At 37.7% G+C, this 72,089-nt stretch overlaps 1 protein-coding gene across 1 annotated transcript; it reads left to right on the forward strand.

Moving 5' to 3' along the window:
- The first annotated feature begins 14,403 nt into the window (after positions 1 to 14,403).
- Positions 14,404 to 31,615, forward strand: LOC131874098 (uncharacterized). Its single transcript, XM_059217338.1, has 2 exons — positions 14,404 to 14,779; positions 31,296 to 31,615. Exons 1-2 carry the CDS (start codon positions 14,404 to 14,406, stop codon positions 31,613 to 31,615), a joined length of 696 nt encoding a protein of 231 aa, XP_059073321.1.
- The last annotated feature ends 40,474 nt before the right edge of the window (positions 31,616 to 72,089 follow it).

Genomic DNA, 72,089 nt, shown 5'->3' on the forward strand with positions numbered 1-72,089 from the left:
AAATAGAAGGAAGAAAAAGTGAAGAAAGCTGAAATAAACTAGGAATAGTGGAAAAAAGGAATGGAGGAAAAATTGGAGAAGCTGGAAGCTTAGATTGGTAATCTGGAGGAAGGAAAAATAACTATGAAAAACTTTCTGATGATGATTCCAGATATCCTTACTTCTGTTACTAAGAATTTAGAAGATATTTCCAAGTTCCTTGAAGGTTTCAACACCCCCAAACTTGTAGTGGATCTTGATATTGATGAGGATGCTATTGAGGGAGGAATAGTGGAAAGTGGTGGTGTGGCAAAAAGAACAAGGGAAAACATGAAAAAAGCTGTTGCAGGCTCTTCCAAGGATATCCCTAAGCTTAGGGATAATATCAAAGATTTGCAAGGGATTAACGAAAATTTGGCTAATGCCCTGAAAAACATGAAGTAATTTGTTTTTTGTCTCGGTTATGTTTTAGTTGGACTTGGTTGGTTTTGTTGGGCTTTTTTGTTGATTTATGCCCATGACTGTGCTGGTTTTTTGGCAGTTTGTCTTTTCTTGTTGCTTAATGCTTTTATCTCTTAAGGATATTTTGTAAAGGGTTTCAGGATCCCTTCAAAACCTGCTTTTCCCGTAATAAAAAACAAATGGATTTTTTTTAAAATAATAATTTTGTTACTATATTAATATTTTTAATTTTGAAAAGATTATTTGACATAATTTTAATTTATTTAAGTAATTAAATTTTGAAAATATTATAGAATTAAAAATATAAAAACATCTTTATTCTCATTCATTTTTTTTTAGAATTTCAAAAGAAATCTTTCATAGATTTTTTCAAACTAATTTTTTTTAGTAGGTAAATAGATGGATAGACCAACACCGATATTGATAATAAAGTTGGTACATTTGAAGGAGGTGCCTATGTGTCATTACCTTCCCAACAAAAATGCAGACATAGACGAAAAAGGAACCAAAAGGGCAATCTATGTTTGCTAGACATCCTCTGCCCAAATAATAGCAAAATTTGGGTACAGAGGAGAAGGACCATCTACTTATAGCTAATCTTCTACCTTTATATATCATACATACACTTCAACTATCTGTAAGGTATTGTGCACAAGCCTATGAGGAACTAGACCAAAAACGGAAACCATTTACTAGAAAAGAAGAGAGTGAGGTCACTCACTCTTCAAAGAGCCTGAGATATTCTCATACAGATTCTGAGCTGCAGCTGTTTGAGCAATGACTGGGAAGTCTCGACCGCATCCCACATGTGCCTCCCCTAGAATTATCTCTTCAATGAGTCTCATGTCGTTTAGAATCTGTAATTCCCCTTTGCCAAGGCCCCAATCATTCCTTGTCTCAATCACACCATTTTCATCCACCCCGATATCCCTTCGATCCTGCAAACCTTCCTCCCTCACAAAATTCCCCAAATCATATGTCTATGGCCTGGTTAGGCTGTCCATCACAAAGAGCAAAAAAGCCATATTTTGATTCTTCTCCGTACGATAATAGTTGAAGTTCTCCATTTCCATGGTTTGAACAATTAAGAATTTCCTCACATCCCCCCTACATCTTGAGCCATGTAATATTAATGAGCCAACGAAATGTGCTTATTCTCATCAATATTATCCATAACTGCATCAATTTCTCTGAGAAAGGAATGTCAAAAAAGCATTTGGCATACTTTCTTCGTTATGGGCTTACAAATGCCCATCTAGATGCAAATCACCAAGAACATTGCCATTATGTTCGTATTCACTTAGTACTTGTGTGCTGCTCTCAAGAACTCCGACCTCAAAACCTTCTTTATCGCATGCAGAATTAGGGGATGTTTTGACTTCATCACCATTAGCAGGATAACTTTAAGAAACCCCCCCCGCTGGGTAAAGGTGTAAAATCCTGGCGAATCTTTCAATATTTTGAGGGAAAATATTAAATTTTTTTAATAGGGGAAAATATTAAATTCCGTTGGCGAATTTTTCTCAGTTGCGTAAGAATTGTACGAAAAATAAAGTGATTTTTTAATTCTTTTTGGGAAAAAATATTAATTTTATTGGCGAATCTTGTTCTTTTGCATGATTTTTTTTGAAAAATTAAGGCGAATATTTCTTTATTTTTGGGGAAAAATAATAATCATATTGGTGATTTTGTTCATATTGCATGAAAAATGTGGAAAAATTAAGGTGAATCATTCATTATTTTGGGGGGAAAATAATAATTACATTGGCAAATGTTTTTCAATCACATAAAATTGTAAAATAATTAAGGCTAATCTTCCATTACTAATTGGATAAAAAAGCTAATATAGAAAAAACATCACATCTTAGATGTAAGTGTCCTGCATATCGGTATGACTCTTTTAGAAAGCCGTGTTTTTGCACGTATGAAATCTTGATTGAGGATTCTTTGCTATCCTTTTGCATATAAAACTCAAAACACTATGTGTGTCAGAGGAAGAAAAATATGGATGATAGCACATATTTAATATTCAATGAGAAGCTACCAGTATTAATCTGTGTCGAGGTTTGTGAGTCATGTACAGGTGTCAGGACTATTGGAATGAAAGCTTTCTTGTTGAATGAGAGAAAAGTACATCTCACACCGATTAATATAGTATGTGGAATAATCCAAAGTATAGACCTGACAGTCAATTGTCACCACTTCGCAAATCGAGAAATAGGGTCATTATTTGCATGCTACATTTCAAAATGTAGAAGATAGAAATTATATCATTTACATGCTACATTTTAGAATGCAGAAGATAAACATTTTCTAGAGATAAGTTTTTAGGAAGGGTTGTTGTTTTTCTTGTAGAGGTTTTAAAATGAAGTGCATAGAAGGTGCAACTAAATTCTGGCATAAGGAGATGTGGATGAAGGTTTGCAGATGCCATGAAGTAAATCAAATTGATGACTTACCTTGTAGCCAGAGGGTTATTAAAACACTCCTCCCATCAAAGGACTTTATGCTTGTCATTTTAATAAAGAGTTGCATGGGTATGGATGTTAACTTGTTTTTTAAGAAAAGATTGAAATGGCGGTTAAATGATTATAGAAGATTGATGATTTTTTATCCTTTCATTAGGTGGCATGAAGAGTTGCATGCCAGTATGAAGAGTTTTGATTCTTTAGAAAGGCAAAAAGGTGAAAAAGAATATTTAGAACTTCTAAATTTAGAGCTTCTAAGTTTTTCATAAATTAGTAGCAGTTCAGTTGATCAAGGAGCATTATAAATATTTCCCTCTATACTTGTTCAAGAACAGTATCAGAAATGGAATGCCCATATGTAGATGTTTGTTGTGTGTTCATATGATATAGGTTTAATAACACCGGGTGGAGAATATTTCAGGAAGGTTGTGTTTATAGCAGCAAAACAGATTGCTTTCTAGCTAAAGGGACTTTCAAATAGGAGGTAGCTAAAGGTATTTTCAAAGGCCATCTACAACTGCAGATAGCCTTTCTCTGACTGCCTACATTTTCCCCCTCATCTCCTAAAGCATAAAAGAGAGGGAGCGGGGAGGAGAACAAGGAGGACAGGGAAGTGTCAGCTCTAGCAAAGAGCCTGTTTAGTTAAAATTGATAACTAAAGCCGAACCCTTGTTATGATTACAATACCCATCTCTGGAGCTCATCCAGTAGTTTTTATGGAGCTTCATCTCATCCACTAGTTTTTATAGCTGGAATCTTGCATCTGTAAAATTCCTCCTCTAGTTTTTATAGTTAGAATATTGCATCCATAAAGTTATCAACAATGTAATGGTGGCGCACCTCAAGTAGTTGAATTTCAACAGTATTTTATTCTTCACCACAGCCCATTATAGTTTCATGATAGTTTTAGTCACATGGTTTCATAAGTTATCATGTTCTATTTTAGGTTTCATATTGGGAATATATCATTTCCATGCGTATAAAACAAACATATGTCAAATGAGAACATGGCAGTTGTATACAACCTGAAGCTTGTTGCATTCCTTGCTCTTATAAAAGGAATTCCAAGGCTACAATTAAGAGAGTTTTTTGGAGGGAATCCTGGTCTCTTTGGAAAGGGGTATAGTAGTATTGTATAAGTTAGAACATGGAGTCTTCCACAATGAAGAATTTATATACTCCTTCGGCTCAATATTAATTAGTTTATGATCTGTCATGACAATTACTACATATATTGTCTCTAGAATGTACTTCTTGATCTCACATGAATAATAATATCAATGATTTTGTTATTTGTCTTTGCAAATCTCTTGTGAAAGTGAATTTTTTTTGTGGGTTTATGTACTTGTATAAAAAATTAGAAAAATAAAAAAAGAAGATATATATACTATTTATATATATCATGCAAGACAACTTATGGTAAGTGTGCAGTTAATGAGACATTTATGCTGAAGCTAATTGAATGCCTTTAAATTTGACATTGGGGTATTACCGTATTTTCACATTACATGTTCGAGTTGGAAAAACTGAGGTGGGAGTGATGGACACACCAATTATGCTCAGGGAAACGAAACCACAGGCAACATTTGTAGGTGAAGTCACAGATAAATGGTTAGGGGGGGTCTTGGTGAATGACCACTCGTACATAATGCATGCGGTCAAGACAATGCTAGGGTTGGAGTTTCTGATGGTGTATCATAGGCATAGGGTCATTTCGGACATTCTGACCTTTTTTCTTGCCATGCTATTATATGTCAAGGTTTCCAAGGAGTGGGCAAAAAAACTCACCTAGATGGTGTTCGAGCATGCATATTTACATGACATTGATGCGGTCATTGAAAAATGTGGATGAGAACCTCCTCATTCCCCTCCCATAGAACTATTACATTGGAAGGGTTTTTAAATTTATGATTGTGCAAACACAATATGCGTAGTTGTTGCAGGCATGAAGGAGTGATATACTATGCAGTATCAATTTCCTCATGTATGTAGCCAAAATCAAGGAATCTGAGGAGGACGATTGGCATTGGGACTACCTGACCACTAAAGGGTTGGTAGAAGAAGATGAAATTGACGAGGAGGATGTTGTTGATATTGTAGGGGTGCTGGAGATGGGGAGTGGAGATGAATGGATTGAGGATGATAGATGCGGTGTGGAAAAAATTGCAGCAGGTGAAGCTCATGCTAGCTACAGACATGATTGCCCGCTCATCTTACAAGCCAAGAAAGTCAAGGAGGAATGTGAAGTTGTGGAGGTGACAAGGTGGACTGGGAATGTCTCCTAGCCCTGAAGTATGGTGTGTTGGATATGGTTTTTCATTGCTGCTGCTAGGATATGTTGTTGTCATTGATGTCAACATATTCCTATGATTTGATCCAGTGTACTTGGAAAGATCTTCTGATCCGGTTTTGTAGTTTGGTTTTGCTAATCAATGTTTTGCAGAGGTTGAAATTTTCTCTAGTATATTTTGGTGTGATTAGATCTTGTGTTGAGACTTTGGGATATTGCTTTGGATGATCTTGTGTATCTTCATTTCAGATGGTTCGTGATTTGGTGTTCCACAAGTTATCTTTCTTCATGACAATTGTTGATTGGTTGTGTTCTTGAGCTTCTAGACGTTGACAGATGAAGATTTGAAAAGCAGTGTTGGTGCAGTTGTTATGGAAGATTCTAACATGCTTGCTAGTATTTCCTAGTCGTGTCCTATTTTTTTGGTGATCCGCATTGATTGTTGTGCGAGTTTTTGGTGGTTTTCATCAACCGATATTGATTTTCGTGTTATGCGGTATTTCTAGTGGTGTAGCGTGTTGCGGTTTATCTTGGCGTGATTTCCGATGGAGTTGATCATTTGGGAACTTCAATTAGGACCATGTGATGCTATCTAAATCATTATATTGGTCCAGCGGTCGATCTCTGTATCATGTGATATAATTTTATAATTGAGGGTTGAGGGTTTAGTCAGCCTTGTTATCAAGGTTGATGGATTGTATATATAGGTGAGTTATTCATATAGTTTGGGTTTCAATGTTGTATCTGCATTATCAGAAAGTGGTGTATGTGCGAACAAGTGATTTATCATTTATTTTTGAGGTTGAGGTGAGATTGGTGTTACAAATCAGACAACTATGCTTAACCGGAACTATAGTTAGGCATTTGGAGATGCTATTCTTTCAGTTCATTTCTTCAAGATTGTAGTCCGAAGCTTATTGTAAGTCAGTGAGACTTCCTTGAGGGTTGTAGCCTTCTAGGAAAATATCTTTTGAGTAGTGAGCTCTAGGTAGTGTGCCTGAATGCATGTGCATTCCCCCATTATTATATTTTCACATACTACTGTAGAGTATCATCTTACTGTGGGTAGGTTCCCACCGTGGTTTTTCCCTTAACCGGGTTTTCCACGTCAAAAATACCGGTGTTGTGTGTTGTGCTGTTAATTTGCTTATCTGTTTATTACTACAGTTTGTTAGATTTGTTATTGTGTTTAAATTTTTATATTTCGGTGAAGACTGATTCACCCCGCCCCCTCTCAGTCTTCCTTCTTTGCTGCTTCTAACATGGTGTAGATGATTCGTTCTATTTTGATGCTTGAATTTTGTATTGTGGGTTATGGGTTGTTATGGGTGATCATTGTAAATGCTACCAGGAATGTATTTTCGGCTACAAGCCAAATATTGTTGTATTTTTTTTTAATCTTAATATAATGGGTGAAGGCCCTACCCAGCTATTCACTTATCAAAAAAAATTGTTCTAATGATTTATTTTGGTGAATCTTTCATTATTTTGGGGGAACCATAATATATTATAATGGGTGTTGGCCTTGCACAACTATTTACTGTTAGGGTTGATCAGATTGTCACTTTCTGTACCTACTAGTAGGTAATATGATATTTTATTGATTTAAAGCTTCAAAAAAGATTACAAAAAGATTGGAGTCATCAAATAACCTCCATCCAATCCATCTAGCTATACTCGCCACCACCGAAGCCAACTCTGAAATAAACCCTAATACCCACCTCCCATCCTCTTCTTATGAGCTCTCTGCCTCTCACCTTCAACTCATCCTATTTCCAGCGAAAAAAGGGTAGTGGGTCTGTAGGCTCCACCGACCCTTCAGAAATGATGAAACCCACTCTCATAACAAACCACTCCCAAATTGAATCCATCCCTCCCAGGTATTTTGCTGCAATTAAAGTTTGCAAGGCCCTCTTCACCTTGTCTGCATCCTCTTCAAATTCTAATCCCCATGCAGAAATAAAGGAATATATTTCCATATTAGTCATGTATCTATGACTAATATGGACAATCTCCTCTCCCATCAAGATCTTTACCGCATCCACAAGCCTTTCATCCTTGAATAGGAATAGGCCATTCAATCTCTTATCCGACACTTTGCCCATGAAGGGCACCAATTTCTTCTTCGTTTTGAATGTGAATTTGGCTTCCAAATCCATGTTCCCTCTACAACAGTGCCGACACCCCTTCAATTCAATATTAGCCCCTACTCTTTGCAACACTCTCTCTCAAAGAACTCTTAAACATGTTTAATAGAAATAGCCACCATAAATGAATAAATAATCAATACTCCTCACATTCTACTCCGTCGTCGAGAGCCAAGCTCACCAATACTCTGTCATCAATGTGTTGTCCGAGCTTTGTTCTACAATCGATACACATGATTTGACATTAATTCCACCTCTATAAGTGTGAATGAGGCACTTCTTATTTTAAAATTATTCATTACTTAGATTTAAATACTAGATTAATTTATTCACTTGTAATATTAAACTACATTAAATTTTATCTTTAATTTTCTTTTGGCTATCCATATAATGAGCTGCAAGTGCTAGTTAACTATAAGTCTGTAATGAATTAATCAATCAACTTAGTGACTGTTGGATGATCGTAGATCAATAACATAATCTCTATTTTGGCTTGAAGTTCTGAAGGACAAAGGTTTCTTCAAAAAGTCGTCAGAATATAGATAGGTCTATGCATTGTCTAATTAACTATTATAAATTATATACTTAATTAACGAGGAGGATAGATTGGGCCAACCCTTTTTGACGTGTCCTTTGACCTCCAACATGCGTAATCTTATTGGTCCACTTAAGAAGAGCTTGACGTCAACAGGGCCCATGTGCCATGTGTGCAGCAAGACAACAAAGTTAAGGTGAAAGAGCATCTTGATCTAAATGCGTAGTCGTGCGAAGATCTGGACTATTGATATCAAAGGAAGTGCACGATGGGGTAAAATATGAAAGTCATTAATTTTAATTTTTATTATATTTATATTGCGAGTGTGATTCTCACCATGGTTTTTCCCACACTGGATTTTCCAGGTAAAAATTATGGTTTTCATGTGTTTGGTGTTTTTTTTTGTTTCATGTTGCATTGATGTTTAATTGGTTAATGATAATTGATAATTACTTGTGATTAAAGAAGTTTAGGATTTGGTTTAGACTAATTCACCCCCTGTCAATCTTGTGGTGTTTTCAACATAAAGGTTAGGTCATAATCCATAGCATCATATTCACAAGCATATGGATTAAATTTATCACATATAGGCATCATAAATGCATCCATAATCATCTATAACATCATAGTATATATATATATATATATATATATATATATATATATATATATATATATATATATATATATATATATATATATATATATATATATATATATATTCACATAATAGGTACATACATATATGTATGCTAAATATTGACCTATTTGTAAACCCCAAAGGTCCAACTACTAACCCTAGATCTAAAAACTAATTCAACAATTAACCAATAGAGAACTAAAAATACATGCAAATAAAATGAAATAAACAAGTGCCACATAGTGGCTAGTACTTGCCTTGTTTTTAGTATAGTTTTAATAATAATTATGATTTAATTTTAATAATGATTATATTTTAAAAATTATAATAATTAAGATAAAAAACTTAAACATAATTATTTCATAATAATTAAAATTTTACTAGAAAAAATAATATAAATTAAAGAAATCCTAATAAATTTTTAATTTCACAAAATAAAGTTAAATAATTGAAATAGTTTTAGATTTAAATCTACTTAAAAAACTAAAATATAATAAAGAAAAATGTGTAAACAAAACTCTATAAAAAATTAAATATTAAGAAAAATTAAAATTAATAATAAATAACAATAGTCTTGATAGATAATAATTTTATTAAGTCAAATTAATTAAATAAAAATAGTAATAATTTTTTAAATTTATTGTAATTTAAATATAATAAAATATGTATAAAAGTATAATTAGTTTTAAACATATTAATTCAATAAAAGAAAACTGTAACTAAAAATAACAAATCAATTTATATTATAATAATATATTATTAAAATAATATAACATTATAAAATTCTATATTTATTTTCCTAAAATATCTATAATACATATAGCAATATAAAATGCATCACAAAAATAAAGAAAGTTTAATTTTTTAGAAAGTGGACCTGACTATTCATTTATTATTTTGGATTTCCTAAAAATCCGCTTATAACAACTAAATTGTATTTAGCCAATAAGTGTACAGAAAAATAATTTTTCGTAATTTATAATGTTAAAAATTGTTCAATTAGACTTTGGTAAATAAAAAGACTGAAAAAATTAAAAGTTAAAATTTGTTTGTGATTGGTTCAAATTAATTTTTTTAATAACTAGTTAACTGCAAAAACAAAAAACTCATTACAATAGTATTGCCTAACGACAAGTACTAATAAAGTATAAATTTATACATTACTTCGATTTAAATATTAAATTAATCAATCAACTTAATGACCGTTGGATGATTGCAGATCAACAACATAAGCTCTATTTCGGCCCAAAGTTCTGGAGGACAAAGGTTTCTTCAAAAAGTCACCGGAATAGAGACAGGTTTGAGCATTGTCTAATAATTAAATAACTATTATAAATTGTATACTTAATTAACTCTAAGTCTATACTTAATTAATTTTAATTGACGACATAAGCTCTATTTCGGGTTGAAGTTGTGAAGGACACAGGTTTCTTCAAAAAGTCCCCGGAATAGACTTAGAGACACGTGCGAGCATTGTCAGGAATGAAAGGTTTTAATAAATTAATAAATGAATGTTTTTAATAAAAGAAAGAAAGAAAAATAAATGAATTTTAACCATGGTTTTGCCCTTTGAGGAAGCTATTGAAATTAAGGGAGATAGGTGTCGTGGAGGGTGGAGATTCATCTCCACTTCCAAGGCAAGGGATTGGTTAGCATCAACCATCCATAGTTTTTTTCCCTGAAGGATATGCTCTGGTTTAGACTTGAGATATCATGTGGAAATGGGAGGATCATCTGGAGAATAGGATTGGTAGAAGTCAAGAAGAAATGATCGAGCATGCATAGGAGTTGGATAGGGGATTTAATTAGATAAGGAATATTAGTACCACTGTGGCCTTTGTTGGTTTTGATAGTTGTATCACGAAGTTGATTATGGGAGATTTGGAAGGGACGTCTCCTGGGTCTAAAGGTTTAGAGTACTTTTTGCTTTCCCAGTGCTATCCATGGAAGAATCCAAAAGGAACTGGGCTATAAATGGGAGGGAAGATGGATCCGAAAGTTATCCAGATTGATTGGGAGAGCCATGTTGGAGGCAGACACCAGGAAGCTTGCTGTAGAGGAAAGGAGTCATCACAGGGGAAGCATGGTTCATCATTTTAGTGTGAGTTATATATGCAGAGATGAAACTCTATGAATTCAATGTAGACGGTTATTCCATACAGATGAAAGTGTTTTTCGTGGTGAAGAGCTTAGTTGAATGCATGCTTGGTGTAGGTAGGCACTGGTGCGATGGATTCGTGTATGAGGCTATAATTAGCCCACTGGTAGATGTTCTGGATTCCAGGGAGGTATGCATCCAAAGGATTGACGGGTTCATTCGGGCAGTTAATGGGCATGCAGTAGCTAATGCCATTCTAGAGGAGGTTGACTTGGGGGCTAGCATGTTTCACACCTTTTTTAACCCCGACAACTATGTTTCATCAGATTCCGAGGATGATCTGGAGGAGGATGTGTTTGTTGTGTCCAAGGAGGAGGACAAGGAGGCTATTAAGTATAAGGTAGAAAAGATACAAAAAAGATTGTTCATCGAAGAAGCTTGGTAGGTTTATTAGATAGGAGTGATAAACAATAACTTGGCTCGATTTCAGAGGATGATCTATAGGAGGAATAACTTTCTCTTAGATGCTTCCGCTGGAGCTATGATGGAAATTGGAGAGTAGTTGGCCATCATTCTATAATATATCTAAGGGGGATGAGGATATGCATTTTCGTATGTTTTAGGAGGGTATGTTAATAATGGAGGTCGAATGTAATGGGCAGTGTCTTAAGAAAATATGATCTTAATCTCTATGTAACTTGGTTTTATTTTAATATAGAGAGTTATCCCCATAAAGATAACACTTACCAAAAAAACAAAACTAGTTAACCAGGGAGATTCAAAAATTAGAATCCAGATTCGAGGGTGCAAGAAAGTCGTTTCAATTCAAATTTTTAGGTAAGTTCTTGAGAGAAATATAGAATGAACTCAACAATGCAAATAGACAGAGTTGAATTCATAATAATATTATAACACTTCAAAAATATGATCACTTACCTTTAGGGCACTAGCAGTTGCCAATGCAGTCAACAACAATGGTTGTTCCTGTTTTGAAACTTCGCTAGTGATCCAAATTGAGAGCTCAAAACTGACCAAATTGTGTAGAGATAAATTAGATATTTGACTGTATTTATACCAATCCTTATTTGGTGATTTCAACAGGAAATTTATATGGTATACAAATATTTGGCGAATCACGCTTAACTATAATTAATTACATAAAACAATGTGCGATTGGGCCGTGCATTTGACGAATATTTATAAAGTCTGGGCGACATGGCCACCCTCGATCGGTACAATATATTCGCCATTTTTCCAGGTCACCGACATGAAATATTCACCACTGGCGAATATTCACCACTAAAGTAAACCCTAATCATTAGCAGATGTTTTTCCAAAATTTCTTCTAGGAAAGCCATCTACTACTTGGTTGCTTCCAAAAGAACAAGAGTATCCATCACTACAACTTCCAGGTCACTTAAAGGCATAAGGAAATGAATTTTTTCTTCTGCCATATATGCCATGTATATAAATCCTTCACTGAAAAGGTTGCGGGGTGAAATGAGCACTTGCCATAATGATCTCATCATCTGATTTGTACCTTATAAAATGCATAGTTATTACCCCTCCTTCCCAAAATCACCTTGTGGTGACATGTAGTCCTGACACTTTGCCACCTTGTGAACACACCATTCCCAACTCAACATTTCCTCTTCTTGGGAAGTCGGGTTATGATTAACTCGCCACTTGGATATGTATCTAAAGATGGGTGATCGAGAATTATGACCTCCCTTGTCACATCCACACCTGTCGGCTCATGTGGGAGATTGTTCCTGCATACTATAACTGTCCTCACGATATTTTCCCAATTTGTCAAGTATCAACCGCAGCTCATGCTATGATGTGAAATGATTCGAAAGAGATATTGTGTTCCACCGACTGATTTGCCAGGTCATCAACCATCCCATTTCCCTCTTGAATAATGTGACTAATCTTGTATTCAACAAAACCTTTTAGTGTTTCTAATATGGGAGCAAGCCATCTCTTGAGCTGCCAATTTACCACCCATTTGTTTCTGATTGCATTGATCGCTAGAAGATAATCTCCCTCGAGGCGAAGCTTTGTAGCCCCCAGTTTTTTGCCAAGCTTGACCCCTTTTTAAGCTGCTCTAAATTCTGCAATGTTATTTGTTGTTGTTCTAATGTACATAGTCAATTTCCGTATAATGAGGCCTTGATCATTTTGAGCTACACAGGCTACCCCTATATTCCACGGGTTGCCCAGAGAGGCACAATCAAAATTTATTTTGATCTAGTCTTTTTTGGGGGTGTTATGCCTTGCATATTCACCCCATCATTTTCTTTGACATGAAAATGTTGGTCCCCCCTTTTTCTGTCTTTTGTTTCTCTTTCTTTTTGCTTTGCCTTTGTGCTTTTGTTTTGAGCACCGTGGAACCCCAGAGTTCTGAGGTTCTCTTTTGTTTTGTTTTTGGTCTGTTTTGGAACCTTGGAACCCTAGAGTTCCAAAATAGTTCCTTTGTCCCTTGTGTTTTGTTTTGCCACTTCGAAATCCAAGAATCTCGAAGTTATGAAGTCCCCCTTTTATTATTTCCAGAACACCCCAAAACCCCAGAGTTTCGAAGTGTTCTTTGTCCCTTTTCTCTTTTTTTCTTTCTATCGAGACCCCGAAACTTTAGAACCCTGAAGTACCAAGGTCTTCTTTTGTTGTTAGTTCAAGACCCCGAAACCTTGGAACCCCGAAGTTCCCAAGTCTTGTTGTTTTTGTTTTGTTGAAGCCTCAAAATCCCAAGTTCTTCGTGTTTTGTTGTGTTTAGTTTTAGAATTTCAGAATCCCGAAACCTCGAGCTTGTTTTGTGTTCCATCGCTTTGGAACCCTGAAGTCCCGAGGTGTGTTTTTGTGTTTTATTCAGAGCCTCGGAACCTTAGAGCCCTAGAGTTCCGAGCTTCTCTTTGTTTTGTCTTGGGATCCTAGAGCCCCAGAATCCCGAGGTTGTGTTTACTAAGGTTGTATGGACGCCGAATTGGGGGGTATAAATAGGGCATGATGAGTGATTTTCATTCATTTATTCATTCCTTCGTTGAAAAATTGGAGCTCTCTCTTTGCGCGTTTTACCTCCTTGCTTGTTCGTGTTTTCCATCTCACCGCCCTTTCCAAGTTGGTTTCGTTATTTTGTTTCTTGTTTTCTTCTCGCTTTTCATGCTTTCTTAGCTAGTGTTAGATTAGATTTCTTTCATGCTTTCAATAAATCTAGCCATTTTGTTTTTTCAACTAGCGGAACCCTATTTTTCTCTCGAAATCCTGAAGCACACAATTTTTCTTTACCTACCTTCCCCGGAACTTCGAAACTCTGAAGTTCTGACGATGATTGTTCGAAGAGAGTTTTACCCACCCCGAGATTTTGGAACTCCAGAATCCCGAATCCTTGAGCCTAATTTGAAGTTCGGTCTTTTCCAACCTGGAACCCCAGAGTTTCAAAGTTCCTTCCTTGAGAAGTTTACCTTGTTTTGAGATTCCACAACCCCGAAATTTTGAGGTTTGTGTTTTAAGCGGTCTTACCCCACCTCGGAACCCTGAAACCTCTAAGTTTCGAAATCCACCTTTTGAGGCCCATGGTAAAACTTGAAACCCTAGAGTTTCAGAGTTTGTTGTTTTTTGACTTTTCTTAACTCGGGACCCCGGAACCCTGAAATCCTGAGATTGGCTGTTTTGAAGGGTTTTTATGCCCTATAAGCCCAGAACCTTAGAGTTCTGAAGTATGTAATGATGTTTGTAAAATGACATGATAGCTATTTATGGAACTTTTCTTGTAGGATAAAGTATATTGATGGACCCATCCCTAATCAAGAGGAGGACTAAAGAAGAAGCAAAGCTTGATAAGAAGACAACAACAATGAAATATCAATACGAAGGCCATAATTTGGCTTCTAAGCTGGAGGATGAAGTTCAGTGGGTGACTGATACTGAGATCGGACACATAGAATTTGAAGATATTAAGACTCAGCTGCAACGTGAACCTCATGCCCTAGAAGCCCCATACAAGAGAATCAAAAGGTTGGGCTTGGTAGAGGCAATTGTTTTCCCTCAGGCAATGCAATCACCTAAGCTTATCATGACCATTGCAAAATATTATCAACAGGAAATGAGGCAATGTGTAGATGCCAATGGAAACATAATTGTGGATCTTTCCCCGGATATGATAGGTATGAATTTTAGGATACTAGTAAGGAAGAAGGTATTATTGACAACAAAAGAACATATTACTTCCCTATTTATAAAGAATACTTCTAATTACAAAAGGTACATTAATGAGGCATGGCTAACAGAGCCAAGAAAAATAGGTCTCAAAGCTACAAATATTTTAAGAGCAGATTTTCAAGAACCCCAGAGAGATATTATTATTATGTTGAGTTGAGTCTTTAGAAAGACAGACTGTAAATATTTTCACACATTGATGTTCCACAATATGACTACCATTTTGATTGGAAAAGATTATTTTGACTAGCCACAAATCATTTCTAACAATATTCATAATCAGATAATTACAGTTCAACAAACAAAGAAGTTCTTCATGATTTCTTATGTAGTATGGGTGGTCGCTTGAGCTGGTAAATTCCCAAGATTAAAGACTGAGGGGAGGTTAGGAGAGGAACTTGGATAGAGAAGGGTATGGGAGTATTACACTCAGCTACCCATCTCCGAAGCCAAGCTACATTTCAAAAGAATAAATGATGCATTTATTTATGCCATGATAATAAAACTAATAGGAGATGTAGGATATAGGCTAATCGTTGAAGCTATGCAAATGATTAAGGTATGGGGATGCTGGTTCTTGCAAAACCAATGATATACTTACCTTTGGGCTAGTGGGTTCATAGGCAACCCATTCCTCCTACCAAGATATTGTAGTAATAGAATAATTATTCTGGAGTATGCTAAACAATTGGCAGGTTTGAAAGAATTATTGACACTTAAGCACAAGGTTGAAATTACTTTGCCAGTCTCTTTTGAGCACTTTACATGTCATAAAATATAAGCAGTTAAGGTGGCCAAGTAGGAACTACAAGATTTGAGTTTAAAAGAGTTTGATTATGCTCGCGAGTCTTATGATCCCTATGGTAAATTGAAGCAAATAATACCAAAATCATGTGAGGGACATAAGCCCTCCTTAGAGTATTTTTGGGCCAACCTCCAAGATAGTTTTGAAGTAAGAGAGAAGGGATATTATAGGTCGCCAGTGCCCCAAATTAGGAATTTTAAAATTGAAACAAATATCCCTAAGGAGTTAAGGGATGATGGTGAACTGCTTGATCATGTATTCAAGGAGAAGGGAATTGATCAAAGATCCCTTACTCCTATTAGATGGTCAAACTAAGAAGAATTGGATATTGAAACTATTACAACAAAGGTTTTGGAAAGGATGAGACAATGGCTAAGTTTAAGGATTTGCCCTAGTGCTGCCAAGGAGAAGAAAAAGGGGGAAGCAACTGATAACCCTTAGACCAAAGTCCACAAAGAATATGTAAGGAGAATGAGGGATGATTCAAGAAAGAACACTTCTACTATTCTAGAAGAAGCAATAACGCTAATTGACAACCGAGATCTCAAGAGGTAGTTGTATGCCAAGATGAAAGAATCCCAATTTTTTAAAACTGTTGCAGAACATGGGGTCACTACAAGGTTATAGGCTATCCTGCAGGATTCTATCACTCCCATCGTTCCTACTATTAGTCTTATCCCAAGTGAGGATGTCTCTCAAGATGAGACAACTGAAACACAATTTCCTCCTAATTCTCAAATAAAGGAAGGCAAAGTACAACCTCCTCCTGCTTCTTCTACTCAACAAGCTACACCTACTCCAGTGCCAACACAAGAGACGGTTATCATCCATAATATTAAAACAAATTCAGATAAAGATGATGAGACTATTGAAGTTGTGGAAAAGAAGAGGAAAGTGGAAAATAAATGAAAATAACCACATGAGGGGCCTCCTACAGTCCAATTAGAAAAGCAACCAGAGGCTACAAAAGAGCCAACCATACAAGTGAAACCAATGAAAATCCATGTACAGGTTACAGGAGAAGAGGCATATGATGATGAAGATGATGAACAAGATGAAAGAATGGTCCTTGCTCCTCAAGACCAATAAAGGTTGCTTCAACAACTAGCAAGAAATGAGGAAGGACAAGAAACTGAAATAGAAAGACCATTTGAAGAAGAAGTTTACGAGAAGTTGGAGGAGATAGCAAGACAACAACAACTTGATCAATCCCTTCAAACTAGTCTTGCCCAACAAGTTGCTCAATTTCAGCAAAGACCACCAACTCCTCAAGCTCAACAAAAGAATCCACAAGAGGAGCAACAAGGTGAAGATCAATAGTAAGAAGAGGAAGAACAAAATCTGGATGCTCACGGAATCACTGCGGAAGTAACAGTGCAAGGGGAGGAGCAAGATGACTCTGTGCCTCAATGGTTAAACTTTAATTTCAAGAAGAAGTCAAAGGTCATTCTCCCTAATATATGTTTATAGGAGGCAATTACTGAATCTCCAAGGAGAGTGAAGAGACCAATAACAATGCATCATCTCTCAAGGATAGATTCAGGAGATGTCATTGTTGTTATAGCAGCACCAGTGCAGGATGCCAAATGATCCTCTCAAGCTCTCCCCATATATCAAGTTTCTACGGTAAATTTGGGTAAACAAACCAAGTGGGGAGAGACGGCTACCTTAGTTTCTGCAACGTCTACTATCCAATGAAGGATGGAGAAGGAATACAAGACTAAGTGATGTAGCAGAGGTTGAAATTAATCTCTCTCTCACCATTCACCTCCCTTTCTCACAGGGTCTCCTGTGAAATAGACAACAATAAACTTCCTAACCTAGCACATGAAGATGCTAGGTTCAAAGTTACAGAGAGTCAATCACCTCTCCACCCTCTACTACAGTACCTATTTCTACCATTAAACTAAACCTACCACAACCCATTTCACCTAAAATTATCTACAGTATGATGGAATGGAGGTCATTCATGTTATGGTCTTTCAAACCGCTTAAGTTCCTAACTATGAGCTCTTACCGTCATTGATATGACAATAACTACATACCTCTTTAACTTGATACACCTGTAGACTCAAAAGACATTAATCCATCACATGATTAACTAGCCTAAAATTCAAAACTGCCTCAGGCTGTACAGGCTGAACAACAAGAACATAAAAGAAATTCAGTAAACACCAAGTTGAACAATAGAAAATGAAAATTCTTTATTGTTTCTTCCTTCAGTCTTCCTTCTGTAACATAACATTCAACAACAACCTTGCCTCATAGTTTGTCAAGGCATATATAACATCAAAAATTTGGACACCAATAGTCATCCCATGACTATTGGTGTTCTAGTAACCACCATTCAAACATCTTTCTCATTTTATTATCTTTGACACAAAACTAACTCTATAAGAAACATATAATTAGGAAATACCAAATGGTCACCATGAAACTTTATTCAAACCAAAATAAAATAAAATCCTCTAAACTCTTAAATCACATTTAAGCCAAAATGATGACAAGTTAGTTCTCCCGCACCTCTAAGACAAAGGTTAAGGCACAATTGAGGCAGTACGAATAGTTAATCAGAGAAATAGCCAAGCCTCTTGATTCCATAACCGATGATGCTTTACCATCTACTTCATCACTTCCACAGGGTGACATAAAAGCATTGTATGAGATGAGAAAGGTAGCCACAATAGTTAAGACTTGGGCAAGCGATCAAATGAATAAAGTCAGAGTGTTCCTACAAGGCACACTTCAAGTTGTCATAGAAGCTTATGATAATGAAAAGGCTCTTATCTCATGTTCCAAGCAGTAGGAACAATAGATCTCTCATCTCTCCCAATTACAAAAGATGCTCAAGAAAATTCAAAGATTGGGAGAATAAATCATCACAAAATAAGATTTGTTAGGAGGGGAAAGTTTTGATAGCTTACAATCTTATATAGATATTACAGATTTAAAAATAGAGATCGTGGGGTAGTGTCATGATAAGGTGCTTAAAGAGTAGCCTCCACTTCTTAAGATGCTTGATCAATATGAGTAGCTCATAGTTAATTTATTGGGAAAGTATGGTTATAATCTTAAGTAGGAAGGAATACCACATCAAGAGACCATACTCTACAAATGGTATTCATATATTGCTGACCATTTTGTGGGTACCGCAGAATTTACTGTGGAAACCATGGAAAGGTACATGTATGTGGTGTGTCAATGTCAGGGTGCATAGCCAATAATGGATGATATACTTAGAGTATCCAAGTTCTGAATTCTGTATATTGTTGACCCACCAGTTGATTCCATGGAATGTCTCCTCACCAACTAACAAAACTACAAGAAGAACAAAAAGCAAAACATGTAGTTGTAAAAAGAAAGTGCATGCTGGAACATCATCACCGTCACCACAATTGAGCTGTCAACTGGAGTTTCCTCTCATACTTTCTTTTTGGGCATTATTTTTGTATGGTTCGAAAAACTGGCTACTGAAGCACCGTTTTTGAAGTAGACATGGAGTCCTAGTTTAGTAACAGTTAATTGGAGTTCACAGGAAATGACATGCATGTTGATTGCAACTCTTCCCTTTTTGTAACTCTAGTCTGTAGGCATGCTTCTTTCTTAGAATGTAGGGCAAAACTCTATAAATTGTGGAATTTGGGCCATATTGAGGGTCCGCGAATCGATGATTTGAGGTCCATTTTTAGAGATTCTATTAGAAATGTTTATGCTGATTTTATGAGTTTAGAAGATTTTGTGATACCCTTTAAAGTTTAATACAAAAAGCATCTTGTGGATTGCCTAATATACTTGTGTGTTCTATCTGTTTGTGTTCTTCATGATCTGGTAACTTCTATTGTTTGAATCAACAACTAGTTCTTTTAGATGCTTTATTATTTTATGAATCATATTGCACATGAAAATGGTATATGAGGATTAAATTGATAGGGTGATTATTGGTTTGGTGATATTCATTTCCATTGGTATATAAAGTTGTCTAACTTTATATATTTTCCAGAGTTCGTCATTTGAATGTTGATTTAGTGGTATTGATAATATTTGGATTACGAAATACTAACCGTGTGGATCACTCAGTTGTTATTGTATCAATTTCATTGCTATTTTTTTGTTTCCCTAATCTATCTTTTGCTGTTTATTTTTGGGAGAGTTGAAATTGAAAAAATATAAAAACATAGATAATCTAAAGTATGTAGTTATCACTAGCATACCCTCCCTTGATAGGTACAATCATATCAACTACTGTGTTGCCCATCATCGTTGAGACCTGACTATAGAGACCTTGGAGTGGTTAGTTTTCCAAAACTTACTGCTTTTCAGGAGAGGTGGTGAGTGTTCGCATAAACTACCTGACTGTTGGTGAGTGTGTCAAAACACACGTCAATAAGGGGTTTGCCAAACTATGGTATCCCATTTTTTGCTGATCCTTTCAACTGAGCCAATTCATGGCCCATTGGGACCCTCAAAACAGGAAATTTTTCCATGATATCATTATCTTTGTTTGTGAAAACATTGGATTTTTTGTTTTCTTTTTGGCCGCTTCATTGACAAGCTCTACTATCGAAGCTTCCATTTTAGACACTAACACTTCATGACGCATCAACTGATCCTTGAAAATCCTTCTGTTCCTTTCCTTCCAGAATTCCCAAACTATTGTTGAGGGAAGATCCTATCATATGCTACTAAACATTCCCTTGTACACAAATATGGGCCATGAAATGAACCACTCTTGCAAACTCAGAGGTTCCACGTGCTAGAAATCCAATTTCCCCAACAAGTATTTCCAACAATACTGAACAAAGGGGCAAGTCCATAATAGGCGATTTGCATTTTCCAAATTGCTCTTGCACAGAGAGCATCTGCTAGGGCCACAAATGCCTATTTTGGCTAGGCTATCCCGTGTCAAATTTTTTCCCTTAATGGAAAGCCAAGATAAAACATCTGCCTTGGGAAGAATCTCCTTCTTCGTAGAAGTTTGATTGGCCACTGATTATTGGATTATGTCGCTTCCTTTATACAATAGCCAAGTTTTACTTTATATTACCCATCCTTGGAAGCACACCACCTAATTTTGTCATTATCCCGAGAGACTGGAATGGGTCTCTCTTCGAGAATATTTGCAAGTATTTCCTTCTAATCCTGGGGGACATTTATATTCTCCAAATATTTCTAGGACCATTTGTCAACTCCATTGATCTTGACTACTTCACCATAATTACATACCTTGGTCCCCCATACTCTAGTAGTCTTTGCTTTGATTTCCCTCAAAGAAGGGTCAACACACAACTTTTAGTGGCAATCCCATGAATCTTCTCAGAAAGAGGCAGAAGTGCCATTACAAAATTCCCAAGCGATGTGCTTCATCACTATATCCTTGCTCTTGCAAATGAAATTCTAAATGGTAGATCCTTTTGGGGTATTTCTAACTCTTAGGATGTTGATTGGGTCATCTGAATCTAAATTCTCTCTTCCGAGGATCTGAACCCATTTTAGGTTGGATTTGTACATCATCCATGACAACTTTGCTCCAAGTGCAAGGTTCATGTTGTTGAGTTGCCTGAGCCCTGCTCCACTAGCTTCCTGAGGCCTTCACACCTTATCCTAGGGCAATAATGCATGTTTTTGATTCTCATGAGGACCAATTCAAAAAAAATTCCTCAGAATTTGATTAGGATTGTCTTCAACTGATGATGGCAATTTCATACAAGTCATTGAATAGATTGGCATAGTCGATAGGACCGCTTTGACCATGAGGATCCTACCAACCGACGTAAGACACTTACCTTTCCAAGGTTCCATTTTCCTTTTGCAACTCTGTATTAGTTGGTCCCAGTAACACTTCTTGATGATACCTCCAAATAGGGGAAGCCCTAGGAATTTCCTATGAAAGTTTTCCACTTTTAGGCCCAGAATTCTAGCAATGTCATGTTGGAGACCTGGTTGAACATTGAGGAAAAAGACCTTTGACTTGCACTAATTAATTATGATATCCATGATGATATTTTAGATTTTGATATTGTGATGACACTATTTACTGTTTTATTATGGTCCTATTTTCTAAGGATTTATTATGATATCCATGATGATATTTTAGATTTTGATATTGTGATGACACTATTTACTGTATTATTCCCTTAGAAACTATTATCTTTAGGGCTTAAGTTTGACCTTGAAATAGAACATGATATTAATACATATGCTATATAATTATCTATTGAATGTGCATATGTTGGAAATGATGTTTTTCAGATGATTCGGGAAATATGGATTGTTTGTATGTGCTAATGTATTTTGCAGATCTGTACCAAGAAAGTGGTGTTATGAAGAAGCTTGCAACAAGGAGGAGGACTCTTACCAGCTGGCTGGTTTTTGAAGAGGTCAAGAAGTGATCAGCGTGCTGGAGCTTTCTTTACTTAATGATGCACTCTATCTCTGCTGAGGGAGTCCTATTTGACTTGTCTAAGCACATGCATGATCTTTCCTTTCCTCTTTTCATGCTTTCAATAAATGGCGCCCTCCTTATGTTGTGGAGCTGGTCAACCAATTAGTTAGGATTAGTTAGTAAATTTTCTTTCTATAAATAATGCTTCGATGATCTCTTGAAAGGGATTGATCTCTGATATTGTAAGTTCACTTTTAGCACTGAGATACAGTTTAAAGAACATACTGTCACATTCTGTGTATTTTTGTTTTGATGAATAAGATGATATTCTGAGTTTCCAGCACTTGTGTTAATTTTAGAATTCTCACTCAAGGGGGGCCACTTGGTGAGAACAATGTTCAATTAGTTTAGCAGTTCTTTTTCATTTGGTAATTAGTACCATTCCAGCAGTAGATTGTTCCTAGAGCCACAAAAATCCGCTCTGTGCCTGTTCCTGCAGCCAAAGTGGGCAGAGTAGTTTCCTGCCTGTTTGTCTAGAATTCCATTTATGTACCTTATGTTAGTTTAAGGTTCACGCATTCATGTTAGTTATCAATTTAAGTTTAGTTTCCTTTATTAATTATTTGTAGTATTTCAATTCCAGTATTATTCTTTGCTTAAGTTATAATGGCCATAATCGAGTCTTAGTGCACATACCGTGTTGACCCATTTCAAGTTCACGTGTCTGGGTTGATAAGCTAAATGAACCTTCATAATGAGTCTGATAGTTTCTTAGTAAAGATGTGTAATCTTTGAGTAATAGCTTTAAAGGCTTAGTTATTAAACCATTAGAGAAGGCTACCATTTTTGGCGTTGTTTATAGGGATGTTGTCAAACTAAGAAGTTCTTTAGGGTCATTTTTAGTTTATTCTTGTTAAAATAATTTTGCAATTTGCTCTTAGAATATTCTCTTACTTCAATAAGTTATGTTTGTAATTCTTTCACAATTTTTTTTGTGTGGAACTGGCTTAATACTAAGTTGATCCTGTATGCATAGACAAAGAGATGCTTTTGGGTGATTTCTTCCTTACGACTCTTTCCCTGATAATCATTTTGAGGAAGCCCATAATCAGACCGAGGAAGAAGACCAAGAGATAAATCCTTTGTTTGAAATATTTGCCAATTTTAATAATCTAGAAGATCCAATTGACCAAGAACCTGTTGATAACCCATTTGCCTTGATAATTCACCAAGCAAGAATGATTGCTACTGCACAAAATCAACCTAATCAACCTAATTTTGAATTCCCCATTACTGACCAACATGATAATAATAATCTCAAGAATATCCCTACTTCAGTCCTCTCTAAGTTTTATGACCTTGTAACAGAGGACTCGTATACCTTTCTATTTAAATTTGACATCCTCTGTAGAAGCTATGACTACACCACTAATGCTCATAGGATTAAGTTGTTCCCTGCTACTTTGAAGGAAGGAGCCTTAAGATGGTTTACGAGTTTTGGGAGAGATGCCGTTGGTAGTCGGGGAGAGATGTTGTTGGTAGTTGGGAAGAAATGCAAACAAAACTTCTTGAGAAGTATAAGAAATATTTTATAAGTTGTAATATGAGGGGAGATGACATCTTTAGAATGTAGCAGAGGGAAGATGAAAATTTGGAGGATTACATTTCAAGGTTCTTGTTTTGCCTGAAGAAAAATTCAGACCATACTCTTAATGAAAAATCTCAAAAGTTGCTCTTCCTTAGAGGAATCAATGATAGTTGTATTGATGCCTTGGATCTAATAGGATGAGGAGACATTACTCAAGTTCCTTGGGTCAACATTAACAAGATATGTCAGAACTACTCCCAAGTAGCTATCAAGAAAGGAAGAGGCTACCAAATGGGAAAATCATCTGCTAATGGGGTCTCAAGGATGGAGATTACTAATATGCTTTCAAATTTTAATCAGGATATCATAAATGATATGGCCACTTAGTTGGATACCCTGAAAGCAAGAAAGAAACAAGAGGAGGAAGAAGCAATGTTGGCAGAATACCGCCCTTATTTCAAGTAAAAGAAGAAGGATTGCAAATGTAAAATGGTGGCCAACATTGATAGAAAGAAAATTCTACTTGAGTTCATGATGATTGAGGGAGATGAAGAACAAGTCTTTTATGTGGCACAAAGAAGACCATGGGATCCAAGACAAGGTATGCCACATGATCCATTATCTTTTAGTGGACCTTAATGGATTCTAATGCATCTAATAACTACTTGCAATACCAATATCCATCCAATTTTGGGGGCTATCCGCCACAGTCTTGGAATAACCCTCATAACATTTGGCCTAATTACCAAAATTCTCCACCTCAATGGCAACCTTCTTAGAGGAATTGGTAGCAGTCCCAAGGAAATTGGCAACAAACACCCCAGTGGAGAGGTGGACAACAATGGCCAAACCAAACAATTGGTTACATGAATCCACCTCCACAGCCTCAAAAACAAGCTATCATGCCCCCTCCTAATCCTAATGCTAGTACACCCATACCTACTCAGTTGCCAACTCAACCCACACCTAATCCAAATAATAAACTACAACAACAAGAGGTCTATTTTACTTATCCAAATTTATATGCTGCATATGCTGTTAGTTTAAGTAATATTCACATACGTTGAGGAACTACCCTGCCTAATCCTTCTACTTCTCTCATAACTGAGCTACCTAAGGAGGAAGAGGAGCATCCAAATTTGGTTGAGGTACCTACTCAGCCAGAACAATTTAAGGATCCTGAACCAGCTCGCCTATCTAATCCAGAATTTCCATTCCCTCAAAGGTTGGAAATTGTCAAGAAAAAGGAAGAAACCACTTTTGACATTCTAGATCAATTGAAACAGACATGTGTGAAGATACTCTTGTTCCAAGCCATTAGGGTTGTCCCAATCTATGGGAAAGAAATAAAAGAGGCATGACTCAAAAATCTAGGATGAAAGGCAAAAGATCCCACTACTGTTCATGTGGTAGGCCAATTGGCAGACATCATGATTGTGAAAGTAACTGTCCCCAAGTATGTTGATCCAGGTAGCCTTGTAGTGACAGTCATGATCAATGGTATGAAAATAAAGAATGCTTTAATATAACTAGGTTCATCAATTAATGTGATGACTAAGGAGATCCTATAACAACTAAATATTATTAAACAAAGGCCTACTTCTACTACCCTGCATCTTGCTGATAGTTCCATTGTTAAACCTGATGGTATTGTGGAAGATATAATGGTTACTCTAGATTTGTGGGAGTATCTAGCGGATTTTATGATACTCTCCCCTAAAGCCACACTAGGAGGATATCTTATCATCTTGGGAAGACCATCATTGGCCACAAAATATGCTTATATAGGTTGTTGTTTAGGAGATATGACCATCTCTGATGGTGGAAATACTAAAAAGTTGCTTCTCTACCCACCTGCATAACCAACCCAAGATATAAAAAATCTGATATGGCCAAATGTTGGAGAGGAAGTTGAAGATATTAATTTAATAGCTAAGTTCACGATGATAGATTGAAGCCCTTTCTTGCAGCAGTATGAAGAAGATGAAATGTTGTCCCAGATAATCCAAAATCATTATGAGGCTCATGCAGAACTATCCCATCTTGCATTTAGTTCAGAAATCCCTTTGCCAATGCTTCTTTCGAATGCTCCAGCTGTAGCAACATATATTCTTCCCACTTTGTTACTAGTGCAGGAGCACCCTTCAGAGGGCTCCCACCATTTGATTTTGATTGTGTTCTTGCTTCTTGAAGAAGCCATTGTATATACAATAAGAGCCATGTGCTCATTGGTCCTAGTTTAGGTCCTAGTTTGGTCTTAGGGTCATAAGTTAAGATTGAGATTTTCTTGAAAGTAGAGGGTATGTGTGTCTTTAAGGTGTTTAGGGTCCTTTTTAGCATGGTGGTGTCCTTAGGTTAGCCCAATGTGGGTCTAGGAGTCATGAAAAGCAACATTTGGAAAGTTGCTCAAAAGTTGCATGACAACTTTTCAAAGTTGTCAAGCAACTTTTCCACCTAGTGGTCAAAATCTTTAGTTTAAGTGTGGACAACCCTAATATGGGCACACAGACCAAGGAGAGGGTAGTATAAGTAGTTAAAAACCCTGAGATAATGGGTTGGATGTCAATTGTTGTACGACTCAAGAAAAGGGACTTGATTGTGACTGTAATTTTGTTGGCAGTCGGCACAAATGGAGTAAAGAAAGATCATAAATGGATTTATTTTTGAGAAAAACTATGTTGTGTGACCTATATGGTGTAATTACTTCCTTTTTGAGCATTTAGATTAGGTTTTGATTTGTAAGTGAGGTGTGTTTGTAAATATTTCATAAATTGCCTTCTCACTGTCCAGTTTTGGACTGTTTTGAGAACATGGGTTCATAACTCTATTCCCCATTGTGGAATCACCATGAAACCATGGGGAATGAGAGTCCAGACCCTGTTCTATACTCCAAAACAAGCAAGACCCTGGAAGATGCAGGGAGGCCATCTAAAGACCCACTCCTAGGCGAGACTGAACAGTGCCCGACTAGGAAGGGTTAAGTTGCAGAGGTCTTGGAGAGCAAGGAAGGTCAGAGGAGGAGGCACCCTTTGGAGGAGTTGTAGAGGGGTGATTGGAGAACCATTTGTGTGAAGGAGGAGCTTCCACCAATCCAGAAAAGGTGGAAAGAGCACCAAACCTACATTGTGACCCTGGCAAGCCTAAAAACCCTCTTTAAAACCCTTAAAAACCTTAAAATCCACCAAGGGCAGTGTATAGACACTTGGAGGCCCAAAACTAGAAAAATACTTGAGCCCTTGCCAAATTAATAGTAGGTCTTTTGGGAAGTTTCACAAGCAAGTGCATCGTTTGCATGAGGGAGCCCTAAAGGACCGGGTAGGAGGCCTAATTGGTCACAATCCTTGTAGCCCTATTTTGTAGGCAAGAGAAAAAATTGTGAAATTGGTAAGGGGTAGGAAGTTTGTAACCTCTTGGGGGCACATGAATGGGTGGAAAAACCATGTATTAGACCTAACCTACCCTTGCTAAGACCTAGGAAGGTGTGGAGCAAGCCAAACCCTTATTAGCCTAAGTAAGGGTTCTTTGAATCTCACGAGTAGGTGAGACCTTAGGAGTAGTTTTTCAAGTTGTTGGTGGGTGGATTGGGCAAGGTCAGGGGATTACACAAGCAGGGGAAGTCCTAGAGACCCTAGGGGTGGTTTGAACACCTAGTGATCCAAGGAAAGGATCCAAGAGCATAGATTAGGCTAGTCTATCCCAAACCCCATCCCATCAGATTGGTCTCAGAGCCAGTTAAAGATTTGGTGGACCATGCATGTCTCTATATACTAGTGAATCAATAGGGGAGAGAAGAATGGTCACTAATGCAAAGCTGGCTAGGGAGGTAGAAGAGTAGAAGGAGAAGAATAGACTCTTTGAAGAAGCTATGAGTGAGATAAGGGATAAGTTGTAGGAAGTGGTGGATTAGAGGACACAAGGACCTTGGGGTGAAGACACCAAGGACAAAGGCAAGAAAATGATAGACATAGATGAGATTATACCTGAACCAGATCCCTTGTTCAATGAAGAACCATTTGTAAAGGCTATTAAGGCTTTGAACACCAAAGATTTTGAAGGATTACCATATTTCAGTGGAAGGATGGACATAGACACTGTCTTGGAATGGATTGAGGGTATGGAGAACCACTTTGAGTGTGAGGGAGTGACAAAGCCTCAAAAGGTTAAGGTTGCCAAATCAAGATTAAGGGGAGCATCTTTGACATGGTGGAAGTAGCTACAAAAAGAGAGAGTTAGCATGGGGAAGCTACCTATTGCCAATTGGAAGGCCATGGTGAGTAAGATCAAGGAGAACTACTTACCAAAGGATTATGAAGTCCAACTTCATAAGAAGAGATAGGGATTGAAGCACAAAGACCTTGATGTGACCTCCTACACTGAAGAATTTCAAAAGCTTTGTCTTCGATCCAAAGTCCAAGAAAATGAATCTATCAAGGTGGCTAGGTATCTAAGCAGCCTAAAGTGGAACATTCAAGAGGAGATAAGCCTATGGACTCCTACTACTGTCTAAAAATGTCATCAGCTTGCTGCCAAGGTGGAAGAGAGGAACAAAAGGAAAGGAGACTCTAATAACAAGGGTAGAGGCAAAGGTAGAGATCAAATGAATCACCGAGGTGGTTACCAAAGCAAGACAAATGAGCAAAGGAACCAAGGAGAAGCCAAGTTGACTGAACATGGCAGTGAAACCAATCTTAGAGGAGGCCATTCTAGAGGAAGAGGGGCACAAGGTGGTCCAAGTAGGGGTAGAGGTATCGGTAGGGGTAACTCCTACTTTGCAACCATGAAATGTTACAATTGTGGTCAGTTGGGACACCCGACCTATAGATACCCTGACAAGCCTACATCATCAAATAGTGGAAAGAGGGTTGCTTATGCACATGAAGACTCTTCAAGTAGCAAGACACCTGAGGTGGACCATATTGAATTAGACATTGGAGAAAACTTGATGTTCAATAGGGTCTTGATAAGACAACCAGTTAAGAATGAACCTAAGCACAGGAGAGCATTGTTTAGGGTGAGATGCAAGATCCTTGGTAAAGTTTGCAAGGTGATAGTTGATTTAGGGTCAACTGATAACATAATATCAGAGGAGGCAACCAAGAAGTTGAAACTCACAAGGATACCCCACACTAACCCATATAAGGTGACATGGGTGAATCAAGAGCAGAGTGTGCTAGTCAATGAATAGGCTTGGGTAGAGTTTTCTATTGGAGGATACAAGGATAAGATCCTTTTTGATGTGCTACCCATGGATGCTTGTCACCTATTACTAGGTAGACCCTAGCAATTTGATAGGAAGGTGATCTATGATGGAGAGGAGAATTCCATTTCCTTTAAGAAGGATAGCAAAACTTTTAAGATTCAGTCTTTGATAGAGAATGAAGAGGGAACCTCAAAAACACCTAGTGTCTTATTGGCTAGTGGTAAAGAGTTCTTACACTTGCTACATGAGGAGGAAACAGTGAGGTGTGCTATCTTTGTGAAACCAAATGAGGAGGAAGACAAGTTGCAGGCAGAGGTACCCAAGGAGGTGAAGCAAATGTTGCAAGAGTATAAGGACATAGTGAGTGATGGAGCACCTGCAACACTCCCACCAAGAAGGTCTATAAGCCATCAAATAGACTTTGTTCCTAGTGCATCCCTACCTAACAAAGATGCATATAAGCTCACACCTAACCAAAACAAGGAGGTAGCAAGGCAAGTGCAGGAGTTGTTGGAACAAGGACTGATCAAGAAGAGCATCAGCCCATGTGCAGTCCCGATAGTGCTAGCATCAAAGAAGGGAGGCAAGTGGAGGCTTTGCACTAATTCAAGGGCAATCAATAGGAGCACCATAAGGTATATGTTTCCTATTCCTAGAATAGAGGATTTGATGGACTGTTTAGGAGGTGCTATGCATTTTACTAAGTTGGACCTTAAAAGTGGTTATCACCAGATTAGAATTAAGGAGGGTGATGAGTGGAAGACTGCTTTCAAGACCACAAAGGGATTGTATGAATGGCTTGTGATGCCATTTGGACTCACCAATGCCCCAAGCAACTTCATGAGGTTGATGAATGAGGTGTTAAAAGACTTCATAGGCAGGTTTGTGGTGGTGTACCTAGATGACATTCTCATCTATAGCAGAACCAAAGAGGAGCACCTTGAGCATTTGAGGTTAGTCTTATAGAGGTTGCATGAAGAGAAGTTGTCAATCAACCTAGAGAAGTGTGACTTCTTGAAGCAAGAGCTGGTCTACTTAGGATTTGTGGTGTCTAAGGGAACCTTGAAGATGGATCCAAGCAAAGTGGAGGCAATCTTGAATTGGCCTCCACCAAGAACAGGGACTGAAGTTAGGAGTTTCCATGGTTTATCCCAATTCTATAGAAAGTTTGTGAGGAACTTTAGTGGCATATGTGCACCAGTCCTTGACACCATAAAAGGAGGCCTTAAAACTAAGTTCAAATGGAAAAACCATGTATTAGACCTGACCTATCCTTGCTAAGACCGAGGAAGGTGTGGAGCAAGCCAAACCCTTATTAGCCTAAGTAAGGGTTCTTTGAATCTCATGAGTAGGTGAGACCTTAGGAGTAGTTTTTCAAGTTGTTGGTGGGTGGATTGGGCAAGGTTAGGGGATTCCACAAGCAGGGGAAGTCCTAGAGACCCTAGGGGTGGTTTGAACACCTGGTGATCCAAGGAAAGGATCCAAGAGCATAGACTAGGCTAGTCTATCCCAAACCCCATCCCATCAGTTACCTAGAGAATTGAAAATGCCAAATATTAGTGAGACAAACATGATATAATTGACTGCAAAAATACCAGTTGCAGAAGGAAAATATCCGAACATCAATAATCAGCTTCACTAGGAGCAAAAGTTGTCCTTGATAAACCTATTAAAAAAGCATAAGAAGGTATTTTATTGAAGTTACCATGACATGAAGGGTCTTGATCCTAAATTATGCACTCATAGGATCTATATCAAAGATGATTATGCACTAGTAAGGCAACCACAAAGAAGAATCAATCCTGCATTGAGGGAAATAGTAAAAGGAGAGCTTTAGAAACTACTAGATGCAAGACTTATATACCTAATCTCTGATAGCCAATGGGTATCCCTTCTAGTGATAGTGCCCAAAAATAACGGAAAATGGAGAGTTTGTGTAGATTATAGAGAGCTTAATGCAACAACTAAGAAGGATCATTTCTCACTTCTTTTTATAGATCAAGTATTGGATTAACTATTAGGAAAACAATATTTTTATTTCCTAGATGGTTTCAATGGCTACAATCAAATACAAATTGCACCCGAAGATCAGGAGAAGATAATTTTCACTTGGCCATGGGGAACTTATGCTTATTCAGTGCTTCCATTTGGTCTTTGCAATGCACATGCAACTTTCCAAAGAGCAGTGGTAAGTATATTTTTAGACATTTCACATGAGTGTATGGAAATTTATATGGATGATTTTATAATTTATGGCATTAACTTTGTTGAAGCATTACAAAGACTAGAAAGAGTGTTGGAAAGATGTGAAGACCATAATATATCTTTGAATAGTGAAAAGTGTTCCATGATGATGCAACGAGGAGTGGTCCTTGGCCACTATATCTCTCAAAAAGGAATACAAGTAGATCTAACCAAGATTGTAGTCATTTCTAGTCTTCCTACACCTGTAAAATAAAAGGATGTAAGAAGTTTTTTAGGACATGCAGGGTATTACAGGCGATTCATAAGGGACTTCAACAAAATGGCAACACCACTTTATAGCCTTTTGACTAAAGATGTAAAATTTCATTGGACAGAAGACTGTGAACAAGAATTCTTAAATCTGAAAGAAGCTTTAACACAAGCACCTGTGCTCAAATGTCCTAATTGGGAATTTCCATTCCACATTCATATAGACACATCTGATTATGCAATAGGAGCCGTTTTGGGCCAAAAGGAGGCATTAGTTGAACATGCAATCTATTTTATCAATAAGAACCTGCAAGGAGCTGAATTTAATCACATAGTTACAGAGAAGAAATGTTAGCAGTCATCTATGCCCTCAAAAAATTCAGGCATTATATAACTGGATATCAGATCTTTATCCATACTAATCATGCAACAATCAAATAGCTTATGAATAAGCCATTGATCATAGGAAGACTAGCAAGCTGGTTACTGTTGATGCAGAAGTTTGATATCACCTTAATTGACAAGCCTGACAAAGCTATTGTAGTAGCAGATTTCTTGTCTAGATTGACTACATCAGAAGATACTCAGGTAATTGATGACACTTTTCCTGATGAGCACTTGTTTTCAATCAATGTGCATACACCTTGGTGTGTAGACATAGAAAACTATTTGGTTGCAGGGAGGGTGCCTCCTCACTTCTCTCCTAAAGAGAGAAGAATTATCTCTGAGAAAACTTTCCCTTTCTAATGGATTGAAGGAAGTTTGTTCTATACTAGCCCAGATCATGTGATAAGAACATGTGTCAAAGAAGATGAAACCTATGACATTTTGCATACATGTCATGATGAACCCTGTGGAGGACATTTCACTGCCAAAAGGACATTAATCAAAATTCTCAACACAGGTCATTACTAGCCCACACTTCATAAAGATACAAGCAAGTACACCAGGAAGTGTGATAGATGTCAGAGGATGGGACGACCAACAAAATCATATGAGATCATGCTCCTCTACCCTCAAGTTGTAATTACACCATTTGATAAATGGGGCATAGATTTTGTAGGTCCAATTGAGCCACCATCAAATGGTAAGTCCTATATCCTAGTATGTATTGACTATGTGACTAAATGGGTTGAAGCTAAGGTAATGAAACATGCAAGGGACAATAAGGTTGTAGAGTTCCTTTATGAAGAAATATTCACAAGATATGGAGTACCAAGGGAAATAGTGACAGATCAAGGAGCTCAATTCACATCAACCCTTATTATAACACTAGTAAATGAATACAATATTAGGCATCAAAAATATACTCCTTACCATCCTCAAGCAAATGGGAAAGTTGAGATCACAAATCGTGAGATTGAAGCAATTCTGACAAAAACAGTGGCCATTCATAGAAAATATTGGGAATGAAACTTCTGAGTCGGCGAAACCTAGCCCTAGCCCTGGCAAATGGAAAATTGGAGACACTATTCCTCCCGTAGAAACAAAAACCAGGGAAACTCCTGCAACCAATATAAAGCCAGTTGCGCAGGATGTTGGTGAAACATAAAGAAAAAGCCCTAGGCTAGAGACAACAGTTGGAAAAGAGGCAATAGCCTTTGAAAAAGAAGTACATGATGAAGAGTAGAGTGCATCCGAGGGACATGCAAAGACGAGGATATATCAGCTTGCCTTCATTGTAGAACAGGCAGAAGGAGAAGAAATACCATATCAAGAGAAGAATGAACCCCTTCAGTAGGAATTTGAGCAGCCACCAGTACTGCCATTGGAACATCCTACTAGAATTTTTTTCGTAAGTAGTCATAGACCCCCTGTATCTTCATGGCATAGTATAGTGATGAAATTGTTGGATAAAATAGAAAAGAGGGATAAAGAAAACCTTAGATTGCAGAAACAATTAGAGAAAAAGGATAATGAAATTAGAGAAAAAGATGAGGAGATTGTTAAATTAAAGAAACAAGTGGATTATGTGGTAGAATTAGTGCCACAACCAATGGAATGCAGAACCCCTCCAAGGGTTTATACATTGCATTTAAATGAGAGATATTTAAAATTTTAACTTTCTAAGGTAATTTCTAGATTAAATCCTTCCATAAAAACCCCTGAGGAATTATTTCAATCCTACCAAGAATCTCCAACAAAGAATAAGAACCTACTCTATGAATTATACCTACATAATTATACTATCCCAGATGACCATCAATGGAACCTACTGATGTATATTGGAAATATCCCTTTGAGGGCATTTATGTCCTAGATTCAGAATGAAAATGTTTGGGTTGAGTAGTACTTTGATGTCCATGATGATACTTTAGATTTTGATATTGTGATGACACTATTTACTGTGCTATTGCCTTAGAAGTTGTTGTATTTTGGGCTTAAGTTTGACCTTGAAACAATTCATGATATTAATATATATGCTATATAATTATCTATTGAATGTGCATGTGTTGGAAATGATGTTTTTTAGATGATTTGGGAAATGTAGATTGTTTGTATGTGCTAACACATTTTCCAAGAAAGTGGTGTTATGAAGAAGCTTGCAATACGGAGCGAGACTCTTACCAACTGGCCGGTTGTTGAAGAGGTCAATAAGTGATCAACGTGGTGGAGCTTTATCTACTTAATGCTACAACTACCTTCTTTATTAATTATATACAATCAGTGAGTTGATTTAGGGGTACGTTGTGCTACATCTCTGCTGAGGGAGTCTTATTTGACTTGTCTAAGTACATGCATGATCTTTCCTTTCCTCTTTTCACGCTTTCAATAAATAACGCCTTCCTTATGTTATGGAGCTAGTCAACCAGTTAGTTAGGATTAGTTAGTAGATTTTATTTCTATAAATAATGCTCAGATGATCTCTTGAAAGGGATTGATCTATGATGTTGTAATTTCACTTTTAGCTCTGAGATATAAATTAAAGAACATGTTGTTACATTATGTGTATTTCTTTTTTGATGAATAAGATGATATTATGAGTTTCTTTTTTGATGAATAAGATGATATTATGAGTTTCTAGCACTTGTGTTAATTTTGGAAGTCTCACTCAAGGGGGCCCACTTGGTGAGAACTCTGTTCAATTAGTTTAGTAGTTCTTTTTCATTCAGTAATTAGTACCATTCCAATAGTAGACTGTTCCTCCAACCACATAACTCTACTATGTGCCTGTTCCTACAGCCAAAGCGAGCAGAGTAGTTTCCTGCTTATTTGTCTAGAATTTCATTTTTATACCTTGTGTTAGTTTAAGATTCATGTGTTCGAGTTAGTTATCAACTTAAGTTCAGTTTCCTTTATTAATTATTTGCATTATTTTAATTCCATTATTATTCTTTACTTAAGTTCTAATGGCCATAATCAAGTCTTAGTGCACATATTGTGCTGACCCATTTCAAGTTCACGTCCTTGGGTTGATAAGTTAAATGAACCTTAATAATGAGTCTGATAACTGCTTAGTAAACTTGTGTAATCTCTAAATCATATATTTAAAGGATTACTTATTGAGCCATTAGAGGTGGCTACCACACCCCTTGATGCTTCCCCGAATAGGATAATGTCATCATCAAACTACTGGTGAGTGACTGGTTCTATACCTGGTGTTATCTCTATTCCACTCCATTTCCCCACCAACCTAGCATGAGTGATACTCCTTCTAAGAGCCTCTGTCATAATGATGAAAAGATATGGGGACGGAGGATCCCCTTGCCTTAGCCCCTTGCTAGTATTAAAATAGCCTTTGGCGACTCCATTGACTAGAATTGAGAACTTTGGGTTTCAATGCATCCTTTGACCCAATCCACCTAGGGATTCCCAAACCCAAATCTGGACAGAACATCTAGAAGAAAACTTCTATCCACCATATCATAGGCTTTTAGAATGTTGAATTTGATCATTATGCAAGGTTTTCTGAGCTTTCTAGCTGTATGGACTGCTTCATGAGCAACTATTATGCCTTCTACAATTGACCTACCTGAAGCCACTTTGTTCCTTTAAGATGATCTTGTCTATGACCATCTTGAGTCTATTTGCCATGATTTTGGTGATAATTTTATACCAAGCGTTGCATAAGGCAATTGGAAGATAGTCACTTATGCTTGTTGCATCTTTTTTCTTAGGAATGAGAGCTACAAAGGTGTGATTGATTGCACCTAAAATAGTCACATTTTTTCTTGATTCCTCCAGAGCTTGCAGAAGGTCTTCCTTGATGATATCTTAAAAGCATTGGAAGAAGTAGGATAGGAAGCCATCTGACCCAAGAGCCTTATCTGGGGCCATTTGAAGGATTGTCTTTTTGAGTTCCTCCAGAGTAATGATTTTTGTGAGCTCCTTGTTATCCTCCTCTGAAATGATGCTAGGGATCTAATTGAGGAATTCTTTTCTGACCGCTCTCTGGTTTATATTCGGATTGTTCGGATTTAGTAGGTTTTGGAAATAAGTAATTGCTTCCAAATTGATCTCCTCTTCGGTTCTTGCCACTATCCCATCTTCTCTAGTTAGTTCCAAAATTATGTTTCTGTTTCTATTGGTTACTGCTGCATTGTGGAAGAACTTTGTATTTTTATCCCCATCCATAAGCCAAAGTTCCCTTGACTTCTATCTCTCGAATTGTTCTTCTCTAGCTAGGATTTATGCTTGCTCTACTTTTAGGCACCACTCCTTCCTAAAATCTTCATCTCTCATGCCATTTGCAATGAAAGCTTCATTCAGGACCCTCAAATCACTTTCAATCCTTTCAATTGCTGAGAAAATGTTTTTGAAATGCACCTTATTCTATTCCTTTAACTTGGCTTTGATATATGATAGTTTTTTGTGGAAAATGAACATCTTTGAGTATTTTCCAACCTAGCATTCATGCCACCACTACTCCAGAAGATCATGAAGAGATATATCTCTGATCCACATCTTCTCGAATTTGCAAGGAGATCCTCCAAAATATGGGTCTAAGGCAAAGATAAGTTGGATCGAAAAATGATCTGACCTGCTATAGGTTAAAATTGAAGTCTCCACCGATCCTGCAACCTCTGACCAATCCCCATGGAGGAAGAATCTATTTAGCTTCTCTGCAATGCAAGTGAAACCCTGTCTTCTATTAGTCCATGTGAATTTTCCATTATTTGAGACTACTTCCCTGTGGAGATTGGAATCCACAAATTCCTGTAAGTCTTGCTGAATTCTGTTATTTGACATAATGTTTCCTTGTTTCTTTGAATTATTGAGTGTTGCATTGAAATCACCTCCTAAAATAACCATGTCTTCTCTCTCTTAACTGAGATCCTTGGTAATTTCCTACCATAGTTCTCTCTTAGTTGGTGTGGCTATAGGCCCATACACATTAATCACCTTCTAGAGTTTGTTACTCTAAAGGTAGTGAAAATTGGCCTTCATCCAATTATTATGGGCTACCTCTAGAGAGCATCTAGCCTTTGAAGGGTTCAAGAGAACCCCAATACCACTCGAGTCTCCATTCCATTGTCTCCAAAACTTCATCTTACTTTCCTACTCTGACTTGCTGCACTTTGTCTCTTGAACTAGAACTAGATCAACCTTACTAGCATCAATTTGGTGCTTGAAAAGACATCATTTGCTAGGGGCATTTAAGCCCCTAGTATTCTAGCTAAGGACCCTCATGGATTCTCGAGAAGGGGTAACTCCTTTCCATTTCAAAGAATTGTTTGAGAAAGATTGGTTTGCCCTTTTGCACAACCAGCTAAGGCTAGTTTAGTCTTGTTGGACTGTCTACCCCTCTACTTGTTTGATCTGAGTTTGGTCTTCAGAAGATAGGAAGTTTTTTCCTCAAGACCTCTCTCCTCCATAATCCTAGCCTAGAACTCTTCAAATCTATCATCCAAATCCAAATTTGAGTTAAGATTTGCTTTAACCTCCACACTCTTTGGAGGAGCTTCAATTGCATGAATCTCCTCTTCCCCTGCCTAAGTTTTCTCAAGACTGCCATAGTCCAAGACTCCCTCCCCGATTGGCTGAACAAAATTAGCTACAATCCTTCCTTGTCCTAACAAGGATATCTTTGATAGGCTGGGAAAGCCTAGTGATTTAGGATCCTCTTCCACAGACCCAACCTCCTTGCTGGCTATTTGCTTTGGTTCTACCTAATCCCTGTCATCACACCCTACCCCAACATCTTGCACTCCAAGATCCATAGAGATGCTAATGCCATTATTTTCCTGCAAATCTACTACCTTTCCTGATCCCACCTGCTTAGCCTCAACTCTCCCATCCGCAAATTTTTGTCCTTCCTCCGAACTCGATCTCACTATCATGATCATTTTGATCAATTCCTTTAACCATCTCTGAAAGCGGAACCCCACACCAATTGTCTATCTTCCCAAAGCTAAAAATGGTTTGATCAAATCTATGATGGTTTGTTCGCCAAGACCAAGGAATGACATCTCTTCAAGTCGTGAACCAAATATTTATAGTGGGGGCATAAACTTAGATTATGTTCCTTGTCGATCACTTGGGTCCAATTTCCCACTTCAGATAACAATCTAATCTTTGAGGGGATCTCCTCCTCTTTTGTGACGCTTATACAAAATCTAAAATACACTCCCATTTTTTATTCTTCCAAAGGTCACTCTAAATAGAGAAATTTGCTCAGTTTCCTTTTGATAACTCTGATGATCTCATCCCCCTAGAATTTTGGTGGTAGATTATAGAGCCAAAACCATATGGAAGTTTCCATAGTGGTTTCTGTCCAGGGATTAAAACTTGGTTTCTAGTCGAAAAAATGCATTTGAGCCCCATCCATGAAGATGGGACCCGAACTCAAAACCTTCAATTTTTTCTCATTAGAGGTAAAAGAAACCAAGAAAAAGCTAATTGCAACTAGTTTAATCATGATGTTACTTCCCCATTGACCATGACACCATGATCCAATTTCATCCCAACTTCTCCATCTAAACCCTCCCCACTTAATGAAATGCCCTACTTGTTCCAAAAAAGCTATGTTTTGTTTGACCACCTCATCTACAATGGAGATTGAACAAAGGTTGGTTGATGTGATCTTACCTATAGTAGGCTTCTTGCCTTGAAGATGGCCTTCTCCTTTAGTTTGAGTGTCATGGCCTCTACTGTCCTGCCTCAAATCGATGTGATCATTTGAGGTCCCTGCCTTATACTGGTTCGCTCTCCAATTTAATATCGTGTCTACCTCCGAGATCAACATTTTTTTGAACCACCAATTCTTGCTCCTCTCAAATTCCTTGTCTCTCCATTCTTGTGAGGAGGTTGGCCACACTCCTTGAGGGGGCTTGGAAGGCAGGGGACCATGACTATTCATTCTCTTGACCCAGGGGGGCCTCGATAGCTTGGCCTCTTGTCCTTGTGTCTCTGCCTAGATCCTGAAAACCATCCCGATCCAGGGTGTGCCAATTGCTTGTTCCTACTATGCCAATAGAGTTTGTTGACCTAGTGACCATTTTCAAAGACCCATTGCGGTTTGTATTGATCATGTAGCAAGAAGAAATTTGCGGGCCACCCTCTAGCTCCATGCATCGAAACATAACCATTGTTGCCATATGCTTGCCACCTAATGTTAACTTTTTCCTTGATAGTCTCCATAGGGATTTCGTGATTGGTCCCTTCACTTCAGGAAGTCACCTTTTGATGTCCGCATCTCCCATCAGAATATTGGTCAGTCCGCTGGTTTCACCCCTAGAGGATCTGCTCCTGATCGCCTGAATTTGCAAAGCTCTTGCCATCGAAAGCTCCCTCGCTGCTGCCACCCGCGCTTGCCATTTCAAACTAATAATTTTATTACTATCTTCATATTTATAAATATAAAAAAGATAATTTTGATATAATGTTAATTTATTTTTAATAATTAAATTATAGAAACATTATGGAATTGATAATTGAATGTAAAGGAAATAAATAGATATATTAAAAATAACAATTTTCAGACTATAATAATTTCTATAAATATGGGAAAATGCTTTTGACACAATCTTAATTTCTTTTAAGTAAATAAATTTTGGAAACATCATGGAATTGAAAATTGAAAACCCTTAATTATTTTTGAACATTGGTACAAGGATAATAGCTTTTTAATTAAAACAATTTCAATTTTTTTTTAAACAATGAAAAATATTAATAGGAGCATTAATATTCTATTGAATCAATATTTTAGCATAAATTTACCAAAAAAATTGTACATTTTTTTATGTTTTACTTGTCCAAAAAAATGTATTCCTTGTTGTCTATATGCTAATATGTTTGTTGATTGAAGATGAAAGTGGTCATAATCAATTACATTTATAAAATCAACATTATCATTGTATCTATAAAATCAAGATTAATACCAATTACATCTACAAAATCTTTCCATCCAAGTTTCTCAATATTTCCATAATAATGCATATAACAAGAATTAATTAAAAGTTGGAATTTGGTCTAAGAAGGTGATATTTTCTACTACTATAAATAGACAAATACTTGATTAAAGATTGTGATTGAATAATTTAATTAATAAAACATGTCCTTGTTCAAATTGCATTGCATTGGGAACCCGCAACCTTAATTCAAAGGATAATATATAAGACAAACTAAAATAAAATGAAATTTACCTCTTTCCTCAAGAACCTCCACCTGCAAGATATACTATAATACATATGACTATATGCAACATAGAGAAATCAATGGTGTTTTTTGCAATTAATTTAAAGCATATTTCAATTACACTCTTTTATCAAATATCATCACATGCAAATTAAATTGCAATAGTCTTCAAAAATGTAATTTTGAAAGATAGTAAAAGATCTAAGGATGGAAGTTTTCTTCTCAATATTCCTATCACTTTTTAGAAGGTGAATCGAACTCATTTTCATCAAACTTGTAACCTATAATTAAAATAAATAAGAGAATATTAGTATTTGCATAAATACATTAGGGATAGTCAAATCTATGTTGGTCCTCTAAGATGTTATCTCCCTTCTTCCTAAGACAATAAGCCTTTATGTTGTGTTTTAAAAGAAACAAGTTTAGCAATGATCTAGCATGCACATATAAATTGAAAAAAATAAAAAACTTGGAAACTAACCATTCTTTATCTGTTTTTTTTTTCTTTTTTCTTTTTATGACATAAATAAGAAAGTGTGGTACTACTGTATAGTTACGCCTCGACATAAAATTAATAATATAAAATAATATAGTAACTTTTTTTTCTTAGTCACAACAGAAGTGGTATAGTTGCTTTTGATTGGAGCATATCAGTGAAACCACATTTTTGAGGGGCCTCATCCTTAGATATGATTGGAAATTTACACCCTTATATCTCCTTGTGTCATCTAACTTTGTCGTCGCCACCTAGACAACACCTTATCTCTCCAATATCTGGGATTGCTACCTAAGACTCCTTATCTCTTCATGGCACTTTATCACTCCATCAATGGCGTGCTCTCCTTATCTCTCCACTGGCACGCTATCACCATAGTTGTCACTTCGCTTAGCTGGGCACATGGACACACCTGCACAGGGGTGTCACCCACACAACCTTCATATGCGGAATCGCTTGTTGGAACTCTGCCGCTACTGCTAGACAATTTGCGTGGTTGTTGGAGCACCAGTCATTGGCCTTCCTCCATGGTAGTTGGCACTCAAACCACCCAACATGCCAGAGTAGAGGGGTAACGAGAGTCGAACTCATGAAATCCACAATGGGAGGCTCATGACTTAACCGTCACGTTGTGGGGTCATCCCCAAAATAATATAATAATTTAATTTCCCACTATCTTAGTTAAATAATATAATATTATAATATAATATTATAATATTAATATATCATTTTATACTATTATTATAAAGATTATTAATTTGATTTTTTTTAAATATAGGATTAAATGATTTTTCATTTTTAAAATATAGAAAAAAATTATAAAAAAACATTTTTAAAACATGAATTTAGAAACTTACTTTAATTAAGTCAATTTATAGGAAGGATATCAATTTATTATTTAATATTTTAAAAAATCTATTTTTTGGAAGGATATATTTATCTATATCATTCTTATGATTTTTCAATATAACATAGCTAATAATACTAAAGAAAATTATAAATATTTTCTTTTCGGTTCAAAAACAATAAAAAAACTTTCCATTTAAAACTTATAAAATTTGATAATTATAATTTAAATGTTTTTTTTTGTTAGTAAATAGTTAGTAAGGGTCAGCTCCCATTGCATTGATAATAAAAGAGTTTTACAGTGATATTTTGCCAATGAATCCTAAATTCAAGTATACCCTAAACATCCCATATAGCTATCTTGCTCTAGACCAGCATAGAAGATAGTAAATGGCGAGAAAACCAATCAAAACTACCCCAGTCTGCATGTTGACCAAAACCCACAAACAAAAATAAAATGCAGTCAATATACAGAAGACTCATCATAGACACATTGGCTATTCCTTTACCTATATGTATATACAAAATTATGCTATATATGTTATCATAACCCTAGAGTAACAAAAAAACATATTACTCATCTTCATCAGTTTCAGATTCTTCATTTTCATCTACAAGTGTTTGTTGAGAAATAACAACATGAGCAACCACATGGTAGTCCAGACCACAGGCATGGTGAGTCGGGCTTTTGGCCATCTCCATGAAGTCCCACATGTCATTCTCAACCCATTCCTCACTAGTCAAAGACAAATCCATATTGTCAGAATCATCTTGGGATTTTACCTCATCAACCACCAAACCCTCCTCCCTCATGTAGGTTCTTATCCAACCATCCTCCTCGCACTCTACCACTCCCAAAAGTCTCTATAGGAAGAGAATATTGCAACCCATGGACTCCCAACATTCCTCAAGCCCATATAGCTCTAGTGTCCTCACAATTAGAAAGGTCTAGACTGCATTGTTCCCACCGCTTGACATATGGTAGTTTTTTGAAAGGGGAACCATCAAATCTTGGGTCACATTGTCTAGTGTAGTGCTAATCTCACCTAGAAAGTTATGCTTGAAGAGGATTTGAAAGAGCCTTTTTGCCTTCCCTTTCTTGACTTGGGCATATAATAGTGTAACATCCTAAAATTGCACCCCTTGTAATTTTCGACTGTATTTGGGTCTTCATCTTAGTGTTTGTGCCCCTCGGCTTGATCAGAGACCTGATTATGCTCATACATATCAAAATTTTTATGCAATTCATTGATGCACCCCGCCCACACCTTGATCTTGTCTCAAATTAGGGTAGGACCAAGGTGTGGAGCTCTAGTCCTCACCAGGACTAGGGCGTGACATCTTGGTCCAAACCCCAATGGGGACCTATCTTGGATCCCTCTCCTTGGCCTAACTCAAATTTATAGCGGGAAAATCCCCTCCATGTCAGCTCAAGTTGGAAAATTAGTCAATTAATCCCACAGGCAAGTATATAAGAGGGATTTCCCCTCTCATTTGATAGGAGAAGGAAATTCAATCAAGCATCCAAGCATTCAAGAGCAATTGAGCATTTTCAGTCTTCCTTCAAGCTTTAGAGCAGCAATAGAGTCAAGATTTTAAGCATTGAAGAGGAGATCATCATTCTACTTCATGAAATCATAATTCCATGTGGAGGAAAGAAAATTCACAAGGAGGTATAAGAATTTCATTTTCAATCAATTCTAGATCCCCTCAAAGAGGAGGATTTCTACTTTCAGTCATTTCAATTACATTATTTCAACCACTTGGTTAATTCCAAAACCGGTGTTTGACCTAAAGGCAAGACTTGGGATATGGGATATGTGTAACTAGGATATGGTTAATTTTGGTGTAATTAGGAATGAAAGGAGTAGGATGTTTATAATGGGTGATGGGGATATGGGATCTGTGTATGGGGGGATGAGTAGGGCAATATGGATTATGAGGTTTTGGGATGTAAGGGCCCAAAATGGATTTAGCATGTGGGGGATATGTGATGGTGGATTTTGGGATATAGGGACCCAAAATGGATTTAGAGGATGGAGGGAGATGAATGGTTGTTTTGGATTTATATTATGAAGGACAGGGGATGGCGATAAATAATTTGGAGGAACAATGGGAAGATGGGATGGTAGGTGTTTATGGTGAAAATGGAAACAACAATTTTGAAAGGTTAAATGAATTCAACCACAAATCCCTAGCCTAACAATCAACAAAGATCCACCATAACATATGAAGATTACCTAAGACAATCCAAATTGAATGAAATCACAAAGATTATACCATCACATGTCCAATAGGGTTTGAATCTCCATTCTTTCTATCTCCATTGATCTTGCTTGATATATTTGCTCTCAGATTTTATGTGTGCACAAGAGCTCAACAAAGAACAGAAATGTGGTTGCAAGTAGGCTTGACCTCATATGAAAGTTCGAAAGCATTGAATAGAATGATTAGAATTGAATAGGGTTGATAATGAAGGAAGCATATCCTTATATAGAAGACACTATAAGAAATGGAGAGATAAGATTGAGAGGTGTAAAAGATAAATGGTCGGCTAAGATTAGAGGGTAGGTAGAGAAAATAATAAAATAATGAGAGGGTAGGTAGTGTAGGAATTAAGAGATGAATGACATGTGTCATAGGTAGAAAAGGTTAATGAATTAATTAAATAAATAAATATTTATTTAATTAATAGAGGAAGTGGGATCAATTAAATAAATAAAATATTTATTTAATTTAAGGAAAGGATAATTTAAATAAATAAAAGTATTTATTTAAATGAGAAATAAGGCTAGAAGAGGATAAATGAATTAATTAAATAAATAAAGATTTATTTAATTAATAGAAGAATTAGGCTAAAATAATTAATTAAATAAATAAATTTATTTAATTAGACATGACAATTTTAGGTGTCTACATTTTGCCACTCTTTCAGACAATGCAGCTTGTTGCGTTGTTTCAAGAAGATGAGATGAACTGATACAAAGTTTCCCCAAGATGGGAATGATATGCCCCCTCGAGAGATTGGATGAAAATGTCTAGAAAGATCGTAGACAATCTCTTGATAAGAAAGAAAGGCTAGAATGGATTGACCAGATAGGATAGAGTGACAAAGTCACGGGATAAAGAAGACTGACTCGGGAGATTAGGCTTGGGCTAGGGCTAAGGCTAGGGTAGTCTATAAGATAGACCATGAGGGGAATACATCCTCATTGTCATCCACACATCCAAGAGATCAGAGTGTAGAGATAACATAGAGCAGTCAGTAGTGACGATATTGGTGAACAGATTTGACTGTGTTCACCGATTTCAGAGGCCAGCATATGCAGGAGAGCTGGTGAGTATCGCAAAACCTCCTCGTACTTTGTCGCAATAAATGTTGTCATAAATGCATGCTAGGTAGGGTAATAAATGCATATTAGGTAGGTCTAGAAAAATATCAAGCGAGGTAAAAATGGTAAGGCATGTCTATGTTGGTGCCAGACACGTCTGGGTAGGCTAGGCGCGTTTGCGTAATGAATGCGAGTTTATGTCTTCAAGGTTGAATCGACAGTTCTGTGATAAACATATGTTGTCGATTGGATAAACTGTTGAGAGGATACACTCAAGCAGGTCCTCTAGGGAACACCAAAATAGTAGATAGGGCTAGGATTAACAATTCTGTGATAGAACATACGTTGCCAATCAAGAAATTACTCAAGAGGATACACTCAAGCAGAGGTCCTAGGATAGGATAGAACAAGGCACTTTGTGATGAACAGGGAATGCCAAAACATAGTACTTTGTGATGAACAGGGAGTACTAAAAAGAGAAACACTTTGTGATGAACAGGGAGTGCAAAAGCGTTGTACTTTGTGATGAACAGGGAGTACCACTAGGATAAAAAGCAACACTTTATGATGAACAGGGAGTGCCACTAGGATAGAGTGCCATAAGCACTAGGATAAAAAGCAACATTTTGTGATGAATAGGGAATGCCACTATGATTGAGACCGTTGATTTTCTTGACTACAAAAGGACCTACCTATGCTGGAGTCACGAGAGAGATTCCCATCGACTCAGAGTTTGCAAGAAGAGATGACATTCAAGGAGAGAGCCGCAGTTCAGGCTATGGGCCTGCAACATATTTGGTATGTTCCTGAGCTTCAAGTGAACATGGGGTTGCTGACTGCATTAGCTGAGAGATGGTACTCAGAGACATGCACGTTTCATTTGCTGATGGGTGAGATGACAGTCACCTTAGAGGATGTATACAGGATACTATAGATACCGATTGATGGGGAGTTAGTACCCTACGATCGAGACAGAGACAGGGATGCACTGAGACAAGTGTTCCAGGATCCGGAATTGGAGATGAGAGTTGGACATGTGGCTTGGGATACCATGACACAGACTAGATTAGCACTACCAGTAGTACTTGCAAAAGTGATCAGTGGGTTCCTCTGTCCGGATAGGGTGACATGAGGATTGGCTATGGGATGGGGGAGGACTCTGGAGAGGGATGCAACTAGGCTCAAGGGATAGGTGAGGGACATTAAGTGAGAGAGGGATCAATTTATTCAGAGCTACAAAGGCCGAGACAACACTGAGGGAAGGGAGACAGGTAGCAAAGGACATAGGGGATGGATACGCCTATGTTCTGTGGGCAGGAGAGGAGATATCTTACTGAAGAGACCTCTACTATGGAGTGGTACCACCAGATCAGCAGGCTAGGAGCTTTTGGAGACCATCGCTGACTGCGATGACCTCCAGAGGGAGAAACAAGAGACAGGTGTCTAGCAATGGGGTCATGGGTCCTCCACCACCACCAGATAGAGGGGGAAGGAGAAATGATCCTTGGGCGGGTCCTTCCAGGGCTTAGGCTCCGTCGAGGTCAGCCGGCTCTGAGGGAGGGAGTTCATTATAGCATTAGTTTTGTACCATTTTGTATGATGACACCTTCAAGTGATTTTAGCCATATGATTTTGACATCATTGTATCATGACACTTATGATTATATATATGAGATGATTCATCCTTGCGGCAGCCATATGCATGTGTACTTATGTGATGTATGTTTCTATGTGAAGCTTATGATATGGATGCAAATATGTACATGATGCAATGCAATTTTTTGTTCTTTTATGTTTTTAATATGTTATGTACGATGCAAATGTGAATGTATGAAATGAAGATGAATATGATAATGCAAATGACTATTTACATGATGAAAATGTAAAATGTGGTAACATGTGTTGTGTGTAGGATGTGATGCAATTGTGATATCTATATGTATGTATGACATGCTTAATAAGTGGTAATGCAGGTGCAAACTACATGAAATACAAATATTTTTGTTGTGTCATTATACTCAGTCATGTGATAGCGGGCTACACGAACTCAGGAAGGACAATGAAAGTCAATCAAGAAAGGGGGATGGAAGATAGAAGATATGGAAGTGAAAGAGTTTCTTGTGCATTATCATCATTGAGCTTTAGTATGGCAAAATAGGTTATGACAATCAAGGCATATGTTTGACCCAAAAAGTCATTGTACCCGTTTGCATGGAGATCAGTCAGTCACAAACAGGGAATGCCCCAGTTCACACTAGACTCACAATGTCCTCATATCCTTGGACAAGTCATAGCATTACTAAGAGACAATCCATAGACAACAAAAGAAAAAATAGGTGACGATACCCCATCCTCGCCTTTCTAGTCAAAGACATCCTGGAGATAGAATCTCTAGTCAGAGACATCCTAGAAAAGCTAAAAGACATGTCACCAGAGAGATAAAATCAAAAGAAAACCAAGACTCGACACCAACATCCACTGTAGTCCTCAAGTTTAGTGTCTCTTGTCACTTGTATAAGTCTATTTGATTGTGGTCACAATGTTTACTTTCACAAAAGGATAGATAGCACTGAACCATAATGTTGTCTGAGTATGTTGAAAGATTTGATTTGTTGAAGCCCATTGTTGCCGTGTCCCATCTTAAACTGTCTGAATCCATGAAACTGATACTTTATTGTGGAGAAGACGGAACTTTATTGTAGATTGATGATGCAAGTGTTTCTTTATTACGGATTGTGCGTGAATAGACTGAAGAAAACTGGAAGAAACTGTACTTCTCAAAATATGTGATGCTCTTAGTTCCACACCCATTACTAGACATAGGATTTGCCTTAGCCACAGCTAGGAGCTGATTTATTATGGATGGAAAGGGGTGAAAAGGGATGTTATTATGAATGGCTAACCAATCTTAGATAGATCAATGACAAGCCATGATGGGAATGGGTATGTTTATTATGGATGAAAAGGTTGTGAGTGTGTGCAAAAGTGAAAGGATGAAAGAGAATCCTGAAGGAGGGAAGAGCAATGTCTCTATGCATGGCGCCAGTGACCTGGTTTTTACCATGGTACTTGCCCAGGACGCCACCAAAGTGGTTTTCACCATTGGATGAAATGTTTTCTATTTTTTATTTTTTATTTTTGTGTCACAAGGTGCCCGTTTGGCAAGTTTTCACCAAGTAACGATTTTTTATGTTTATGATTTTTTTTGTATTTTGAATTTTATTTTATTTTTGATTTTTTTGTATTTTGTATTTTATTTTATTTTTGATTTTTTTGTATTTTGTATTTTGTATTTTTTTGTATTTTTGAATTAGGATATTCTGAAGAGCTATGTGTAAAACCTGTGAAGGTGCATGCTGTTGATAGGATCCTCCAAAGGTTCGTCATCTAGAGTTGAAAGCTGATATGCACCGGATCCATAGGCCACTGTGATGATGTAAGGACCAAGCCAATTTGGTTTGAACTTGTCCTTCTTCTGTCTGTCTTGCTGATTCTTAGGATTTTCTCTGAGAACTAAGTCACCTACCTCAAATGTGCGAGCCTTGACTTTATGATTGTAACTGCATTTTTCCTTGACTGAATGATGTGTAGCTTGAGTGACTGTCTTCTTTGATAAAGGTGTTGGCATTTGTGATGTTTATGTTGTGATTGTCATTGATGGACACACACTTGCATTGAGGTCTCCTTTATATGTATGAGTTAGAGCACAACTGGTATTTGTTCCAACCGGTATGTTGTATTATAGTCTTTAGACTATTGGTATTTTGCAGAATGTGTTTCCCGGTCTGAAGTGGCATGTTGACCCCAAGCGGTTCATGGATCCCAAGTGGTATGAGGGATTAAAGTGGCATAACACATTTTCACTAGTCTTCATTTTTGTCAAACCGGCAACCGACATTTTATATGAACCAGTAATACTCTGTGATGAGTTACCAACTAACATTTTGTGATGAGTTACCATCCACCGATTGTTTGACGGTGCCGACACCTAAACGGTGCTTTTTGTGTCGTGGTACCAAGTATGTCCAGGTTCATTGAACCTAGGAAATTGTTATGTAATCCTATTGGACCGACATGAAATCAGATTCCTTTATAAGGACATCATGTCTAGGGTTTTAGGTTGTTGATGTGGCTGTAGCAAAAGGTTATGTTGTTGCTAGGGTTTAAGGTGGTTGATAAGTTAGAGAGAATATGAATGTGTATAAGATTGAAGTAATGCTGAAGTGCATTAGGAATGAGCTATCAAGGATCTAATCGAGCAGTCTGTGCTACTAGCTAGATCAAACACTTGTTGATTACTCACATCTTTGACAAGTCTGTAGCCCTTAACTGGGTAGGCCCAAAAGCCTTTTGTAAATCCTCTAACAAGGTGGTTCACATTTGTGGATCTAAAATCCTCTAGCAAGGTAGTCTTTAATCGGACTTATCTCCTAACAGAGATTGAGATTCCTAACAGGATCTATTCTAGTAAAGAACATTGTAAGACCTTAACCGGTCTGACCTTAACTTGTCTAGTTCCTATTCTGTAGATAGTTACTTGGGAGTTCCATCTCACTATGGTTTTTCCCATTTGGGTTTCCGCATCAAAATCTCTTGTGTTATGGTATTTTTACTTCTGTGGGTGAATGCATTATTAACTATTTGGTTTGCATGTGTGTTAACCGGTTTGTCTGCTAAACTGTTTTACCAGTTTACTATTAGTCTTGCAAAGTGTTTAAGTGCAGAGATTTTTGGCATACTAATTCACCCCCCCTCTTAGTATTCATCAATTGGTATCAGAGCCTGCCTTTCTATAAGTTTAACCACTTGGAAAGAGATATGGGGGAATACTCTATAAGGGAACTTATACATTGGCTCACTCAGTCTGAGCAAGCCTATGATGATCTTATGGTCAAATACAAGGCATCTCAAGCAAAAAGGAGAGAACATGCTAAAAAGCTGATGGAGCTATCTGAAAATAGTTCTTCAGATGAAGCAGACATGGAAGCCCTAATTACAGAAGTAAATAAGTTGAATGAATCAAACTCCAACCTAAGAAAGGAGTTAGAAGGACTGACTATCTGGATGTGTCAAGAGCTTGAGAACCGGAGGAAAGCTAAAGATCTGGTGAAAGAAAGAGATCATGAGATCTCCAAGTTGAAATAGGAGATCAGTGCTCTAACTACTCAACTCCATGCAAGCAAAGTGGAAAAGGAAGACATGCAAGGAGAACTGAACATTGCCATCTCTGAGAATGAAAACCTGTTGGAAACAAATGCTGCTATTTCCAAAGAACTCTCCGAGTCAAAGGAAATACTTGCTAAGTTCAACAAGAGTACTGTCAAGCTAGAGAAAAAGCTTGAATTTGCCAAACTGATCAAGAATACCAATGGACTTGGTTATTCTGGTCATGAGGAAGGTGAGACCTCTGGTACAAATGCTAGAACATCAAAGAAACAACCGACATCAAAGGATAAAGGTAAGCAAAAGTTTAAACCTATTTGCTTCAACTGTCTTAAAGAAGGACATATTGCAAATGTGTGTAGGAGTAAGGCTTACAACAATTTTTCTTATTTCCTAAATGATAAGCCTAGATCCTATAGATTCAATGGTAACTGTTATGCATGCAACAAGTATGGGCATAGAGCATCTGAATGCAGGTCAGTTATGAACAACATTGATATATATCCTCAGAGGACCCAAGGAGCTAGTCCTGAACCTTTTGTGAACTGGAATCACAACTGGTTTAATGCCTTCAATCATCAGCAAAGAAGCAGTGGCTATCAAGCGGCAACTGGATGGAGAGCAAACTGTATGGTCTGTCATGGTCATGGTCACACTGCTGCAACATGCAGAAGGAAGAATGGAAACATGAACAATGGACCTTGGAGAGCACCTGGATTGGTCTGCTATCACTGCAACAAACCGGGTCACATTGCAAGATTCTGTAGATCAAGTAAGGAGATTATCTGATGATATACCAGTCACTCCTGAAGGAAACATTGATGTTGACACTATTCAAGTAGACATGAACAAAACCTGGAAGAAGAAACTAGCGGTGTTACTAGAGGAACTGGTTTCTGCACCTAGTGTGGAAATCATGGAATCGACAAACTAAGCTTCAGAAAAGCTTAGGGGGAGAAAACGATGAAATGTTTCAAACCCCCGGTTTACACTTAACCGGTATGTGATACCTGTCATTTGGCAGAAGATTGGAAATGGTAAAAAAGAAGAAGGCAAATTAGGGTTTATTCCCTAATGGAGGAGCATTAATGACGGTAGGTGAGGAATATACTTAAAAGCATTTTTCAAATCATTTCTCACTATCAGTTTTCGAGCAAAGAAATTTTTTTCAAAGAGCAGAGCGACGAAAAGGCGATTTGAGCTGAGATTTTGAGAAATTGAGAAACCGTGAAGGAGATTCAAATTCAAACTACAAATGGTCAATTGGAGAACACAAAGCGGTGATTCAACAACCGACGGAGTGTGAAGTGAAGGAGAATCTGCAAGCCCTAAATTCACGTGTTTCAAAAGGTATTTCTCGAGTTCTTAAAATTTCTATCATGGCTTCTGCATCTCATACCAGTTCTAGTGCATCTGTCGAGTCTGCAAGTTTTATTCAACGAAAGTCCAAGTATAATGCCCTATCACAAGTTCCGACTGGTGTGATAGTATAAGAGGCAATTTCTGACTACATAGATTGCAAGATTGAAGACCTAGGGTCTCTAGCTATCTACTACCAGTTAGGTTTATTTTGTGGAAAGGATAAGAAGATCAAACCGAAGTATAATATTTTGGAGAAGAAGAAGCTCCATAATGCTGTTTACTTCCTGGAGGATTTCACAGAGGATCATATAAGGATCATTCTGAGCAGAGTCCATGGTGACAAGATGTACCTGGAGAGAACACATGATATCATGCCACAGGCAATTCATGCAGTCACCAGTTTCTACAACATAGGGGAAGTGCCAGCCCTAAGGACGGTAAGCAAAACTGAAATGTCCAAGTTCACAGGTTCAGTGAGCAACTCATGAGGCATGATAGTCAATTCTATCAAGGATGATTTGGTTAAGTATGCCTGCATGGTGATAGGCTACCGGACATTCTCTGCCAGCAGAATTAACTCTGTATCTGCAGTGGTAAATGCCGCTTACCAGATGATAAAGGAGGATGCATCATTTGACTTGTACACCGGTATGTAGAGACAACTCATGTTGAATCTGAAGTCGATCAAATAGGATAATGCACTAAGGTTCAAGTTTGGATAACTACTGGTTGGGTTGTTCTTCTATTTCCAAGGCTACTTTCTAGGAGTAGGAGATGTCCAGTGGTTTGCTGACCAACCGGTGACCAAACAAATCAAGGAAAGCATTCAAACAATTGGAACCGGTTACCCTGATGTTCTGAACAAGTATTTTGATGAGTTCAGATGAAAAATGAGCCAAAGAATGAGGATATCAGGTGACATCATCAAGAAATATGAAGACGATATCTGTTTCACCATCCAAGTGGATAAATGCATAATGGAGGTTGTTGAGCCCATACAGGAAGAAGTGGAGTCAATGGGCTATGAGGTGATGTATGATATGTTGGAAGGGTATTCCTCTACCCTTATTGCCTCACCTCTTGACCCTAAGGAAAAGAGGACCGAAACCTATCTGGAAAGTGTTACACAGGTCGAGGAACCCTCTGCAAAGAAAGGAAAAGAACCTGCAGTGAAGAAGGCAAAGGCAGTGCCTGCAACATCAGCACTGGTTACAACAACAAGTCCAAAAGTGACCAAATGGTCACTAGCCAAGAAGAAACTGGAAGAAACATCGACTAAAGTCTTTGAGAGGAAAAGGAAGACAAAAAGCAATACACTAGACTCAGAGGAAACTGTGTCTGAGGAGCAACCCAAGAAGGCGAGACAGACAAGAAAGAAGACAAAGAATGAACCGACATCATCTGCATTGGTAAATATTGATATCTCCTCCTATAAACCTTTGACACATTGTCAAAGAACAATAAAGAATATTAGGAGAAAATTGCTACATGATTTAATTGAGTATTTTGATGACTTTAATGATGATGAAAAGGAAGCGGTTGAAAAGGAAATAATTCAGTATTTATGTGTTAATGACCAGTCACCTTTAGAAATTAGATCTGAAACACCAGATTCTTTTTATAAGTCCTTAGACAATAAATGACACATTTCCATAGAGCAAGAATAGGAAATGAGAGAAAAAGTTTTTGCTGAACATTTTCCTGATGTATCAAATTCAGAACTATTCGATGTAATGAACAAATACAAAGGTCTTTTCTTCATGAGAAGAAGAAGACTCTTGTTACTAGAAGGGAAGGGTAAGGAAGTGCTCAAGGATACACACACTCATGCTCTAGAAGCTCTGAAGATGCATCGAGTGGCTGAAGCCAACTGGCAAGCTGAGAAAGAACCGGTTATATCCAAACCGGACGAAGTACTTGATGATGAAGGAAATCCAGTTGATGAACCGGTTGACACTATTGATGTCGATGCCCTGGGCATAGAAGATGTTACTTAGGAAACACCATCTGAGGCAACAGGATAGGAGCAACAGGCTAAACAGGTTGATAAGCAAGCTGAGGATAGACAGGAAGTGGCAAAGGAACAAGCCAAGTAGAGGAAAAATGATGAAGAAGAGAAGAAGAAAAAGAATGAAGAAGAGAAGAAGAAAAAGGATGAAGAAGAGAAGAAGAAGAAAGATGAAGAGGAGAAGAAGAAGAAGGATGAAGAAGAGAAAAAGAAGCAAGAAGATGAAAAGAAAAAGAAAGAAGAGGAAGACAAGGAAGAGGAGAAGAGGAAGGAAGCATAGAAGAAGAAGAAGGAAGAGGAAGAAAAAGAAGAGGAGAAGAGGAGAGAAGAAGAGAAAAGGAAGAAGGAAGAGGAGGACAAAGAAGAGGAGAAAAGGAAAGAAGCAGAGAAGAAAAAAGAAGAGGAGGATAAGGAAGTGGAGAAGAGGAGAGAAGCGGAGAAGAAGAAAGCGGAAGAGGACAAGGTAGGAGAAGCGGAGAAGAGCACCCAGATGGAGACTTCGAAGGCAACCGGGAGTCAAGCCAAACCACCCGATCTCACCGGTTTCACATCCAATCAGCAAAAATGGAGCAACATATCAGCACTCGGTCTAGAGATTTGTAGGAGCTACAACTGGTTCTACTCCCATGGTTGCAAATTCTTCAGAAGTGCTATCTAAACCTGGATGCCTTAACAGTTACATAGGAGATGAGCACAATTGATGCCATGGAAGAATAGGTCTCCCAGATGCAGATAGAGAAAGAAGTAGCCACCTCCCTACTTGAGTCCTGGTCTTTGTTGATGAAACAATTCTTGCAGGACTTTAAATCTATTTTTGACAAGTATTATTCCTTATTGTCATAAACTTTTATTATTTTAATATCAAATGAAAACAAGGTCGTTCAGCTATACTTTGTCATTGTTGGCAAAGGGGGAGAAGAATTCTATTTTGGAGAAGTATCTGGTAATCAAAATTTTGATATATTCTCTGAATATCTCAATGTTTATGCTCTATATGCAAAAGTGTTATACATTGTATTGTTAAAGGGATAGTGTATATGCTTAGGGGGAGCAATTTTGCTAATGGCATGATTTTGTTGTAAAACACTTAGATGTCAAAATTTTATTTTCCTAAGTGTTGCCATCAATGCCAAAGGGGCAGATTGTTGGCATTTTTGATGTTTATGTTGTGATTGTCATTGATGGACACACACTTGCATTGAGATCTCCTTTATATGTATGCGTTAGAGCACAACCGATATTTGTTCCAACCGGTATGTTGTATTATAGTCTTAGACTATTGGTGTTTTGTAGAATGCGTTTCTCGGTCTGAAGTGACATGTTGACCCCAAGCGGTTCGTGGATCCCAAGCGGTACGAGGGATTAAAGTGGCATAACACATTTTTACCAGTCTTCATTTTTGTCAAACCGGCAACCGACATTTTATATGAACCGGTAATACTTTGTGATGAGTTACCAACTGACATTTTGTGATGAGTTACCATCCACCGATTGTTTGACGGTGCCGACACCTAAACGGTGCTTTTTGTGTCATGGTACCAAGTATGTCCAGGTTCATTGAACCTAGGAAATTGTTATGTAATCCTATTGGACCGACATGAAATCAGATTCCTTTATAAGGACATCATGTCTAGGGTTTTAGGTTGTTGATGTGGTTGTAGCAAAAGTTTATGTTGTTGCTAGGGTTTAAGGTGGTTGAGGAGTTGGAGAGAATATGAATGTGTATAAGACTAAAGTAATGCTGGAGTGCATTAGGAACAAGCTATCAAGGATCTAATCGAGCAGTCTGTGCTACTAGCTAGATCAAACACTTGTTGATTACTCACATCTTTGACAAGTTTGTAGCCCTTAAACTGGGTAGGCCCAAAAGCCTTTTGTAAATCCTCTAGCAAGGTAGTCTTTAATCAGACTTATCTCCTAATAGAGAATGAGATTCCTAACAGGATCTGTTCTGTTAAAGAACATTGTAAGACCTTAACCGATCTGACCTTAATTGGTCTGGTTCCTATTCTACAGATAGTTACTTGTGAGTTCCATCTCACCATGGTTTTTCCCATTTGGGTTTCCACGTCAAAATCTCGTGTTATGGTGTTTTTGCTTCTGTGGGTGAATGCATTATTAACTATTTGGTTTGCATGTGTGTTAACCAGTTTGTCTGCTAAACTATTTTACCAGTTTACTATTAGTCTCGCAAAGTGTTTAAGTGCAAAGATTTTTGGCATACTAATTGACCCCCCCACTTAGTATTCATCAAAAGGAACAAAGATAGAATTACTAGCATGTGGACTACGTAGGCCCATATGTGTGTCACCTAAAGAAGTTTGGGCATCCCTAATAACAAAGTCCTTGGAGGAAGCTCCATTAAAGGTCCATGATGTATCACTAGAAGGGAAAGGATGTGTGGAACAAGTGGATGAGTGATGAAGGCTTATGATTGAGAAAAGAAGTGAAAGTAGGATAGCATGATGGAGACTTAGGATTAACAAGGATGATTTTTCACTTAAAATTTTAGAACTTTTGCCCCCAGTTATTTTTATATTAGGGGAGATCAACTCTTGTTCTTTTTCCTTCATAGGATTTTTATCCTTGACTTTGATTTTTGTAGAGTCCAGTAGCTTTTAATTTTGATTTGGACAAAAGGACTTCTCTTTATTTTTTACTTTTATATTTCTCTTTTGAAAGCTTGATTTTTGATCCCCAATGAGTGAGGGCTTTTGTAATTCTTGTTGATCCAAGTCTGGAAGTGGAGTGGAAATGGAATGAGTGGATGATATGGTAAATCTATGTGAGTTCTCAAGAGGGCCGATGATACACTCAATATATTCTTTGTTGGAACCACTCTTAGGAGTATTGATATCAAGAGTTGCTTGCACCGCTATAGGAGATTTGCATTTAGACTTAGTAGCCACAACACTAGGTGGTTCACACCCAATCCCTTGCAAATTGTTTATAGATTGTTCTTGTCGACTGAATACCTTAGGAGATAGTGGGAATTGATCAACATGAAATATATACTCACCACATCCCAGGTCTTTAACCTTGAATTTTTCTTTGATCTCTATTTGTTTTGATGTAGAAGGTTTCAAGGATTCAGGATCAATATATGCTAAAGATGGAACAACTTCTTGATTGACTGGAATTATTATTTCTGATCTTAAGTGTAGATTGTTGCAATATATGAATGGATTTGGATCACCTTTGACGGTCACTTCAACTCCATTGTGTGGAAACTTGATACATCAATGATATGTTGAGGGAACAACTCTCATTTCATGAATCCATGGGCGTCCCAAGAGTATGTCGTATGTGAGATCTAGGTCTAGGACTTGACAAACCACATCCTTTGTTACTGGCCCTACTCTGAGAGGTAAGGTGATTGTTCCCTTGGATGAACGTTCCTCATCATCATATGCTTTGATGGTAATTTTGTTTGTAGAATTCACAGCTTTATCAAAATATCCCAATTGTTTAATAGTGCTCAATGTACAAATGTTTAGACCTGCTCCTCCATCTATCAGGACTCATTTTATTTGATGTTTGTGTAGGAAGGATTCAATGTGTAAAGGTGCATTATGTGGGTGGCTCATAGAGGCGTCGTCAGCTTCTATGAATGTAAGGGAGTGTGGAACGGAAAGGTATCCCACCATGGCTTGAAACTGGTCCACATTTAGATCAGTGGGGATAGAAGTGTCTCTCAAGATTTTGTCAAGAATGGCTTTATGTGCGGGGGATACGTGTAAGAGCTCAAGGATGGAGATAAGTGCGGGTGTCTTCCGTAACTGTTCTACAAGGTCATACTCAGGTTTGGTTGATGAGGAAGCGGTGTTTTTAGCTGGAGCACCTTGCAAAGTGAATTTACCTTGACGAGTTGTGACATTACATTCAGAGGTTGGTTCAGAAGAAGATCCAATGCCTTTTAGGACAATCTTGGGTCTTTGGGTAGAATTCTCAGACACTTTGTCCTTGATGATAATGGTAGAGACATAATTGTCCATCGAAATGTGATTGAAAGTTGAATCATAGTTATAGGATGCTATTGTATAATTGGTTTGCTCATCTACGACTTTAGCTTTTCCCTTGTCATGTTTTGGGAATGGTTCTTTAAACATTTCATGTTCTTGATTGGATGAGTGTCCTTTAATCTCAATGTCACCTCTGTCAATAAGATCTTGTATGATGTTCTTTAGTCGATGACAATTTCCTATTTTATGACCTTTTCTCTTATGAAATTCATAATATTCATCATCATTCCACCAATTTGGTTCAACCTTTGGCTCATATGGAGCCAGATTTGGGATTGCTATTATTTTGTTTGCCACTAGCTTTTTGAAAACTGACTCTAGTGGTTCTCCCAATGGGGTGTACTTCCTTCGTAATTTTGAAGTTGTTTGAGTATTCACTTGATTGTTTGTAGAGCTTGATCCAGAAAAAATGATTTTGGATCATACTATATTAGCATCAACAACACCATCATTGACCATGTTTTTGTTTTTATTCCAAAATATTGGCTTGTCTTTTCCTTTAGAGTCCTCTTTGTTTTCTTTGAATATTTTGATGATGCCTTGCTCAATTAGGACCTTCTCTATTGCTAAGCCTTTTTCAATGACATCCTTGAAGGTGGACAAACAAGCTTTTCTTAGATCATAACCAATTTCTCTATGGACATTCTAGGTGAACATCTCTACCATTTATTTTTGTGGAATTTCACAAGAGCATCTGGTGGCTAGATTCCTCCATCTTTGTAAAAATGATGAAAAAGATTCTCCATCCTTTTGCTTGGTGTTGCACAAAGTGGTGACTGATATGTCTGTCTCTATATTGTATGAGAAATGTTGGATAAATGCCTCTGCTAATTCACCCCATGACTTAATTCCAGGTGGAAGTTGGGAGAACCATTCCACAGCTTGATCACCTAAGCTTTGTGGGAATAATCTCATCAAATATGTCTCTTCTGCTGCTACCTCAATGCAAGCTGTGAAAAACTGTCTTATATGTGCCTTAGGATCCCCTTTTCCTCTGTACTTATCAAACTTAGGTGTCACAAAGTGTGTAGAAATTGGAGGCATTGGAATGCTTTTGTCAAATGGATAGGGACATATGTCTCTCATTGTGTAAGTTGGCTTTGGTGTATTTATGTCCTCCATTTTCTTTTGTAAGTCCTTAATTTGCTATTCCAAATTGTTCTTAGGTGGAGATTGACTTCTTAGACCATATCCCATGCCGATCATACACATGTTCATATGGAGGAGGTCTATAATGATACCGCATGTGAGAACCACCTAGTATAGAGTCATGATGAGGAATGGCATATCTGTTTTATCCATGTATACCATACTCTACAGGCATGTCATGATTTTTTTCTAATGTGTTGCCCCCAAATTTGACACGGGGTTTCCTTGTGTCCAAATTTTGAACATGCCTTTGGATATCCAATTGCTTTGGTGGTTGGTCCTTAACATTGGAATTTGATTGAGCATATTTTTATATTTAAGACTTCCATAATGGTCTGCGAAGGTGACTATCATATGCTTGACCATGTGTATGTGGGACCTCAAGTTTTTGAAACAAAGATGATGGTGATTCAGACACCATATGTGGTCCTCTATTGCCTCCACTATTAGGACTCCTTTGATCCATGTTGAGGTGAGGTTGTTGCAAAGGTCAATTTCCATTATTTGAGACATGTCAAAATCATGAGGAATCTTGGCTCCACTTTGTGCCATCACTTGTAGAAAATATTGTTTATCTCTTCTCATGATTTCCTCAACCAATCGATTAAAATGGGGGTCCATAATGGAGTCTTCCACTTTTTCATGGGGCAAATTTTTTAGATGAATTGCCTTGGTATATATAACCAAGATCATGAGACCCTGGATGTTCTTTGACATGGATGGGCTCCAAAGTACCTTGCTCATGTAGGCCTAGGTTGTTACCTGGATCGTTAATTTTTTTGAGCATTTTATCTAAAATGAGATACTTGTTATTCGGGGCACAAGATACAAGTCCATTATTAGATGGAGGATAATGGGTGGTGTATATGATATGTTCTTTTGCTACAAAGGAACCGCCATGGATGAATGTAAGTAAACCAAGGGGATAGAGTGATGGTGGTGGGATAGTTTGGATAGGAGGTAATAAAGGATCAAGGAGTGGAACATATGGGACAAGAAGGGATGATAATCGCTCTTGAGATGGAGGAGACGAATTGACAAGATCTTGATTTGGATCAATAAATATGTCAACATGCTCTGGAATGAGATCTTGGCATGATGGGATTGGTGTGGATGGCATGATGAGGGGTGAGTGGATAGACTCTTTAGATGGAGTGGATGGGATATTCTTTAATTACGGTAGATGGAGTGAATGGAAGGATGGGAGGTTCTTCGATTGGGGTAGATGGAAGGACGTGAGGTTCTTCGACTAAGGTAGATGGAGTGGATGGGAGGTTATTTGGATTGAGTCTGAATAACGGTAGAAATAGGAGATGGGGAGTGTGGTTGCATAGTGTTAAGAGGGGGGACAATTTTGATGGTATTAGGAGGTGGAAGATGAATGATAGGTGTGGGATGTGTAAGGGAAGCTGCAAAAATGGAGGAGGGAATGGAAGATGGTGGGTTGAGATAATATGGAGTGGATGATGGTGGATTAAGGTAGGATGGGGTGGATGAAGGTGTTTTGGTGTATGATAGAGTGGAATATGGTGGATTAGAATAGGTTGGAGGATTAGAATTGGATTGAGGATTGAGGTAGGATGTGGTGGATGACGGATTGAGATAGGATGAGGTGGATGGTGGTGGATTGAGGTAGGATGAAGTGTATGGTGGGTTGAGATAGGATGAAGTAGATGGTGCTGGATTGAGGTTGGATGAGGGATTAAGATTGTATGGAGGATTAGGATTATGGATTGCATAATAGATTTGGGGATAATGAGATGGTAGATTTGGGGACAATGAAATAGTGGATTTGGATTATGGATGTAGGTGGTAATATTGTTATGAAAAGATGGAGGTTGGGATAGGATCATCAGAGAAGATGGAGGAATGGGTGTTGCATATGAGGGATATGTGGATGTGATATATGAGGGAGTTGTGGGTGGAAGACATAATGGATTTCCCTTGTGAAAGGTGTGATAAGGATTATCAGTGGATGCACATGGAGGAATGGTAGGGTAGCTAGGATGGACAGTTGGATTTTGGTATCTGACACTTGATGAAAGCTTGTTAAGGATGAGGGCATCAAGGTTTTCAATTTCATATTTGTCTTGAGATCAACAAGACTCTCATAATCATTAGAATAGGATGAAGTGGAAGAAAATGAAGGATGCCTAAACTCATCACAATAAAATTGCAACATGATGATTACTGGATGAGTTGGAGAGATGAAAGATGAAAATGGATGACAAACTAAAACTCAGAATAAGATGAATGACAAGCTCAAACTAGGATGGGGAACTAACTTTGAGGAAGTTGGAAAGAGGATGAAGTTTGATATTCATTTTTGGATGTTTGATGTTTGGATTTATGACTTAGGAAGAAGGTAATAATGATGTGACTTGGGGGATGAGCGATGATGATGGATGAGAAATGATGATTATGGCCACACAAGAATCAAGATGATGACAAACAAGTTGACAACTCAAAAATTGGAATGATAAAAGTGAAAATGCAAATCAAGACCCTGGTAGACAATAATGGAAATGCAAATGGATATAGATCAAGTTTGGATGCCTAACCAACCCACAAAAATAGATAAGAAGACTTGATGCTAGAAAAAAATTGGATAGAGTAACGGGACAAATGACAATCCCACCACTTCTAGGTGCAATCTTGTTGTTTTTGACTGGGTCAAGTGATGAAAATGAAGATTTTGGATTTCAAAATCGTTGTTTTTGGGTTCAAATTTATGATTTAATATTCTGGCAAAATATTTGAGCAACACAAAAGCACATCAAGCTTAAATGCAAAGTGCCTAACTTAATTGAGATAATGAGGGCCTAAATCAGCCCAACTATTTACAATTACTGATCAAAACGTGAAGACAAATCAGACAACACATCTTAAGGCTTGGAATACAGATAATTATTGTTGAGTACCCACTTGGATTTATCCATATACTAAAACAAGATGGACAAAAAGAGATTTCGGTGGAGTTGGCTCTGCCATGATGATACACATTTATTAGGCATGTTTGAAAATGCACACTCCACTGAGACATTATAGGTGATTCAAGGTTTTGTCATTGATGGCAACCTTACAATCCTATGACACCGGCAAGACATTCCACCGGCACTAGCAAGATCAGACTCTACACCGACACTCAGACTACCGACATCGACAATGAAAGGAAGCATACTGACATAGAGGCCGACATGATTTTTGTTGTAATATATTTTGTTTATTATTGTAAAATCTTTATAAGCCGACTTTGCAACATTGTAAAATGACTCATATATATAAGAGATCATTGTAGAATATTTAGAAGAAGAAGTATATAAGGTAATTAGGCGAAATAAGGCAAACCTATTATGTGAATTATAGGTTAAGGGTTTATGTAAGAAGCAGAGCAGAAACCGGTACTGGATCTGGCATTATAGATGCTATTCTGAAGCAGTACAAGACACTGGATTTATATAATCCATTTTGTAAGTCAGTGAGACTTCTATATTGAGCAGTGAGCTCTAGGCACTTGGCCTTCCTGCATGTGCAGGTCCCTCTTGTAGTAGTAATATTCTCTTATTGGCCAGTAAGTGAATATTGTGGGTCACAAATCCCACCACGGTTTTTCCCACACCGGGTTTCCTCATTAAATCTTTGTGTTATGGTGTGTTTTTCATGTGGTTGTTTCTATCTCTGTTTATTGCATTATTTTTTGCTTATCGGTACACTGTTTTAATTTGTTCTACATGTTTTAAGTTAAAAAATTCTACCTACCAGTTAGATACTGATTCACCCCCCCCTCTCAGTATCTGTAGGAATCTTAACAATTGGTATCAGAGCTTAGTCCTCTATTTTTAGAAGCCTAACAACTTGAGAAAGATCTTGACACCGGTAGAGATGGAAAATCTGATGAAGGAACTAGAAGCAACTCTCTCAGACTATGATATAGAAAAATTGAAAAACATCAAACTTGAAGATGATCTAAAGGTAGCTCAGGATATCATTCAAGCACTTCAAGAGAATTTTACCATTGCAAGAAATAAGAGAAGAGAATTATATGAAAAAATGCAAAATGAAAATGATGAAAAGGAAACTCTTAATGATACAATAAACAAGCTGAAACAAGAGAACATGACAATAAAGAATGAAATGCAAGATATGACCATGAGATTCTGTAATGAAATTGAAGATAGAAAGAAGAATGAAGAAGAGTTGACCAAAAGATTAAGTGATGCAGCAAATGAGAACACAAGACTTAGCTATGAAAATGACTTGTTGAAGACAGATTTGATGCATACACAGAAAGAGATCTTAGAAAGAGAACTGGATAGTGAAAATCAACACAAAGAAAAATTCAAGAAAAGCTCAGAAGAACTTGGTGACTTGTTGAAGATTCAGAAACCTAATGGTGACACTTGTGGAATTGGCTTTGAGGTAGGAGAAATCTCTATAACTGCAAACACACAAGATCATAGCAAACCGATAAGACAACCTACTTCTTACAAATTTAATGGAAAATGCTTTAACTGTAATAAGTATGGTCATAGAGAAAATCAATATAGATCTAGAAATTATCAAAATATCAACACACCCACCGGTCAATGTTCAAAATGCAACAAAGTTGGTCATAACTCTGAAAAATTGCAGAATGAATGTGAGATGTTATGTTTGTGGAAGATTTGGACACCTATCTAATCAATGTAGAACACAAACCGGGATAGGTTATGGGAAAGCTATTCAGAAGAATAATGTGACTTGCTATGCATGTAACAAGATTGGGCAAAATTTTGCAGAAGTAAAGGATCACCGACAGACAAGAAAAGTTCTAGTTTGAAAGGAAAAGAAAAGGTTGAAGAGGTTAAGCAAGAATTCTCAAAACAATGGATTAGAAATTCAGACCTAAATAATGTTGGAAATACTCCTCCACCGGTAGAACCAATCAACACTCCACCGGTAGAACAAAGTAGTACTCCATTGACAGGAAGCTCTTCATCAAATTGAAGAAAGTTTCTTTGAGGGTTTGGCAATCAAATGAGACATATGCTATTATTCCCTCAGTTGATGATGAGAAGTTTAAAAAAAAATTACTTCTACATCGGCAGACAAAGTTAAGTGATTACTTAACCGACATGCATTAAATGTGGTAGGTGACAAATTGACATTATAAATTTGTGATTTTGGCTCCATTTTACTTCACCGAGCATTCAAACATTCGAAGAGCGTGAAATTTCTAGAGCTAAGGCATTTCGAGCAAGGAAGCAAAGCATTTGAGTATTCATCTTTCCTAAGGCATAAAAAGGTATTTATAATCATGACATCCTCTTGTGCACCTAAATTCATAGCAAACTCTACTGTAGTCAAAGTAATCAAATGCCCTAGGCCCGTATTTCAGCTAGTTCCCGAGATAGCTAAAAAGGATGACAATGTTGGTGCATTCTCCCAAATTCCCAAAGGAGTTGTTTATGCAGAAGGCCCTAGAATTTATATCCATTTCCATATAGAAAAATTAGGAGATGAAGAAATCAAGAACATTTACAAATCTGTTATCTGTGATGATTCCGGTAAAGTAAAACCTGAACACCAAATTATTGAAACCCTAGGATTCACATAAAATTCTCAGCATTCCGGATTTCCCCAAGGAAGTTATAAGGATAGTGTTAAGTAGAGTACATGGTGCAGTCTTTTGGCTTGAATCTATCCATAAAATTACCAAGGAAGCTGTGAAAGCTGTAACAGGGTTACCCTCCACCGGTAGCAAACCAGACAAAACAAAGAAGGTTTTAAATGACCTGGTAATGAACTTAACTGGTGCAACATCTGATAGAAGGTCTCTAAGGGTTAATGATGTGACCGACATAAATGTGAGATTTGTTAGCATGATTTTAGGATACAAAACAACTCATGCAAATAGAATGAACTCAGTTTCCAGTTTTCCAGTTTATGCATAAAAAGTGCACATGATATGGTTAAGGATAATATGAAAATTGATGTATGTGAATGGCTAAAGGATGAGTTGATTGATAATTTAGGAAAAATCAAGAAGGATAAGAAAGGGACTTTTAGGTTTGGTAATTTACTTGTATGCTTAATGCTACACATAACCAAATAGGTGCCCGGTATAGGCAACAAGAACCTTGGATTTGACATACTGGTAGGGAAACAGTTATCAGACCTATTCAACAACATGGGTGAAAACAAGGAAAATAATATCAATGAGTATTTTCAAGCACTAAAGGCCAAAATGAACAAAAGAATCAGACTGTCACATAAAATTGTTAACAAATACAAGGATGACATATGTTTTGTGATCAAGAAGGATGAGATCTGGATGGAAGCAGTTATCCCAAGAACAATTTGGTTACTGAAATGGGCTATGAGACTGATGACCACATCATTGAAACTTATGCAAAAGCCCTTCTGGAAGCACCCAAGGAACCCAAGGAACAAGTATTTGGCAGTGCAAAAACCATTGAAAGCCAAATGCAATCTAAGAAGAGAGTAAAGAAAGTTGAAGAAACTGTGAGAAGAGGTTCAAGATAGGCAAAGGCTATCAAAGAAGATGTACTGAAACAAACTGACATCACTGAAGATGAGTTGGAAGCATTACAACTTGAAACTCACCTTTCATCGGTAGCTATTTCTTTTGAAAGTGATATGCCTGCAACATTTAAAAGAGTTGTAAGGAAAAGGGATCCTTCACCGGCATCCACACCCTTGCCTAGAAGAACTAGACAAAAACAATGAGCAGTGAGGTCTCCGGTCAAGAAAAAAACCCCTAAGAAAAAGAAATTGACACCAAAGAAAAAGAATCAACAAAATATTGCTCCGATTGACAGAATGTTAGATGAGATCATAGAAGAAGGAAAAATCAAGAACATAGAAAAATTATATGATACACTATCAGCAGATGAGTAAGAGCAAGTTGAAAACAATGTCATTTTACACTTGGATATCTATAAGAAGTTCTTAATGCAAGTGGTAGATGAACTACCAGATAAATTATTCAAGAGACCTGAAGCAAGAAGACAAGCTGTGGTAGAGCTTGACAAGAAAATCAAAATTGAAAAATTACTTGTTGTTTACCCAGTAAACTCTCCAAAGGAGATAGATGATCTAATTGCAGAGACCAATCGGTCATTCTCTACTGCACACTGACATATTGCACTAATGGCAGGAAGAGTAAATGAGGTAACAGAAGAAATAGAAAATGGATGGGATATATTCCTTGTGGAGAAGGAAAAAATAGGAAGAGTACAAGAACCCCAATCCTATCAAAGTCTATCAAAAGGACAAAGATAAGGGTAAAGGAAAGGTTGGTGGACCTCCTAGCATCAAAATAGAAGATAACTTATCCCCACCACCTCTGATTACTCCACCGGTAACAACAAATGAAGATCAATCGACAAATGATAGTATGGATGTACCACAAGAGGATACTAATCCTAATTCAGAGGTACTATACACTATGGATGTTGATACTCAAAAAGTCAACATTGTGGTAGATAAAGACACAACCGGTAAGACTGACATGGCTAGTGAGCCACCGACAACTGACAACATTGATAACACTGAAGGAAAAGTGGAAGATGATAGCACAGGGAAATAGACAGAGACTCAGATAGAGACTGAAATAGATCAACATATAGTGAGACAAGCAAAGCAATAGGCTCCAAAACAGCAACAGGCAAATGCAGAATCAGTGCCACCGGCATCTAGTGAACAAGGAAAACCATTGCTTAAGGAAATGGAAACACAGACTGACCTATCAGAGGTCACTACAAGCATGGTTACTTCCTCAACTGGCAAAATTCAGAATGTTGGTTCCTCCTCAGCAGGTTACAAATCAACCAATATAACTGAAGTTCTCTTAGATTCTTCGAAGAAAATAACTGATTGTAGTTCACAAGCTTATAAAGCTATAGATGACACAATCCCAATTTTGAAGATGATAGCTCCAAAATGCAACATAGATAATAAGGATTCTTTGAGTCAACTTGACACTTTGTCGAAGTATATTACTGACAACACAGTGACAATTGAGCAAATAAAGGAAGATGCATTCAAAGAGAAATTAGAAATTGAAAAACAAAAATTCTTTGAGGATCAAATAAAGAAGTGTACTAGGGAATTTGACACACTTCTACCGGAACTATGCAACTCATTGAAGGAATTTAAAACTCTATACAGAGACATTTGCAAGACAAACTTTCTAACAGTTGACATAGATAAGAAAATGAGCAAGATACAGGATGAAATCAATAAACTTGCTGACAATTTTGTTAAATCACCTGATACATTATCAGTTTTTGAACAAAAGATAACAGGTTTTGAGGAAGAATTACTTAAATTAGAAAGAGAAAAGGAGAAAATAATAAACAAGGCTAAGAATCTGAGACTAAGACTAAGTCCAAGACTGGACTATCTAGCATCCTTGAGGAAGGAAATATCTGAGGCATTAGTACAAGGACAAAAAACACCAGCAGAGCATATGCAACACCTCACCAGTACAGTTCAAAGAATAGAAGCAGAAATAAAAGATAGTAAGAAGTTTATGGAAAACATAAACTTGGTTTTGGTGGATCTTTTTCAAATTGTAACCACCCAGTTACAAGGTTGAGACAAAAAACTACAACTCTATTGACACCTTGACAACCTTTGTCATTGATGCCAAAGGGGGAGTAGTAGTATGAGAAAATAATCAGCAAAAGACTTATCTGCTCAGGGGGAGCTCATATATTTTTGGTACACATTTTTTTGGAAACAATTTTTGGATTACAAGTTTTGGATACACTTTTGAAATTTTCTCATGAGTGTTGCCATCAATGCCAAAGGGGGAGATTGTTGGCAAATGCACACTCCAATGAGACATTGTAAGTGATTGAAGGTTTTGTCATTGATGGCAACCTTACAATCCTATGACACCGGCAAGACATTCCACCGGCACTAGCAAGATCAGACTCTACACTGGCACTCAGACTACCGGCATCGACAGTGAAAGGAAGCATACCGACACAGAGGCCGACAGGATTTTTGTTGTAATATATTTTGTTTATTATTGTAAAATCTTTATAAGCCGACTTGGCAACATTGTAAAATGACTCATATATATAAGAAATCATTGTAGAATATTTAGAAGAAGAAGTATATAAGGTAATTAGGAGAAATAAGACAGACCTATTATGCGAATTATAGGTTAAGGGTTTATGTAAGAAGCAGAGCAGAAACTGGTACTGGATCTGGCATTATAGATGCTATTCTGAAGCAGTACAAGACACTGGATTTATATAATCCATTTTGTAAGTCAGTGAGACTTCTATATTGAGCAGTGAGCTCTAGGCACTTGGCCTTCCGGCATGTGCAGGCCCCTCTTGTAGTAGTAATATTCTCTTATTGACCAGTATGTGAATATTGTGGGTCACAAATCCCATCGAGGTTTTTCCCACACTGGGTTTCCTCGTTAAATCTTTGTGTTATGGTGTGTTTTTCATGTGGTTGTTTCTATCTCTGTTTATTGCATTATTTTTTGCTTACCGGTACACTGTTTTAATTTGTTCTACATGTTTTAGGTTAAAAAATTCTACCTACCGATTAGATACTGATTCACCCCCCCCTCTCAGTATCTGTGGGAATCCTAACAAGGCACACCAAAATCTCATACCCCAAAGATCCAAAGATCTTGTTGTATATGGTGAAAATGGATACAATAATAACAATAGTGAAAGGCTAAAATGGATTCAACCACTAAACCCTAGCCTAACAATGAACAAAGATCCACCATAACATATGAAGATAACCTAAGACAATGCAAAATAACTCAAAATCATAAAGATTATACCATCACATGTCCAATAGGGTTTTGATCTCCATTCTTCCTATCTCCATTGATCTTGTTTGATATGCTTGCTCTCAGATTTTTATATGCACAAGAGCTCAACAAAGAACGGAATGTGGTTGCAAGTGGAATTGTAGTGTAGCCAAGTACTCCAAAATCAGTCATTAGCATGTGTCATTAGGGTTTGACAATGAAGAAAGCATCTCCTTAAATAGAAGACACAATATGAAATGGAGGGTTAAGATTGAGAGGTGTAAAAAGAGAGGTCGGCTAGGATTAGAGGGTAGGTAAAAGAAATACCAAAATAATGAAAGGGGTAGGTAGTGTAGGAAATAAGAGATGAATGACATGTGTCATGTGTAGAAAAAGATAATGAATTAATTAAATAAATAAAGATTTATTTAATTAATAGAAGAAGTAGGACAATTAAATAAATAAAATATTTATTTAATTTAGGAAAGGGATAATTTAAATAAATAAATGTATTTATTTAAATGAGAAATAAGGCTAGAAGAGGATAAATGAATTAATTAAATAAATAAAAATTTATTTAATTAATAGAAGAATTAGGCTTAGATAATTAAATAAATAAAATATTTATTTAATTAGACATGACAATTTTGAGTGTCTACATTTTGCCCCTCTTTGAGACAATGCGGCTTGTCGCGTTGTTTCAAAGAAGATAAGATGAACTGATACAGAGTTGCCCCAAGATGGGAATTATATGCTCCCTCGAGAGATTGGATGAAAATGTCTGAAAAGATTGCAGACAATCTCTTGATAAGAAAGAAATGCTAGAATGGATTGAGCGAATAAAGTGACAAAGTCACGGGATGAAGAATACTGACCCGAGAAATGAAGACGAGGGCTAGGGTAGGCTATAAGATAGGCCACGGGCAAAAGACATCCTCATTGTCATCCACACCCTTAGAAGATCACAGTGCAAAGCGAGAAAAGAGCAGCAGCAGTCAGCAGCGATGGCATTCATTCATAGATTCGACCGCGTGCGCCGACTCCAGAGGCCAGCAGAGGCAGGAGAGCCGGTAAGTACCACCAAACCTCCTTGTACTTTCATGCATTTCGAGTTTTGTCATAAATACATGTTTAGTAGCAATAAATGCTCTAGGAATAGGATAGTTGAAATATGCAAAAATGCGCAACTGCATCTGTGTCAGTTCCAGGCGCGTCTGTGTCCAACAGGCGCGTCTGTGCCTGGAACCGCGTTTGTGCTGAATGCGGACGCGTTTGTGAAATGTAGAAGCGTCTGTGCTTTGTATGAGAGTTTATGTCATGTAGGGACGTCTGTGTTCCCTGGTCGCGTTTGTGCATGGCATAGGCACGTTTGTGTTCAGAAAACGCGTCTGTGTTTCAGAAGCGCGTTTATGCAGTCTATAAGCGCGTTTGTGTGTTAAAAGTGCGTTTGTGTGTTAAAATGCATAGTTTTAGTCTTTTAGGTCAAATCGGCAGTTCTGTGAGGAACATACGCTGTCGATTGGATAAGCTGCTGAGAGGATACACTCAAGCAGGTCCTCTAGGAAGAGTAGGATAGACCAAGGCACTTTGTGATGAACAGGGAGCACCAAGATAGGCAGCACTTTGTGATGAACAGGGAGTGCGAATGTGAGTAACACTTTGTGATGAACAGAGAATGTCACACACGTAGTACTTTGTGATGAACAGGGAGCACTACTAGGGTAGATAGCAACACTTTGTGATGAACAGTGAGTGTCACTAGGATAGATAACCAGATGCATTTAGGTAGCAAGTAGCATTTTATGATAAACAGTGAATGCCACGATAACTGACAAGATTGATTGTGTGACTGCAGGAGTATTTGCTGATGTTAGAGTCACGGGAGAGATTCCCGTCAACTCAGAGATTGCGACCAGAGTTGTCGATTCAGGACATGATTTCTATTGAGGAGATGGGTCTCACACATGTGCTCTATGTGCCTGAGTTTCGGGCAAACATGGGGTTGCTGACTGCGTTAGCTGAGAGATGGCACTCGGAGACATGCATGTTTCACCTGCCGATGGGTGAGATGACAGTTACATTAGAGGATGTCTACAGGATACTGCATATCCCTATTGATGGAGAGTTGATTCCCTATGACCGTGACGGTGACAGGGAGGCATTGAGACGGGTGTTTCAGGATCCCGGTTTGGAGATGCGAGCAGGTCATGTAGCCTGGGATACCATGACTGCCACAGGTTTAGCATTGCCGGTAGTTATTGGGGGAGCCATCAGTGGGTATTTGTGTCCAGATAGGGCCACACGAGGATTGGCAGTGGGCTGGGGAGGGGCAGAGGCGGGTGGCACCTCGGAGGGAGGGAGGACAGGAGAGAGCAGCTCCGGTGGTGAGGGGTCGGGGTGGACTGCCCCTACAGGTGCCAGCAGCACAGGGTCCTAGAGCACAGGGACCTAGATAGGTGCAGGCAGAGGGACAGAGACAGGCACAGCCACAGGTACCTAGACAGGCACAGGGACAGGTGCAGGCAGAGGCACAGGGACAGGCACCTGCAGGGGAGGAGCCACAGGCAGAGGCTGAGAGCGGAGATTCTGAGGAGGATGAGGTGTTGAGGCTACGAGAGATCTGCCAGGGCCAGGCAGATGAGATTGAGGATTTGGTGCGGGAGAGAGATCACCTCAGGATCAGGGTCAGAGACACAGAGCGGGAGAGGGATCAGGCCATCCAGAGATACACAGAGGCTGAGACAGCTCTGAGGGCAGGGAGGCGGGCAGCAGAGGATGCAGGGGCAGGCTACGCATATGTCTTGCGAGCCGGAGAGGAGATCGCCTACTGGAGGGATCTATACTATGCAGCCGTGCCAGCAGATCAACGGGCTAGGAGCTTCCATAGATCGTCGCGCACAACGACGACTACGGGAGGGAGTCGCAGGAGACAGGGATCCAGCGGTGGGGTCATGGGGCCTCCACCACCACCAGAGAGACAGGGGGATCCTAGGGCGGGACCATCTATAGCTCAGACTCCGTCGAGGCCAGGCAGCTCCGAGGGAGGGAGTTCATCATAGCCTTAGAGGGCTCTCCATTGTATCAGTATATGTACCATTGTTATATTGTAGACACCTGCGGGTGATTCTTTTGTAGCCATATGATTCTTTTGACATCATTGTATCATGACACATTTTGATTATATATGAGATGATTCATTTTGCGGCAGCTATATGCATGTGTACCTTATGTGATGAAATGTTCTTATGTGATGCATGTTTTATGATATGGATGCTTATATGATGCAATGCAATATATTTTTGTTCTTTTATGTTGTATATGAGATGCATGATGCAAATGTGAATGTATGTAATGCAAATGATTATTTACATAATAAAAATGTGAGATGTGCTAACATGTGTTGTATATAGGATGTGATGCAATTGTGATATCTATATGTATGTATGAAATGCTTATATGTGGTGATGTAGGTGTAACTATATGAAATGCAAATGTTTTTTGGTGTCATTATACTCAGTCATGTGATAGCGGGCTACGTGGACTCGAGAAGGACAATGGAAGTCAATCAAGAAAGGAGGATGTAAGACAGAAGATATGAACGTGAAAGAGCTTCTTGTGCATTATCATCATTGAGCTTATTATGGCTGAATAGGTTATGACAATCGAGGCATTTGTTCGGCCCAGAAAGTCATTGTACCCGTTTGCATGGAGATAAGACAGTCACAAACAAGGAATGCCCCAGTTCATACTAGACTCACAGTGTCCTCATATCCTTGGACAAGTCATAGCATTACTAAAAGACAATCCACAGACAACAAACAAAATAGGTGACGATACCCCATCCTCGCCTTTCTAGTCAAAGACATCCTGCAGATAGAATCTCTAGTCAGAGACATCCTGGAAAAGCTAAAAGACATGTCACCAAAAAGATAAAATCAAAAGAAAGCCAAGACTCGACACCAACATCCATTGTAGTCCTCAAGTTTAGTGTTTCTTGTCACTTGTATAAGTCATGTTTGATTGTGGTCACAATGTTCACTTTCACAAAAGGGATAGATTAACACTGAACCATATGTTGTCTGAG

Source organism: Cryptomeria japonica, chromosome 3 (genome assembly GCF_030272615.1).
Source record: "Cryptomeria japonica chromosome 3, Sugi_1.0, whole genome shotgun sequence".
NCBI lineage: Eukaryota > Viridiplantae > Streptophyta > Pinopsida > Cupressales > Cupressaceae > Cryptomeria > Cryptomeria japonica.

Coding starts and splice junctions, on each gene's coding strand:
- LOC131874098 (XM_059217338.1), top strand. CDS start 14,404: ATGGACCCATCCCTAATCAAGAGGAGGACTAAAGAAGAAGCAAAGCTT. Junction 14,780..31,295: donor TCTTTCCCCGGATATGATAG/GTATGAATTTTA, acceptor TAGGACATGCAG/GGTATTACAGGCGATTCATA.